This window comes from Episyrphus balteatus, chromosome 2 (genome assembly GCF_945859705.1).
Source record: "Episyrphus balteatus chromosome 2, idEpiBalt1.1, whole genome shotgun sequence".
Lineage (NCBI taxonomy): Eukaryota > Metazoa > Arthropoda > Insecta > Diptera > Syrphidae > Episyrphus > Episyrphus balteatus.
Window position 1 is genome coordinate 110600854 of NC_079135.1, and position 72089 is coordinate 110672942.

Below are 72089 nucleotides of genomic sequence, written 5' to 3' on the forward strand. Positions count from 1 at the left end.
GGCCCCGAGAAAACTATGCCCAAGGACAATCTTCATTATGGCGGATGGGAACATCGCGATGTTCATAATTTGTTTGGACACATGCAAGTTATGGGAACTCATCAAGGTTTATTGCAACGTGATCCAAATCAGAGACCTTTTATTCTAACTCGTTCACATTTTGCTGGCTCCCAAAGGTATGCAATCGTTTGGATGGGAGATAATACAGCAGCTTGGGGTCATTTGGAGAATTCCATTAAGATGTGTTTGTCAGAGGGTATTGCAGGATTTTCATTTTGTGGATCTGATGTGGGTGGCTTCTTTGGTGATCCAGAACCTGAGTTGGTTGAACGTTGGTATCAAGTCGGAACATATACTCCATTCTTCCGAGCTCATGCTAACCAAGGAACTGCACGCAGAGAACCATGGTTGTTCTCTGAGAGAACTCGTCTGGTTATTAGGGATGCTATTCGTAAGCGTTACAGCTATTTGCCAATGTGGTATACAATGTTCTATGAGCATGAAAAGTTTGGTTTACCAGTTATGAGACCACTTTTGGCTCAATATCCTAAAGATAAGGAAGTTTATAGAATCGAATCACAGTTTATGCTTCAAGATCAGCTTCTTGTGTGTCCTGTTATGGAGCCGGGAGTCAAGGAAATCGATGTTTATTTCCCATCGAAGGATGGCCAGAAAGTTGGTGATGTATGGTATGATACTGATAACTTCCAGAAATATGATAAAGTTGGTCATGAAACTATTCAAGTTGATTATAAGAAGGTAATTCACCTCCTAAAAGTATGAAAAATATGTATATTTTTAACGATTGTTTCCTTATTTTCAGACTCCAGTTTATCAACGAGGAGGAACAATCATTTCTAAGAAGGAAAATATTCGTCGTACAGCTACTCTCATGAAGGATGATCCTTACACATTGATTGTTTGCTTGGACAAGAATGGATCTTCAAAGGGCACTTTGTACATTGATGATGAGAAATCTTATGATTACCGTCAAGGCAAATACATCTACGAACAATTTGAGTTCAGTGGAAATAGTTTGAAGAATTCTTTCATAACAACACCTGATTATAAGACCGCTTCGACTTTAGAACGAGTTATTATTGCTGGTTTGGAGAAGACACCAAAATCTGCAACAATTAAGTATGATGGTAAAACTGAGGAATTGAAAGTTATTGCCCATGAACAAGCTATTGCAGTTGAAAAACCAGGAATTAATATTGCAAAGGAATTTGTGATTGAACTCAATTATTGAAAAGAAAAAGAAAGCAAATAAAATATGACTGATTTATTGAATATTTACCAAAGAGTAATAATGTTTTATTTGGAAAATTTTAGATTTATGTTCGTTACATTGGACACTGTGGCGGAATAAAAAAATAATCCCAGTTATTGAAGCTAATTAAATGCTTATTTGTTGCTCAAACCATAAATTTTTAGCTCGCATGGTTTTTAAGTTGTTGAATTTTTCACTAAAATAAGTCTGAAGTTAGCGGACAAAATCTGAAATGATTATAAGAAATACATACATAGGTTTGGTTGGCATCCAAATTTGTAGCTTCTTAAATACTTTTCAATTCCACTTCATTTTTATACTCTCAACAGTTTTTGTATTTTAAAATTCTGCTTAACTAAGACTGAAGGTAGAAGGATGAAAATTACTATTTTTTGATGCAAAAATTGTAGCTAATTAAATGCTGATTTGTGGAGCAATATTTAATTTTGTAGCTTTCATTTCTTATATCAATTTTAAGTTTAAAAAGTGTACTTCCGGTTTGTTCAAACCTGTGAAGACATTTAAAAACAATAACTTTTTTATTTTGCCAGTAATTGAAGTTTTTGAAAAAAAAAATGTATGCAAACCCAAATTCTGTAGCTTCATTACTTTTAAATTATTCAAGGTTTTGTTTAAAAAAGTAAGCTCAAAAATGCGAAATTCAAACAATTTCTTTTGAGAAAATTATATATGTATGTACCTACCCTAGAATTAGATGAAATGTTTAAACCTTGATTTTGTAGCTCAATTAGTTTTCTTGTTATAAAAGATTCCGATAAATAAAGACGAAACCTCATATTTAACGGTAAAAATTAAAAAAAGTGTATTTTTAAGTTTCTTTCTTTATTAGAAATTGTAGTTTTGCAAAACAAAATTTTGTGTTTCGAATCAGCAAATCGTCGGCCTCACAAGGAAACCTCGTAACTCCACCTTATTTCGAAAATGACTTTTGAATGCCTTTTCTTAGCAAATATGTCAGCGGAGCAACCCTGAAAATTTGAAGTCATTCCGAAAACTCTAAATAGACTTAAATTCAAATTTGCACAGCACTTAACTGAAAACTATTCTGTTGTTTCTCTACCCTTTCGTCTCTCCTGTAAAATTTTGAGTTTGGGAGTTACAAGGTTTCCTTATGAGGCCGACGAAATGGCCTTTAATCTGTTGTTAAAACTGTCAAAATGTGTGTTTGGTTTGTATCTATAAAAAGTTACTACAACACTAAATACGTACTATTTGGTCTTATCACCAATAGATACAAGTTTGGGCAATCGGCTTTGATAAGAAATCTTTAAACTATTATTTTGTTTTTATACACATGTGGGGGGTCTTACGAGTATTATTAAGCCGCAAATTCCTTAGATTGGATTATGTTTACAATAATAAATGCGTATGACACATTTATATAAATCAAGTTATTGTTCATAATCTTAGCACTTGAACAAACCAATTCAGAATCGAATAAAGGTAAATAAATCAGTTTATGATCAAGTGACAAGAAGTATCATATCATTGGGAAAAATAAAAATAGTTTCGAACTAAGATTTTTTTTGTTGATAAAAATGGAATAAAAGTACATACTCGTATATTTCAAAGGCATTTTATTAATCAAAAGGCAGATCTTAACTGATTTTGCTTTACTTCTAATTCGAGGCATAAGTGTTGTAATTTCTAGGGGGTGGTACTTTTGATAGATTAAGATCTTGACAGCAAATAAAACTAGCGCCACCAAGCAGCAACAACAAACAAAAAGATGTAGGTACCTAATCCTTCATACTCTGAGACATTCTGTTAAAAAAAAACTAATTATATTTAAGTAACTGAGGAGTACATTTTAAAAGTTGGTGCCTGATTACATCTCACGTGTGATGATATCGTGCTCTTTAGTCTATACTTTTTTGACTTCAACAAAAATTTTAATAATGATTTTGTGAAATCTTTTTTCCACCCCAAGCGATAACAGTATTAATCTTGAAACAATACCAGTGCAAGTTTTTACGTCAGAACCTGATCAATTTAAATAATAAAAACCTCATAAATAAATCAAAATAAATACAATCAATTAAAAACACATCAATTTAACCTTGTTGATTTTCTTATCAAACAAAAGTATTGTTTCTGGTGGGAAGCACCAATTGGTTAAAAAGTATTATTTCTTGTGGGAAGATTCAATTGGATTGAAGTTGAAAAAAAATAAAATGCACGACTGGGGTCGCACGTACTTGCTCTTGCAGCTCAAAGCACTTTTATGTTAGTCTACTTGTAGATTTTAAAAGCTGGATCTAAATTTAAAAAAAAAATTGATATTGGGGAAGAGCCGACATTTAGGGCAAAATTATGTTGAATGAAAAAATTTTTTTTTGTTATTTGACTTTTTTGAGAAAAAATAAAAATGCAGTTTTATTGCCACTGCTTTAAATATTACGTATACAAAGTTTAATCAAAATCGTTAGAGCCGTTTTCGAGAAATTCGTAATATCGTATTTTTTTGTATGGGAGGTATACGTTCTAAACGAGATATAAAAAAACAAAAAAAAACCAACTTTCAGAATTCCATAAAAATCATCTATACCAAATTTGAAGAAAATCCATCCACCCGTTTAGGCTGTGGAAATGTGTACAGATGGACGCACAACCGCACAGACGCACAGACGCACAGACGCACAGACGCACAGACGTACAGACGCACGGACGGAATTGCGAGACCCACTTTTTTGGAATTCTCCATCATCGTAATGTTGGTTTTGATTAAAACCTCAATTTTTTTTTTCGACACGAAACCAATACTTGCCCTATATAGAGCAAGTAAAAAATCTGATTGGTTTTCAGAGCACTTATATCTCCCATTGGGGTATATTACACGTGTCAAGTGTTCAATAAAATGTTAAAAGAGTTAAAATGTGAATGAAAATAATAAGTAAAATAGGTACTTACTTGAATTATTTCAATGAACTAATAATTTGTAGATAGTAGATAATAAGCCTTTATATTAATAGTTCAAAATAAAAAAAAAATAAGATGTAAGATCACACCTTTAAAATTATTCATAAAGATTTAAAAAAGTCAAAAAGATTATAAGAGTATGAGTATGAAATCACCCTACTCTTGCCTTATGTTAAGACAGTAATTTTTCTCAATGCAGATAAGATGCATTAAAGTTAAGCGTAGCGTTAAAATTATTAATTCTCTAACTTCAAATAAAGCCTATAATTATAACAATCTCTTCAGGAGGTGCATTTTTGATTGCCCCATACGTTTTTATTAGCTGTGTTTTATTATTCCTGTGATCCAGATCGGATCATTGACGTCCCTTATTTTGGCGGACACTTTGTTGCGGGGTTAAAAAAATTATTCTCATTGATTGTAGCTAATTAAATGCTAAAAATTTGTAGCTCGCATAGTTTTTAAACTATTAAATTTTCCGCTCAAATAAGTCTGGAGTTAGCGGACACCAAATTTGTAGCTTTTTAAATGCTTTTCAATTCCAAAAGCTTGGCTTTTGTAGCCTCAACAGTTTTTTTTGTTATTCAAAATTCCGCTAAAATAAGATAGAATAGGAAAATTATAATTTTTTGATGCCCAAAATTGTAGCTAAGTAAATGCTAATTTGTTGCGCAAAAATTAATTTTGTAGCTCCACCCTGTCATTTTTTATTTCAACTTAAAGTTTCAGAAGTGCACTTCCAGTATAATCAGGCCAGTGGAAACATTAAAAAAAAAATCACTTCTTTAAGTTTTTTCTATTTCCATTAATTGCAGCTTTTGAATCATAGTTTTTGAGATAAACCACAATTTTGTAGCTTGAACCGTTTTTAAAATATTCAAGATTTTGTTTAAAAACGTAAGCTCAAAAGTAAGCTTTCAAAATCCAAAAAATCCGAAATTAATTTTTGAAATTTGAAGCAACATAGACTAAGACAAAACCAAAAAACCTTGATTTAGTAGCTCGGTTAGTTTTCTTGTTATTAAATATTACGCTTAAATAAGACTCAATTTCATAATAATATTATGAAATTGAGTCTTATTTAAGCGTAATATTTAATAACAAGAAAACTAACTAAATTTTCAAAAAAGTTGAATTTTTAAATTTTTTCTTTTCTAGAAATTGTAACTTTACAAAATTCCAAATAAATTTTTATTTTGCCAAAAAAAAACTCCATTTTTTTAACTTTTGTTTCGTACAAAATTCTTTAATAGAGATTTGGGGTTTCTTCTTCTTACATATGTAATAAAAAAAATAATGATCAGAAATAGTGAAATCGTGCCTTATACTTTTGGCCAAGGCTGTAGGTGCTAACATTTAATATTCTTTTTTGCAATAATTTTATTCGTATAGAATCAGAAAGGGGGATCAATCAATCCTAACCCGCCCTGGCTTCGGATTTGTGCGTTCGGACTAAAAGACTAAGAACTTTAAATACATTGTTGTCATATTTTGGACTACTCTAAGCCCAAACTATCTTATTGGTCTTTAGACCAAAAATTTTCAGCACGATAGGCTTCATGGTTTCACTGAGGTTCTTCTGTTGTGCAATCAATAGTTTTAAAGTAGTCTTTTAAGAATCTTCAACTTACCTACTAAAGTAGTGGGTGGGTGTAGGCCTTAGGGAGCTCTGAACTTGTAAAAATATAAAACAAAACGAAGTACATAATTCATCCTTATAACTTTGTAGAAACAAATTTTTGGGCAGTAACCAACCATCCCAAAAAAATAAAATACAACCGTTGAATTTTATTCTTTTTTAGGTAAACAGGGTCAAAATAACAACATAACAACAAAGCCAAAACTGAACAAAATTCGAAAAAAAAATTTAAATTTTTGAACAAGTTTCTTGGCAATCCGATTGTTATATAATTTTCGTAACATGTTTTTCCAAAAGTTAGTCTATAACTTTTGTAACTCTGATAACTTAAAAATTAAACATACTTTCTACAAGATTATTTCGCTGATATTTTATTTCCATTAAATTCCAGGAAGTCTCAAATTAACTGCCAAAAATATTCCAAATATCAATATTAATGAATTCAAATCAGCTTATCTTAATCCCATCCCCATGGTATAGAAATTAAACAAAAAATATAATAAACACTTAAATAAATTATTTGCTTCCTAATCATATAATACGTAATAATTCATTCAATAATGGAGCTATAAAGATATTAGCTTCTGTTGATAAATGATAAGTTACCCACCTAAACTTTCTTTCATATAAATACCAATCCGCTGAATTAAAGTTAGCACAATCAAAAAATATGCGTTTAGCAATAGTAATATTAATATTTTTCACCCTCCATGATTATGGTTGGGGTGTTGACCGAGAAACATTCAAAACTTGTGAACAAAGTAGTTTCTGCAGGTAAACTTAATCCTAAATTGTTTCCTTAACCAAAGTGCTAAGATAAGTTTGAATTTATAGACGAACTCGAAAAGATGTTCCAGGAAGTTCAAAATTTGCCATCGTACCGGATACACTAAAGTCGTTTGATGACTTTGTAGAACTTGATTTAGTCAACAAGGCCAATGATCACCTATTTGTTCTGAGATTAGAAGCTTTAGACGGCAATAAATTCCGAGTTCAAATTGATGAAAAAACTCCTCTAAAAGCCCGCTATAGGGTAACCGATGCTCTTCAGCCTTCACCTAAAATCGGATCGTATGTTAAAAACAGTGTTTTTGGAATCATTTAAGTCAAATTTTTTTTTTTTTAGGTTAAATGTTGAAAGTAGCGATGGATCTGAAATCGTCATCACCTCAGAAACTAACAAAGCAGTTTTAACACTTGATCCCTTCCGAATTGATTTCTATCAAAATGATTTACTTTCAGTTTCTATCAATGCTAAGAGACTAATGCGCTTTGAACACATTCGTAAGAAGTCACAAGGCGAACCTATGGAAGACCCTGGCGAATGGGAAGAAGAGTTCTCCGGTTTCCCAGATACAAAACCTTTCGGTCCTGAAGCTATTGCACTGGACTTTTCATTCCCTCAGGCAGAAGTTCTCTTTGGAATTCCTGAACATGCTGATAGTTTTATTTTAAAATCAACCGAAGGTGATGATCCCTATCGATTGTACAACTTGGATACTGGAAATTATGTAACAGAAAGCAAAATGGCATTGTATGGAGCTGTTCCGGTGATTTATGGTCATGGGTATGAATATTTGATAAGACTTTTTAAGGCTTGACGATAATAAGTGTGTTTGTCATTTCAGACCAGAAAGATCAGCTGGAGTTTTTTGGCAAAATGCTGCTGAAACATGGGTCGATATTTGGGCTTCTAAAAATGATGTTTCATCAGTTCTTGATCTTCTAAAAGGTAAGACTGTCAAACCTTTCCTAAAAGCTTTCAAAAGCCTAGAAGAACTCCTATCTTATCAGAAAACGTCTTCTTCCTTTTTCTTTTTCAGGAATTCGTCAGTTAGATTCTCCATCAGCTCGTTTTATGTCAGAAAGTGGTATTGTCGATGCCTTCATTTTACTTGGGCCAACTCCATTGGATGCATTCAGGCAATACACCGAACTCACAGGAACAGCCAATCTCCCACAACTCTTTACTCTTGGTCATCACCAGTGTCGCTATAGTTATGACAATTCAACTGATGTTGTCGATGTAGCTGCTAACTTTGATAATTACGATATTCCTATGGATACCATGTGGCTTGATATCGATTATACTGATGAAAAGAAGTACTTTACCTGGAATCCAGAGAATTTTACAAATCCCTTGGATATGATAAAGAATTTGACAGATTCCCATCGTCATTTGACAATTATCATTGATCCTCATTACAAACGAGATGATAGTTACTTCTTCCATAAAGAATGTGAAAAGAGAGGTTATTATACCAAGAATGTCCTTGGCAAGGATTATGAAGGTTCATGTTGGCCAGGTCCATCAAGTTATCCGGACTTTTTCAATCCTACAGTTCGTCAATACTATGCTGACCAATATGTTCTAGACCGATTCAACACAACAACCGAAGATGTAATGATTTGGAATGATATGAATGAACCATCGGTTTTCATTGGTCCTGAAAAAACTATGCCCAAGGACAATATCCACTATGGCGGATGGGAACATCGTGATGTTCATAATTTATATGGACACATGCACATTATGGGAACATTCAAAGGTTTATTGCAACGTGATCCCAATCAGAGACCTTTTATTCTAACTCGTTCACATTTTGCTGGCTCCCAAAGGTATGCAATTGTTTGGATGGGAGATAATGAGGCAGCCTGGGATCATTTGGAAGCTTCAATTAAAATGTGTTTATCGGAAGCTGTTGCAGGATTTTCATTTTGTGGATCTGATGTTGGTGGTTTCTTTGGTAATCCAGAACCTGAGTTGGTTGAACGTTGGTATCAAACGGGAGCTTATACTCCATTCTTTAGAGCTCATGCTAATAAAGATACCGAACGGAGAGAACCATGGTTACTTCCTGAGAAGTCTCGTCTGGTTATCAGAGATGCTATTCGTAAACGATATAGCTAGGGGAGAGTGGGGTCAAATGTAACACTTTTTTCTAAAATCGATGGTTCTCCTACAAATTTGAAAGTGGGTCAACCAGACCTTTTTTAAATTAAAGACCCATGTTTTAGCTCCAAGATCCATCAAAAAAATTTAGCAAAACATAACGGTAATGTTGAAAAATAAAGCTTCCAAAAAAAAAATCGTGTTGTTTCAACTTACCCCACATACGGGGCAAAGTGTAACACATACCGGGGTAGGTTGTACCAAGAACTAAAAATAAGAGAAAAATACCTTTATTTGTTTATATTTATTTATTTTTAATTAATAACAATAAAAACAAACCTCAGTCATGAAATTTTGGTGCAAATTTGTAAAAAGTGGAGCAAATCCAAGATTTCCAGAGAAAATTTGACAGTAGTCTTAAATAAAAGTTATTCGAATTCATAAATTGTTTTATAAGCTTTATGAATTCAAGTGGTGGTTCAAAAATGTGTTTCCAATTTCAAAATAAATACAAATTCAATTACAAGCATTCATATTCAGGGTTGTTAATTATATAAGGTAAACAATTTTTCAGTATAGGTAGGTTTTTACATGGTACAACTTGCCCCGGAAAAATGTTACAACTAGCCCCAGCATGAAATTTGGCACATAAAATCAATTTAAAAAAAAAGCGAAACTGATATAGACATAACATATACACGCAATTTGAGCCAAAACACAGTTGCATATAACAAAAAAACACTTAGCACTCTATCTTTTTCGAGTAAAGAGGTAGACCAAAAATAAAATTAAAAAAAAAAGTTACAAACATGCATTTTTTGGGCACCACTAGTGTAACTTCTCACCCTGTCGTCTAATCTTCTTTTGAAGAAAATGTGCCGGTAGATATGCAAAAATTGAGCATTTTTCTCCTTTACGCGTTTCTTAATATTGAAAGGAACATCGCTTTTTTTAGCTGTTAATTCTTACCCCTGTTACATTTAGCCCCACTCTCCCCTATTTGCCAATGTGGTATACAATGTTCTATGAGCATGAAAAATATGGTTTGCCGGTTATGAGACCGCTCTTAGCTCATTATCCCAAAGATAAGGAAGCATATAGAATTGATTCACAATTTTTACTTCACGATCAGCTTCTTGTGTGCCCTGTATTGGCGGCAGGTGTTAAAGAAATCGATGTTTATTTCCCATCTAAAGATGGTCAGAAAGTTGGCGATGTTTGGTTTGATACTGATAACTACCAGAAATACGATAAAGTTGGTCATGAAACTATTCAAGTTGATTATAAAAAGGTAAAACACTCCTAAAAGTATGCAAAATATATTTTTTTAACGATTGTTTCTTAATTTTTAGACTCCAGTTTATCAAAGAGGAGGTACAATTATTCCAAAGAAGGAAAACATTCGCCGAACTGCTACTTTGATGAAGGATGATCCGTACACATTGATTGTTTGTTTGGATGAGAATGGATCTTCAAAGGGAACCTTGTACATTGATGATGAGAAATCATATGATTATCGCCAGGGAAAATACATCTATGAACAATTTGAATTCAGTGGAAATAGTTTGAAGAATTCTTTCATAACCACACCTGATTATAAGACGGTTTCGACTTTGGAACGAGTTATCATTGCTGGTTTGGAGAAGACACCAAAATCTGCAACAATTAATTATGATGGTAAAACAGAAGAATTGAAAGTTGTGGCACATGAGCAAGCTATTGCAATTGAGAAACCAGGAATTAATATTGCAAAGGAATTTGTGATTCAACTAAATTATTGAAAAAAAAAAAGAATAAAAACTGACTGATTTATTGAATAAGATATTAGATTTGTTTTAATTAGTTCATTTGGTTAAAATACGTGTTTTCGTCCTTGAAAGTTAATTGGGTAAACATGTTTTGATTTTTCAAAGTAAACATGTTTACTGTCTTAGATGTAAAAATATTCCTATTGTTGATCACGCAGTTTTTTTGTCATTTTTTTGGCTATTGACTTACTAACCAATATTTTTGCAAACATGTTTACTAGAGTGACCGCAACTCCCATAGAAAAAAATTTTTGTCGAATTTTTTTCGGGGGAACCCCATAAAATGTTCCGCCTTTGCAGATTTTTAGATAGCCAAAATTTCAGCTCGATTGGATAAGTCTAAATGGTGCCGACACTCGCTCAAAGTATCAAAAATCTCTGTTTTTTCACTGTTTTTCGAAGAAAATTAGCTCTAGCTCCCAAACAGATCGGGTTATTTTCACTTTTTATATATTAAATGAAAGGTAGTGTTATTACACATAATTCAGATTCAAAATTTGTTTAGTTTTACAAAAAAAAAAAATATTGTCATCAATTTAAATTTTCAGTACTTACCTCAAAAAGAGCTGAAGTGCAAACTCGATTTAAAATAAAACTTTCTATGTTATAGATTGATGTTACCTATCTAATTGAAATGCTTCTCGTATTATATATAATAATTATAATAATTTTATCAATTATAGAAGCACAGAGTAAAATTGACTGAAAAAAAAAACAAAACTAAAAGGGCACCCAGTGGGGGTTGAACCTGCTATGCCTGGATTGATAGGCGAGCGCTTTAACATCGGGCTAACTCAATGTTGACAATTGTCGTGACAAACTAAAACAAATCTTAAGATATTCAACGAAGTGTTATGGAATTTTCAGGATTTAAGCTTTTAATAGAAAAAAAATAAATTTTAGAGAAATAATTTTTCTGTTTATTTACGTTTTTTTTATAGAAAAAAAATAAAATGCAGTTGTAAAATACATATTTGTTGTTTTTTTATGAAGTTTAAGCTTCACGAGTCGTTTCGTTGGTAGTTCAATAATTTTATTAAGATAAACTCTCGCTTTTTGCTAATTTTCCTTTGTATATAAAATAAATTAACTTAAAATAAAATGTGAGTATTAATTCTGTTGCGTTTTTGTTTTAAGATTAAAAGAAGTTTTAAGAATTGTTAGTGTTTTCCAGATATATTTTGTGTTCGTTGATATGGCATTGGCAGCAAACACCCGAGAAAAAATTTTTCTTGTAGGCTATCCGTCTCATCAAATTACAGGGTGTAAATTACCCTCAAATCGTCAAGTTTTGTCAACACTATTTTTTAATTTGCGAATTGTAAAATTAAACTTAAAGGAATCTGCAAGACTTGTCATTCGAGAGGTACTTATTTTTTGGGAAAAAGCCAGAATTCAAACAAAATATGAAAAAGATGCCATTGTTAAATTAGAAAAACTTTACAATGAGTGGAGAAATCACCAACGAAATAAAAACAAAACGCTTGAAAGCACCAAAAATAAAATAAAAGAATTTGCGTTGAAAATGGACGATCTCTTTGATATAGCACATCGAGATGCCTTGACCATTACTGAAAAAAAACGCAGAATTGAAGAATTCAGATTTGATATTGGTAAGCTTTAGTATTATTATTATTTTAATTAGATCTTTAGAGGAGGAAGCTCAAGAAGAAGTATATAGCCAGAATTCTGCGGATTGGGATAGAATGGATGTTTCTCTATCTCAGGCAACCTCTGGGCCATCGGGTAGCAGGAAAATGAGGTATAGTCGTGGGTTGAAAGAGCTGTTAACAATGAAACTTTCTATGTTATTAGATCGATGTAAGGTATCTGATAGAAATGCTTCTCGCATAATTATTGCTACGATAGAAGCACTAGGGCAAAATCCAATGGACTTTGTAGTTTCAAAATCAGCCTTACATTCAAGAAGAAAAAACTTTAGGGAGAAATACACTGCGGAAATCCGAAACCGAATACAAATATCAGAAAATGAGACATTGGTTGTTCATTGGGATGGGAAATTGTTGCCAGGTGTTCTTAAGAGAGAGCAGAATGAACGCATTGCTATAGCTATATCTTATGGAGAAAAAGAACAACTTCTAGGAGTGCCAGTTATAGAAAATAGTACTGGTGAAGAGCAGGCAGCAGCTGTGTATGAAATGCTGGAACAATGGGGAGTTTCAAATGCTGTAAAAGCAATGTGTTTTGACACCACTGCTTCAAACACTGGAAGACTTAAAGGATCTTGCAAAATTTTGCAGCAAATGTTGGATAAAGAGTTGCTGTACCTGGCCTGTCGTCACCATATTCTCGAAGTTTTGCTAAGAGGTATTTTTGATTGTAAGTTGGGTTCAACCACTGGACCTCAACCAGATATTTTTAAAAGGTTCCAAAATGAATGGTCAAAAATAGATTCAAAAATATATCACACGGGTATCAGTGATAAAAATGTAAATAAACACCTAACCCCTGAAGTTATAACCCAGATATCAGGTGAATTAAAAGAAAAACTACAAGAATGTCAGCCTAGAAATGACTATAAGGAATTTCTTCAGTTGGTTTTGATTTTTGTTGGAGTTCTAGATGGAAGCGTAGTTGGATTCAGAACACCAGGAGCCACTCATCATGCTAGGTGGATGGCCAAAGCTATTTATAGCTTAAAAATATTCATGTTTCGAAGCCAGTTTAAAATGAGTAACGAGGAACGTAACGCTCTCGGTGATATCTGCGTTTTCATCGTAAAAATTTACTGCAAGGCTTGGTTTAATGCCCCAAGAGCTTATCTGGCTCCTAAACAAGATCTTGATCTTTTGCGTGATTTCATTGAATACCGCAAGATAGACAAAGACATTTCAGAGAAGGCTCTTGCTAAATTCTCAAACCATTTATGGTATTTGAGTTCAGAGCTGGTAGGTCTGGCGTTCTTTGACCCAACTTTACCAGATGGCGAAAAATCAGAAATGGCCAACATAATTTTAAAAAACAGCGAAACAGAAACCAACAGAATAGTAAATCCAAAGCTACATCCACATGAAATTGAACAATTTGTCACAGCAGGGTTAAAAAATATTGTGAACAAAGAAACATTGAACTTTTTCGGCCGATTGAAAATAGACACAAGTTTTCTCAAAGAACCTCCAAATCTTTGGCCCGAAAACCCCCATTTTAAAGAAGGCTTTAAGAAAGTGAAAACACTTAAAGTCGTAAATGACATGGCAGAAAGAGGAGTCAAGTTAATAACCGATTTTAATAATCTTTTAACTAAAGATGAGGAACAAAAACAATATGTACTTCAGGTAGTCAGTGAGTGCCGAAAATTATATCCTGATGCTTCCAAAACTACTTTAAGTAAGTCACTTGATTAAATTTTTTAGTATTTACTTCAATAATTATGTATAAGAAATTTAACACGATGTTAAGTATTTTGTTTTTTAGAAATCTGTTAAATGTTTCGATTTTTTTTTTAAATAAAACAGTAAAAAAAAAGTTTCATTTTAAATCGAGTTTGCACTTCAGCTCTTTTTGAGGTAAGTACTGAAAATTTAAATTGATGACAATATTTTTTTTTTTTTGTAAAACTAAACAAATTTTGAATCTGAATTATGTGTAATAACACTACCTTTCATTTAATATATAAAAAGTGAAAATAACCCCATCTGTTTGGGAGCTAGAGCTAATTTTCTTCGAAAAACAGTTAAAAAACAGAGATTTTTGATACTTTGAGCGAGTGTCGGCACCATTTAGACTTATCCAATCGAGCTTAAATTTTGGCTATCTAAAAATCTGCAAAGGCGGAACATTTTATGGGGTTCCCCCGACCAAATTTCGAAAATCGATTTCTTGCGGACACTCTAATGTTTACATTTGGAATCTTAATATTTATAGTCATACTTAACCAATTTGCGATCAGCGAGAAATTTGTACCTACCTAATAAATAACTATTGTATTCGTTGTATTGCTGCCAGATAACAATTTTGGTAGTACTTCTTGTCTAAAATTCCTTAGATTCAAATCTTCAATTTTGTTTCAGTATTAAATAGTTTAAACACATTATGATAAAACAATTTGTAGATTAGAATCTTAGCACTTGAAAAATGTTTACAATCAAATAAGAGGAAATAAATCTATTTATTATCAAGCGCCAAGTTATCAAATATGAGAAATAAAAACTACTTATACAAAAATCCATACATAGAAAAGGTACATGGATAACTAAATAAACGAACATATTACGATCAATAGGAATAAAAAGTATTTGCCTTTGAAGAGTTATATTTGGAATCAGAATGGTCTTTTTAAATTTTCTGTGCGACAAGTCGTTCTCGATATATTGAGACAAACGCGTTTTCCAAAATGGCGGACACTCCACAAGACCAATTAACACGCAAAGTGAGATTTTTACTCAAAACAAACCCATCTTAAAGGCTGCATCCAAACTTAGGTGACGATGACGTCACAAATTATATTCAGATTTTTCTCCATTGACTGAACTAAAATGTTTGTTTCGAAAAAAGTCGAACTTTGTGTAGGGAATACTATGCCTGGTTAATCAGTATACTTTTTTTATGCAACTTTGCCATTACCGAGCATTATCGAGCATAGAACAATATGCACTTTTCCGAGTCTCTAAGAATTTGTAAGAATTTGTAAAAATAATGATATTTTTAAAACAAAAGTTGTTATAGAACTAACATTTTTTGGATACCTAACAATGTTCTCGTACAAGTTGTATACAAATCTTTTCCGTCATATTTAGCGTGTAAGACTTAAAGTTCCAATATCTTATAACGGAACGCTGCGTTGGTACACTCGTAGGCAAATAAAATGCACGACTGGGTTGCACGAACTTGCTCTTAGGGTTCAAGTTGCCATAATTTATTAATAATTTTTATATAAAAATTTTCAAAATCGTTAGAGCAGTTTTTTTTATAAATAACTTTTTGAAAAAATAATTAAAATAAAATTTTTCATGCCATTTTGTAGAAATCACTAATCAACATCTAAAACCAAAATTTAAAAAAAAAAATTTCAATGTCCCATTTTCGAATATTTGATTTTTCAAAACAAATATTTTCAAAATTTCACATCTTTGTCTTAACGAAAGTAAAGTCTTTAGATAGGGAACTAAAATTGGGTAAAAATTGTGTTGAGGTGAGTGTGGAATCTGTAAGTATCAAAAACATAATTATTTGAACAAAATTTCACGATTATAAAACTCAGTGAGCTCAGCTATTCAAAATCAAAAGAACCTTCTTCAATATCAACACAGCAATTATTAAAATCATATGAAAAATAGTGTTACAAACTCTGTGGGAAATAGTTTTATGAATTCAAAAGTAATTATATCAGCAATTCACTCACCATGGAAAGGAAAAACCCAATCCGCCATACACAGTTCATAGAACTGCAATTTCCCTGATTAAATTCCAAAAACCGTCTTCATACAAATGCGGCGTGTCAGAACTTTTTCTTTTTTTATTTTTCAAAGTGCAGATTCATAAGAAAACTTTCTGATTATTCATATCTTAAACTTAATCGAATCTCTTAAAAAGAAATTGTAGAACAAAAAAAGAAGAAATCACGATGAAATAAAATAAAAAAAAACCCCAAGCATCCTATTACTATACAACATGAAGATTTCACAGTTCAGGCCAAAGACCTACTTTTTTAGTTTACTTTCTCTTCTGTCTCTTCCAAATACAATTATTGTTCTCTTTCTTCATAGAAAAAAAAAAACAAAACAGACAAAAATTCCAAATCTAACCCTTTTTCGCGAGATATTCCCAAGAACTCATCCCTGCCAAAATATTCATATCCTTCCCAAAGGACACATTATCATATTAAACTATATGATTTTTTTGACGATAGAAAAGGATACTTGTATCCTCTTCTTAACAGTGTGGGTTGCCATATCTCGTTCATTCAGATTGATATTTCCACAAGACATTGTTACTGTTATCTATTTTTGTTCCTTATATTACTCGTAATTCCAGCTGGCACGCCCCCCTTCCAGACTGGAAAGAATATTTAATTTCAAATCCTTATTGCGCATGTTATCCGTTTTTTTAGGGTTTGGAATTTTGGAGAATAAAAGTCGAAGGTAAGGAAGATCTGAGACTTCAGTTGATAGATTTATGTCCATTGGGTAGGGTGGCTTTCCGTCGTTTGGGAATTTCGGGAGCACAATATTTATTTCGTGCCAGGACACTTCTTTACATGCAACAAATTCACACGCGCCAGGCCATTAGATTTTTCTGAAAAGATAAAAAAAATAGTCCTAAAGGAAAAGGTGTTGGCCTCATGCATCGCGTGAACTTCAATTTGTAAAACATTTTCTTTAAATGGCGCCCGGTGTGGGACTCTGCGGTTAGAATGGTAGTACATTTGAATCAATTAGGACATACCAGCAATGTAAAATAAGTGGCACGATTACTGATTGAAATCTGCGATATTTTTAGTCGAAGGACTGAAAACCGGAATAGAGAAAGCGAAAGCGAAGAAGGTGGAAGGTAGTTGGCAAAGTATTGATATTTTTTTCTTCAATCTTTGGTTGGTCCTTTTTTTTTTTTGCTGTTAATCACTTCGAAACGGAAGTAAAGTAGAGCTATTAGAGTGTGACACTGACGATAAGGGAAGCACTTCCTTAAATATTTAATGAACTTTCTTCTTGGAACAGATAAGATTCAATAATTGTTAGAGAAAGTTCTTATTCACTTAACCAAGAATGGAAATGAATGACAGAAAACAACAACAAAAACAAGAAAAATCCCTTTTTTTCGAACGCGCTTCGTCCTCTAATTATATTGACAAGGACCTTTTGATAGTTGAACATGATTTGCGTGACTTGTGGTTAAGTCTTTTCTAGGGTTTGGTTACTTGTAGTATACTTTTAGGAGGGGAAAGGAAATTATTGTCGTTGTTACTGTCACCATCATCTCAAGGGATTAGAGGAGGCTTTCTTGAGTTATTCATGTCGTCCCTTTTTGTTAGAGAGTCATTAAGTTCTTTCTCAGACAGTTTTTCCTTGACTCTTTGATCATAATTATTTAATAATGAGCCTTAAGAAATTAGGTCCGAACAAGTCCGAGAATCAAGTAAATTACTAAACCAATTGGTTTGATTCTTATTATTATTAAAAAAAGGTTTGTGGGGGAGTTGTTGGTGGTTGTGTAGGTATCAATCTCAGTGGGGGTTGGTAGATGTAAAACATAGAAAGAAGCACTTTGTTAGGGAGAGAATATTGTATAAATACTTTTTTCATTGTGAGAATTTGTGTTAAGACAAATAGGTCAGTGAGCTTTTTGCTGTAATGAGACAATATACGGCGACGACAGAGGGTTTGGTAGACAATTTAAATCCTGTGGTTTATTGTTATCTACTCGAGCTGGTTATACTGATGATGGCGTTTTCCGGTGGAAATGAACATTTTGCTTTGCATGATGAATATTTCTCTTGTTTTTTTGGTTTTAAGGGCAGAGCTTTAGGAAAGATTGTGGGCTTTCATATCGGATATCCTCTGATGGGAAAGATGAATGTAGTTAATTTTAATCATGGGTCAACCAGAGTATTTAATAATATACGATTAAGAATTGACATTTGTGTAATATTTGATGAATGATTTTAATAAAGGGGTCTACACAAGTTATAAGTAGGAAAGGTCATGAATTTAGATAATTTTGTTCTTAATAATTTACTAATCTACGAGCTATAGAGGGTGATATATTTTCGCTGGATTTGTGCAGGTCTTTTTCGGTAATTGAGTTACAGAGTGATAACTGATAAGGCTTTAAACCAGACCCTGGGTTAAATGAAGAAGAGGAATAAACCTAAATGGTGAGTAGTAGGTACCTAATGGAGAATAGTTGAGGAGCGAACAAAAGCCGTATTTCCACTTTTCATGTTTTCTATTTTTTAATGAAATCGTCTTTTTAGGGAAAAACTACACAAATGTTTCATTCAATGGAAACTGGCGAAAACGCCTTATTTCTTATTTGTATGTATTTATATTTATATTAGGTATATAAACTCCTGCTCAAAATTAACGCACACTTTTTTCATCTTTAGTTATACCCCTGCATCTTATTTACAATGGCTTTAAAATTATTTGTTGTATTTTTTTGTGTTTGCTAATTGTTTACCAAGTCAGAAAAATGCTAAACTGCAACAGTATTATTGTTATAACAAATTATAAAGAAAAAGGTCCGTCGCGGTTGGTGGTTTAATTAAAACTCAACTCGAGTTCTAAAGACCAACCCGGAACTTCATGAACTTCCAAAATGCATTACTCAGCTTTGACCTGCTGAGTTGCATTCTGGAAGTTGGCTTGACCCACTGAGCGTTGCGTCACATTAAGTGTGACACAAAGTTGCTGTAATTATTTAAGTAGAGCGGGTCAGCTCTGAGTGCAATATGGGGCATAACATTCCTCCCCCTTCCGAAGTTCAGGCCAGGTCTCCAGAACTGGTTAGTTTTTCTTTATTAAGTAAGTACTTAAATCTAACATTTTTTTTTTCTCTAATTGAATAATAGTTTTCAATTGTTTCATTTTATATTTAAATTATTTTTCAATTATTCAAATTTAAAAAAATGAATGAATACAATAATAAAATTTCTTTTGTTTGGTACAAAATATTATATATAATAAAATTTAAAAAAATGAATGAATACAGCACTAAGCATATCATCAGAATTTCCAGGGTGTGATCAGTACCCCTTAGAACATCATTAAAGACCATTATAAACTAGAATTATACCATAACTATCGGAGTCATTATACCAGTATCAATTCACTCATTATCAATATTAAATTCTTTAAATCATTGGCGTAAATAAATAATGATATAATCTCACCTAGCAAGTCACCATGGAACTCACCTCTTTTGGTAGTCCCGAAAAAATCCGGACCTGATGGTCAAAAGAAATGGCGAGTTGTGGTCGATTTTCGTAAACTGAACGAGGCTACGATTAAAGACGTTTTTCCACTATTTTTATTTTTTTTTTTTTTTTTTTTTATTTACTGAATTCACTGAATCACTAAATGCACTTTCTATACTTTCCATATACTTGAACACTTTTCTTGAATGTTTTTTTCTGATGTTTTTCCACTATTTTTATTTATTTTTTTTTTTTTTTTTTTTTTTTTTTTATTGATATTAATTTTTTTTTCTCTTTCAATTACGGGTCGTATATTTTTTTTCAACTACGGTTCGCGAACTGGCTGCGCCAATATGTTATAACAAATTATAAAGAAAAAGGTCCGTCGCGGTTGGTGGTTTAATTAAAACTCAACTCGAGTTCTAAAGACCAACCCGGAACTTCATGAACTTCCAAAATGCATTACTCAGCTTTGACCTGCTGAGTTGCATTCTGGAAGTTGGCTTGACCCACTGAGCGTTGCGTCACATTAAGTGTGACACAAAGTTGCTGTAATTATTTAAGTAGAGCGGGTCAGCTCTGAGTGCAATATGGGGCATAACATTATCAACAAAAAAAAAAAAAATTTTAAAAATGGAAGCGCGTGACAGTTCTTTCCAATAATTTTATTCCATACTTGGTATTGTCTCCTCTAGCGCATATGGGGCATTTCACGTGAAACCAGCAGCTAAAAATGTGGTGGGTCGTCAAATTTGTTCATATTTGGTATATGTATTCCTTAATCGAATTAAAAAATACATCTGGACGGATTTTGAATTTTAAGCCTTGATAGCGGAGTTATGGGCTTCTAAAGTTTTGGAAAACTCTGGGAAGAGTTTATTTGAAAAATTTATATAAATTAAACGAAGGTAACAAAATTATTTTAATGATGGATTATACGCAAAATTAGACGTGCTTTTCAAATATGAAATCTAAACCGGAAATAGATTTATTTTTTCGACAGAAAACCGGAAGTTGGCACTTCAAATCCAAATTTAAGAAACTTCGACCATTTTGATATTTTTTTAAATAGTCTTAAAATAAAGCTTATACAATTTAGAAACTACATGCCAAGTTTCAGAGTGGGATATCAAGCCGTTTAGAAGATACATAGGTTTTAGTGAGGGGTCTTCGTGCATGTAAGACCGGAAGTACCCAGTTTTCTCTGCTCTGACCCAGCAGTTTGTACCACCCCCAAATTTTTTTTGCCCATTCGATAGAGCATTGGCTGAATATCATTATCCTGATTTTTCGCACTCGCGAAATTCACCTTTCAGCCGCCATCTTGGATTTTAGTTTTTGTTGAATATCTCGATTTCTATTTATCCTACATAAAAGTTGTGTATGCAAGAAACGTAGGAAATTCAATTTCGCGTCTTTATGTTAAGAGAACTTTTTCGATATTCCTAATATTAAAAAAGTTGCAAGCCAAAAAAGAAAAAAAAAAACGAAAAAAATGACAATTTTAAAGTTTTGAGCACTTTTTATCAAAATTATGAAAAAAGGTCCTGAATTTTCTCTTGTAACATAAATCTCTAAAATACTTACTAATCATTTAAAATTCAATATTTGTTAAAAAAAAAATTAAGAAAAAAGTAAAGATAAAAACACAAACAAAAAAGAGCATTTTTTAACAAAAAAAGTTTAATAACGTTTGTGTTTATAGCGTTACAAAAAAAAGTTGTATAGGAGAGTTGTAGAGAATTTTAAGGAATAATCTTTCCTCGGAAGGTTTTTTCATAATTTTGATAAAAAGTGCTCAAAACTTTAAAATTGTCATTTTTTTCGTTTTTTTTTTCTTTTTTGGCTTGCAACTTTTTTAATATTAGGAATATCGAAAAAGTTCTCTTAACATAAAGACGCGAAATTGAATTTCCTACGTTTCTTGCATACACAACTTTTATGTAGGATAAATAGAAATCGAGATATTCAACAAAAACTAAAATCCAAGATGGCGGCTGAAAGGTGAATTTCGCGAGTGCGAAAAATCAGGATAATGATATTCAGCCAATGCTCTATCGAATGGGCAAAAAAAATTTGGGGGTGGTACAAACTGCTGGGTCAGAGCAGAGAAAACTGGGTACTTCCGGTCTTACATGCACGAAGACCCCTCACTAAAACCTATGTATCTTCTAAACGGCTTGATATCCCACTCTGAAACTTGGCATGTAGTTTCTAAATTGTATAAGCTTTATTTTAAGACTATTTAAAAAAATATCAAAATGGTCGAAGTTTCTTAAATTTGGATTTGAAGTGCCAACTTCCGGTTTTCTGTCGAAAAAATAAATCTATTTCCGGTTTAGATTTCATATTTGAAAAGCACGTCTAATTTTGCGTATAATCCATCATTAAAATAATTTTGTTACCCCTTCGTTTAATTTATATAAATTTTTCAAATAAACTCTTCCCAGAGTTTTCCAAAACTTTAGAAGCCCATAACTCCGCTATCAAGGCTTAAAATTCAAAATCCTTCCAGATGTATTTTTTAATTCGATTGAGGAATACATATACCAAATATGAACAAATTTGACGACCCACCACATTTTTCGCTGCTGGTTTCACGTGAAATGCCCCATATGATAATTTGGAGTCGTCTATTCATTCCACGAATTAAATTTTGAAGGTTTTGTTGTAATTTTTCTTTCACTGCAGTTTTCTGTTGATCAAGAATGCTTGGAGGTGGATTTCGGCCGCAAATGCATTTTTTTCAACATCTCCTAGACATGTTCTGTTGAATTTAAACCCGGATATCTGTGTGGCCAATTCAAAGGTGGCATATTTTAATCTTGAAGATATTCTCAAACCACTCTAACATGCATTATCGTGCATCAGACTGAACTGTGGACCAAATCTAGGGGTGATTGGAACCGCATGCTGTGTGAGGATATCAGTCAAGTATCTTTGGGTACTTAAAGTAGGTCTAGGAGACCTCACTAACTCCGTAGGTGTTGTAAAGCTGAGTTTACTCCATGAAAATGTATGACTCATCTCTAAAAGGTTCCCGGGTTGACAGATAGACTTCAGCATACCTCTCCAAATCTTCCCCACAAACTTTTTGAAGTTATACTTCTTATGGGAGGGTGGGTATGAAAATTTACTTTTTGACAAGAATGTCAAAGGGATTATGACGCGATCACCCTGCGTAGCAGGGCTGTCGTTTCACCTTTAGAGTAGGCAGTACTTTAGTATTTAAAAATGCAGTACGCCGCAGTACGGCAAACATAAAACACACAACACGTTGCAAGTAACATGTTTCATGTGGCAAGTTGCCTGTGGCAAGTTGCATGTGGCAAGTTAAATGTGGCAAGTTGCATGTGGCAAGTTGCATGTGGTAATTTCCATGTGGCAAGTTGCCAGGGTTGCAAAAAGTTCACATTTCAGCTCAGCTCACAGCTCAGCTCAAATTTGAGCTAGGTACCATAGCTTAGCTCATTTGAGCTGAGCTGAAAGTGAGCGCCCCAACTTTCAACGCCTATATCTCGGAATTTTGAAGAAAATGAAAAAAGTTTTTTTTTGATGCCAAAAGGAAGCGGGGACTCTAACCTACATTTGGGTACAACTCTCATCCCTGTAGGTCCACGCGTTCTCAAACCGGGAGAACTTAAAAGTAAAAAAAAATAGGCACGATTCTGAAAATATAGGCATGATGTGGCGGTTTAATATGGAAGGTGATTTTTTAAAAATCTGACAACGTGCAAAGCGTAGGCCCATGACACAAGCTATCATTAAGTATCACTCCCAAAAATTGCTCTCAAGCGGTTTAGCTTCCAGGAGCGTTCAAAGATTCGCGGATTTTTCGAAAAAAAAATTTACCCCAACTTTCAAACGCGATTTTCTCGGAATTTAAAAAAAAATCGAAAAACCGAATTATACCACTAGCTGAGAATATAAGCTTTCATATGGCACCACTCCCCTGTCTCTAGATCAAAGCGTTCAACTCCCAGAAGTTTTTTCGCGCCCCCAACTTCCAACGCCTATATCGCGGAATTTTGAAGAAAATGAAAATAAAATTTTTGATGCCAAAAGGTAGCGATGACTCTAACCTACATTTGGGTACAACTCCCATCCCTGTAGGTCCACGCGTTCTCAAACCGGGAGAACTTAAAAGTAAAAAAAAAAATTAGGCACGATTCTGAAAAAATAGGCATGATGTGGCGGTTTAACATGGAAGGCGATTTTTTAAAAATCTGACAACGTGCAAAGCGTAGGCCCATGACAAAAGCTATCATTTGGCATCACTCCCGAAAATTGCTCTCAAGCGGCTTAGCTTCTAGGAGCGTTCAAAGATTCGGGGATTTTTCGAAAAAAAATTTTACCCCAACTTTCAAACGCGATTTTCTCGGAATTTTGAAAAAAATCGAAAAACCGGATTATACCACTATCGGGTCGCTGAGAATAATAACCTTTCATATGGCACCACTCCCCTGTCTCTAGATCAAAGCGTTCCAACGCCTATATCGAGGAATTTTGAAGAAAATGAAAATAAAATTTTTGATGCCAAAAGGTAGCGGGGACTCAAACCTACATTTGGGTACAACTCCCATCCCTGTAGGTCCACGCGTTCTCAAACCGGGAGAACTTAAAAGTAAAAAAAAATAGGCACGATTCTGAAAAAATAGGCATGATGTGGCGGTTTAACATGGAAGGCGATTTTTTAAAAATCTGAAAATGTGCAAAGCGTAGGCCCATGACACAAGCTATCATTTAGCATCACTCCTAAAAATTGTTCTGAAGCGGTTTAGCTTCCAGGAGCGTTCAAAGATTCGGGGATTTTTCGAAAAAAAAATTTACCCCAACTTTCAAACGCGATTTTCTCGGAATTTTGAAAAAAATCGAAAAACCGGATTGTACCGGAATTTTTTTTATGATAAAAAAAGAAATATTTTACTAAAAAAATAGATATATATTTACTATTAAAAAAACCAAGAGAAAAGATCACGAAAAATTATCTGTCTTATTTATAAAAATATCCATGTGTTAAAATAATTCCAAACATCTTAAGCTATGGTGTTTTATAAAAGTTTAAAATATCTTCATATTTCATTATACTTTCCAAATAAAAATCAATGTATCCTCTCACACATCACAGCTCAGCTCACTTTACCTTAGCTCACCCAACAGCTCAGCTCAGCTCACCGACAGCTCAGCTCACCCAACAGCTCAGCTCAACCATCAGCTCAGCTCAAATAAGCTGAGCTATGGTACATAGCTCAAAAGTGAGCTAGCTCAAAATTTGAGCTGAGCTGTGAGCTGAGCTCAGCTAACTTTTGAGCTTTGTAGCAACCCTGCAAGTTCCATATTGCTACTACTAGTGCTGAAGCACACACAATTCTCATAAAATTACCATATCGCACATTTTATGAGCAATTCATTTACTTTCGTTAAGCATATACCGGACGTTCTGAACCGCACAACATGAGTTAATTTCACAAAATAAATTGAAAACTACATGGACGCAAGGAGGATGAAAGAATTAATTATTTATTGTTCACTTGATAAAAATGTAAAAAAATGAATTGTGGATTAATTAATTTATAATAATAGAAGTTAAAAATATCAAATGAAATTCATTTACATATCCTGAATGAGAAGTATAACTTCAGTCGCGTGTACATGTGTACAGTGTACACACACTCTTTTTTATTCCATACCTTCAATTTAAGTTAACTCCTGTCTTATTTGAGAAAATAAACACGATACTGTGAGATAAATTAAAGTAGGACTTTTTTCTAAAATAAATATGATGTGCGTTAAATTTGAGCAGGAGTGTATGTATTTCAAAGAGGCTCATTCCCAAAAACTGTTTAACAAAAGGGCAATATTTTTTCTCAAACAAAAAAGGGTTATTTCCATTCAGTTGCAACCAAAAGGGCATATTTCTTGATTATAAAATTAAAAAAATATATGTAAGAGGTGAGAAAAGTTTTAAATAATGATTGGGTCGGTTTAGAGAAGCTGCACTTTAAAACTTTTCATTGGCTATTTGACTTTGTCACAGTTTTTTGTGATTTCTGAAAAATTGGTTTTATCCACTTTTCAGTTGGCTTCTTTCTTTTTTTTAAATTTAAATGTTCTTCTTGTTCTTCACAAGTTTGACATGTGAGTTTGTATAAGACCGAGAGCTGGCAGCAGATTACTTACGCGAGAGCTAAACGCAACTAATATAAATATTACAAAGAAATCAGTTTAGCGTTAAATATGTAAGTTTACCGGCATATATCGGAACCGTTTCCGAAAAACAAAAATGGTTGACTTTCCTGACATTTTATACGTAACACATTCGTCACAAATAAATCGTTTTGATTTTCTGTAAATTCCATCATTTGAAGGCGATAGTTCCAGAGGCTCTTTCCGTAGAACCTTTAGGTCGATAATATTTTGCCAAAGTGTGCAGCAATATATTTTAATTATAGTAAAAAGCTTGGCACCACGGTTTTTTTTTTTTGAAATCGAAAGATACAACCAAAACCTAACGATTTTCTTCTTTTGCCAGTTGAAAAAAACACTATCTAGTGAGGTGGCTTAGCAACAAAATCGTGCACTTTGAGATAAAAGCATGAAATTAACATCGTTGGTAGTACTCAATATAAAAGTTATTTTGAAATATTGGGCCACCTTGTATTCCATCCGAAAGGGTAGATAAAAGACTTTTTCTGTGTTGCACTCGATTTTTTGCATATCATAGTACAGGCAATGAAACATTTTTATTAATATCATACATGATTTTGAGGTATTTTCTAACGACCGATGGATTAAAATCCATACCAAAATGTCTCGAAAATCATTTAAAAAGTTATTGGACTCTTTATGAAGTGTCTTTTACTCAAAGAGTACTCCTTGACAAAAAGTGGTAGGTTGATAAAATTTTGTGTTAACGTTTCAAATATGTATGTACCACAGAAAAAAATAATAAAATATGTCCATAAAAAATTTCAGGTCAAAGGGTGTTTTTTTTTAGAGAGAAAGAACACTTTTGAAATGGTACCATTGCAGCACATGGAAAATTTTTGAATTGTTTTGCTCTGATTAATTCAAGGTTCAACACCCCTATGTCAGATTAATTTCGGGACTTCGATTTATCAGACGGTTTGAAAAAAAAATATTAAGTATCAAGATAATCCTGAATCATTGTCACGAAATGTATGCATGAAAGTTCCGCTATTGCCATTAAATTATTAAAAAATTAATGAAATGTATGAACTTATAACTAAAATAACAGTTAGTCCTCCTGAATTAATACACCAAAAATTCAATTTTAACAGTTTACTTAAATATTTGAAGTATAACCACGTATTAAAATAATTAACACCTGTGTGAATAAATTTATGACCTCAGTACAAATCTGAAGCGTGGGTAATAAAAGTGATTATTATAAAATAATTAAGTCTACCTGGATTATTCTAATTACTTTTTTGAAAATGAAACGTGAAGGTGTTAGAGAGATCATGGAAGCTGTGAGATTGAGTAGGTATTTAATATCCTGCGTCAGAATTAATAGTGTTTATTCCATGACACAACCGATAAGAGAAAACATCATGACGTCAGCTACTAACCACATTGAACCATCTCATGGTATGTACTTTGTGCTATATTTTTTTTTTTTAATATTTACTGTTAATATGCATTGTTATTCAACTGTTTATTAATTTTGTATAAAATTAAATTTTATTTACAGCACCTTATGTAGCCAGCGGTCGTTCACGGCAAGAAATCGAAGCGGCTCTTGGTTTACTAATGTTGGGTCAGCTAAGAGTACATCGACCAGTACAATCCTCACCTCCAGTCTCACGAACAAACCGATCAGCATTGGCAGCTTCATGCAGGAACTTACTAAAAGAATTTTTAAAGGAAGGATGAAAGATATCATCTGAAAATTCAAACTCAACATTATTTAGTGATTTCTTCAACGAGGCATTATCCCCAGTCATTTAAGTACTCCTTAAACTTTTTACCTTCTAATCGAGTCCTTATCTTAAACCTTCAATTTTTTTTATAAAAATTAAAAACAAAACTAAACATAAAAAGAGAAAAATCTATAAAAGCTGAAAAAATTGTACATCAAAATCAAAAATTTTACAAATTCAAGTAAATGTATTTTAATGTGATTAAAGTCTTAATATCATTTTTAAGACATAACAAAAAATTGATTTAATAAAAACCATTTGAAGTTAATATGGATTTTAAATTTGTTTATTTTTATTATAGAAAATGTATACCTTTACTCCTTAGTTTGACTCAATCTATTTCCAAAATAGAATTAAAAAATAAAATTTTAAGTCTCTCTAAGAAACAAACAGAAAACACATATGTAGGTCATACTAAAACAACGACTAAAATGATCGTGTACTCTCTAAATTACAATTGCTCAAATTATGAAATAGTAAGGTCGAATATCTTAAGCCTTGTTTGTTAACTAAATAATTAAATTTATTTCATTCAATTATCTTTACAAATCGTAGCCGTAAAGCAAAATTGTTCTAAGTCACAAAAAGCAAATTTTACAGGGCACAATTTTTAAGTTTCAAATTGGTTTAAAACGACAATTTTCTGCTCGTTTGCCAAGTTATTTTTTTTATAAAGTTTGTTCTTTTCTCTTGAATAAAATATACAAGTTTACCTCATTGGTAGGTGCATAATATATTTAAATATTTTTTAAAACTAAAAACCCAAAATTGGACATAGAACAATTCCTATACAAGTACCTACGTTTTGTTCTTACATGAAAAGTGGACTTAGAACAAAATATGATGGGACTTAGAACAATCAAGAATACTCGGGCTCATTTTCAAAAGGCTTCTTCCCTGTTTTTATTGTTCTATGTCCCATTAAACTATATTATCTGCGGAATGAAATTTTTTTGACAAAAACGTTTTTCAAGTTCGGGAAAGAGCACTCTCTAATTAGTAAAACTGCATCATTAACTTATTTTCGGTAAAAAGTGGATTTAGAACAATTTTCCTTTACGCCGACGAAATGTGAAAGTATAAATATCCACCAATTTATAAACGTTGAGCAGTTTATGTGACGGTACAACCCCCCTCCCCTTAAATTAATTTAACTCAATTAGCATTCTGAATATAACTATTGTAAACATAAAAAAAACTGAAATAAAAAAATATTTAAAAACCATTTGAACATAAAAATTATTTTTTTCATTAAAGCCTGATCTATGAGCGCTAGTATTGATTTTATGTTGTGCGTGGATATCGATTGTAGAGATTATTTTGAAAATAATAGAATTTCTACATCAATGTATTGCCCATCCAAGTTCTCTAGCTACTTTGGTACTACACCCTTATTTACAGGATCCAACTCAGGCTTCTAACTTCTTTACCGATGGAGACCAACATTTCAAATTTGTAACATTTTGCTCTAAAGCAATCACTTCACCATCACCTTCACCATCTTCTGGACTCGATACTCGATAGCTTGTTTATCCCAAATCATTACGGTTTTTGATTAATTAATGCACTTCTTGTGAAACTTCAAACACTTACTTATTTGCACCAGTATTAATATAATTGTATGAGAAATTAAAAACAAAATAATTTATAATTTATTTTATTTTTAACATTTCAAAAACTTCTCTGAAAATATGAGAAGACGAAAATATAAACTTTTGAAAATTTAATTAATTTTTATATAAGGGTTACGAAAATGTTTTTATACAATTTTTTTATATTGAAATCGGTTGCGTTGTTCACAAGAAAGTCAGTCATAAAAACAGCGTTTCTATGCCAGGTATCGTTAATATCGTTCCAAAAACCAGTTTAGTTTTTGTTTCAAAAGTAGGGCCTTTTATACATATTTTGGTCATATGGCAAGTATCGTAAGTTTTAGTCCTTAAAAAACTTTCATTTTCTCTTCCAGCGAATCACCAAAAACCTTTAACTAAGAAGCTAGCAAATCGCTTTACTGGCTTAGGCTGCATTTTGAAATACTCGTAGAGACAAACAGACCCTCAGACGGCCATTGTACATTTTGCCTGGGCTACATTAGTCATGAAAAGTTTTGTTTATAATTTTATTGATCAGTAACCTAAGAAGAAATAGAAGTTCAACGGACAAATATACTCTTTTCTGCAATTTTTATTTGACAAGTATGTAGTCAAAACAATCTCATGGGAAAAAGGTTTATCAATTTATTTTTTGATAAAGTAACTTAAAGTGCTCCCAGTACTTCAAACTTAATTACATTTTTAAAAATTGAATACATGTTTTTACTACTTGATGTGATTCATAAAATTATCTAGTTAAACATTATTTTATAAGTGCAATAAATAGCGGATAGTATTTGTTGTGAAATTAAACAAGTTAATATCAATTTCTACTAAAAATCTATGAAAACATTTTCCATACCCACTTAGCTAGTAAGAACAAAAATACAAATTTCAAAGCTATTGGGGATGTTATTGAAGCTGAATTAAGAACTATTGAAAACTCTTTAGCCATATTGACACCAGCCTTATCAATAGATATAGCTTTTAGATAAGGTGTAACCGTTAGTAACTGAGCCTTATTATCCACATACAGGGTTGCTGATTTCGGAAAATGTTCTAACCCAGCAATAATAACCCGATTCAAATTTGATCCTGTCTTATAATCTGGTTTTGAAATAAATGAATTCTTCAAAGTATTTCCACTAAATTCAAATCGTGCATAAATGAATTTTCCATGTCGATAATCATAGGATTTCTCATCATCAATATAAACAGTTCCATTAGCATAACCATTTTTGTTCAAACAAACAACCAATGTGAAGGGATCATCTTTCATCAAAAGAGCTGTTCGTCGTAGAGTTTCCTTCTTTGGGATAATTGAGCCTCCACGTTGATAAACAGGGAGCTGAAAATAAAAGCGTAAGAAGCTTAAAGAGCTGGTACTTTCTTCAACTTACTTTTTGATCATCAACCGGGATTGATTGATTTCCAACTTTATCAAACATTTCAAAGTTATGGATGTCAAACCATCGATCTCCACTATTTCCGCCATCTTTTGACGGGAAATATACATTAACACTTGTAACAGCCCGCTCCATTACTGGCCGGACCAGCAAATGATCATGAAGAAGGTATTCAAAATCAATATTAAAGCTATTAGAGTCTTTAGGGTAGTGAGCAAGAAGAGGTCTCATAACTGGATAACCAAACTTTTCGTGCTCATAGAACATAGTATACCACATTGGAAGATAAGTATATCGCCTTCGGATTGCTTCTCGTATCAAAGAAGTAGTTTTTTCTGGGAATAGCCATGGTTCCCTCCGCTTGGTACCCATATTTGCATGAGCTCTGTAGAAAGGAATAAACGAAGCAGCTTGATACCAACGTTCTACCAGCTCAATCTCTGGATCATTGAAAAAACCTCCAACATCTGCTCCACAAAATGAAAACCCTGCAACAGCTTCGGACAAACACATCTTGATGGAGTGTTGCAAGTAAGACCAATCGGCTGTATTGTCACCAGTCCAAATTATTGCATACCTTTGGGAGCCAGCAAAATGTGATCGTGTCAAAATAAATGGTCTCTGATTCGAATCCCGCTGAAGCAGACCAGCAAAAGTACCCATCAATTGATGATGACCAAATATATTGTGTACATCTCTATGTTCCCAACCACCAAAGTGAATATTGTCTTTTAACATTGTCATTTCAGGACCATCAAACACCGATGGTTCATTCATATCATTCCAAATCATTACATCTGCAGTTGAAGTTCGAAAATTACTCAACTTAAATTGACTGGAATAATAAGCCCGAACTGCTGGATTAAAGAAATCCGGATAACTCGAGGTACCAGGCCAACATTGACCAATAAAATCACTGCCATTTGCAAACTTTGTATAGTACTTGTTATCTGTACAGTAATTATGGAAGAAATAAGTAGTTTCTCGTTTGTAATGTGGATCTATAATAATTGTCAAATGACGTCCTGAATCTGTCAAATTCTTAATCATTTCTAGTGGATGACTGAAATTGACGGGATCCCAAGTAAAGTATTTTTTCGCATCGGTATATTCAATGTCCAACCACATGGTATCCATTGGAATGTCATAATTGTCAAATTGTGCTGCAACAGTTTTGACATCAGTTTCATTGTCATAGTTCCAACGGCACTGGTGGTAACCTAGAGTAAAGAATTGTGGTAGTCCTGCTGTACCGGTTAGATCAGAATATTGCTTGAAAGTATCGAGGGGTGATGGTCCAAGGAGAATGAAGACATCAATGATGCCGCTTTCAGACATGAAACGTGCTGTAGGGGGATTTGGTTTGCTAGTTCCTGAAAGAAAGAAGTAGAAAAATATGAAAAAAGATTCGCAAATGTTTGTATGTTCTTCGCTCTTATTTATTTATCTATTCACTAAATTAAGTATTTTAATACATTGACACTTAGTATATTAATTTGTAACATTGTTTCTTACATTAAAAGTATTCTAACTATTGTACTGCCTGAGAATATCTTCAAATGAAATGTAACGGGCAGGGTCGTCTTTAACTATCCTGGGGCCCTTGGGCACACAAGAATTTGGGACCCTTTTGAAAAGTAAAATAAGTACAATAGTTAGCTAAAAGGCAATGGTTGGTTAAAATGGGATGCCAATATATCGCGCCATATAAAGTACTTAGTGTCTTTATTATTGGCAGGGGTGCCAATAATACGTGCATTGAGACATCAATCGTTGCCACTGCCAATAATTGTACTTTGTATACTGCCAATAAAACTGGTCGGCAAAAAACTAAAAACAGTCGGGAGCAAGAACTTTATAAGGTGATTTTGATTGACTTTAGTGTGCTGAATTCAAAACTGTTAACAGATTTTTTCTATCACGTCTAGTTTTTGAGCTATACTTATCACTATTTTCGCTATAAAGCTTCAAAAACTAATTTTTAATTGAGTTTTTTTTATGTTTAGTCAAAAATTTATATTTTCCGTAATATGTTGCTCTTTATAGGTCCAAATCAGAAGACGCAAGATGGAATTTGATTCAAAAAACCATTCATTACTTTGAAAAAAATAATCAAGATTTTGAGATATCTATCATAAATTTCTTTTTTCAATATCTTTGAGAAAAAAAAAAAAGAATTTTGAAAAAATATAAATACCTTTAGGATGTTTTAATATGGCGTTTTGAGATTGCATAAGTAGTTTTACAAAAAAAAAAAATTAACGGTGATGAAATTCGATGTCAAATGTACCCAAAAAAACGCGTTTTTGACCTATTAATATTCAATTATTTCAAAAACGTGACGTACCAGTGAAATTTTAACTTCAGATTCGGACTCAGCACACAAAATTCCTCTCTAAAAGTAGGGTTTGGTTCTTGCTCTATATCCGTTGCCGACCAGTGTAATTATACCCTGTATTAGTTATAAGTTTCAGTTTGAAGAATTGGAAAAAAGAGCTCAAGCGGATTGACAGATTTGCTAAAAACTCGGTACAGACAGACGATTTGTACGTGATTTCCAAGAGCTGTTTTTTTTTAAATTTTATTTTAATGTCTCCTTTTTAACGGATATCTCCAATATAAAGTTTTCGAGATATTGCAATTTTCTCAAAAACGGATAACGATTTTGCTTTGAAAAAAAAACCATGTATAATGCTGCAAATAAGGCCGCACTTTTGAAGTCAGAAAAATATTTTTTTGGACCGTTATTAACGGTACCTACCTGCCATAGAACCGATTTCTTAATGTAAACGACGCAACCGATTTTAATAAAAAATTTTACATAAAAAGGTTTATGCTGATATTAAATTTAAGAAAACTTTAAAAAAAAATTATTTTTGGATTTAAAAAAAAATATTTTTTTTTTTTTTTGAAAAAAAGATTTTTTAAAAAGCTGTTTAATGAATTTTATGTGTCAATCTTTAAATACGAGAGCAATTCGCAATTCAAATTAAAAAATGTTTGGGGGTGCCAACCATTGCACCATAGCGTTTTCCATTGAACCAAAACATTGATGTACCGTCGATGAGCCGGCAATAGTTTTTTCTTAAACGTTTTCTAACGGAAAAAGTATTAATGTTTTTTTGCCGACGAATTGATTCTATTTTCGTCTTTTAATACGAATCTACACATATTTTTACACTGATTTTAATACACACTACAAATTTGACGGTTTTGCAAACTTCAAATGAAATTATTATTTAAGGAAAAAGATAATGGAAGAGAATTCGTTGTTTTTATTAATAAATAATAAATAAAATCTAACCTGCAGTGGAAAAGAAAATATATTTTTCTTGTTTTTTGAAAATATTATTGTATTATTTTTCGGAAAATTGAATTTGGGTTTGGTCGTTTGGATTAAAAATGTTTGCCAAAATTTAATTCATTTAAAGTTCAAGTTACCCCTTCTCAATAATGCATTTAAAATGCTGCCATACCCTTCTTATTGTTAATTTTTGGGATTCTTTCGCCCAAGAAAAATCAAAACTATAAGAACATCATAAAGCTTAAAATGCCAAAACCTTAAAACCCAATTACCAAAAATCTCAATTTTCAAATAAAAATCCCGAAAAAACTCTATAAAATGCTAAGTTTTTGAGATTCCTTAAACTCCAAAAATTTAAAATCAAAAATTTTTGAATAGGTATCAAACAGGGGCCTGTTTAAGAGCTTACATTATCAACTTATTGATTTCTTAAATCAATACGCCTGACCCAAAAAATAGATAATATACAAATATTTTAAGTTCAAAAGATACCGGGCCCAAAAATTGAAATGACAATGGAAGTATTTACTTGTTTTGAATGAAGATCATCTAAAAAGTTTTAATTAACACTTTTGGTAGCTTGCTAAAGTATTTGAAAGAGCTCCCCAAATCTGCGTACTTTATTGTACTCGTACTGTATTTTTGTTGGTCAAAAATTGATCGACTTCTTTCAACCTTGTTATTAAATGGATCATCACCAAATGAAAAGTATAGAAATTAAGATTTAACTCAAAGCTAAAAAATGAAAAAAGTGAACAAATTTTAATATCTATGAAGTACTGTACTGAAAACTGAAAACATTAACAAGACAAAAGTAAATAGATTTATAACAGCAAAATATTTACAATACATATTTCTAAGTGCCGTAAAGAAATCATTTAATATGTACTTAATTCTCTTTGACAAACCACTTAAAGAAATATTAAGTACTTGCCTACTTGAGGTCCATTACTCAAATTTATCACAGTAAACAATAAATTTTGATATCTAATTTATAATAAAAGCTTCTGTTGTATTAAAAAATAAAAGGTTGGTAAACTTGTAACAAATCCATATTATGCAATTGAATAGAGGGTCTTTATCAAATCGAACACTTAAAAGTTTGATCAACAAAATTAAGACATGTAATAGCTCTGTATGTACTTTTATTTATGAGTTGAAGAGTCTTGGTATTAATAGAACTTCAAATTGTTCAAGATTTCCTCACTTTAGATCTTAAGTTTTGATAATATTTCACACGGATAGTTTTTTTTTTTTAAGAATGACATATTCCCGGGCGCCATTTAACAAAAATTCTAATCACAAAAATATGGTATATGTTAAAATTATTTACCTGTAATATCAACCCATGTCTCTGCTGAATTGTGCCAAAAAACTCCAGCTGATCTTTGAGGCCTATTAATAAAATATCCATAAAAGAAACATATTATCCGTTCTAGAACTTTAAATAATTCCTTACCCATGACCATAAATGACCGGAACTGATCCATACAATCCCATTTTACTGTCAGTTTCATAATATCCCGTATCCAAATTATACAAACGGTATGGATCAGTGCCTTGAGTTTGTTTCAAAGCGAACGAATCAGCATGTTCGGGAATTCCAAATAATACTTCAGCTTCGGGGAATGTAAAATCCATAGCAATTGCTTCGGGCCCATTTGGTTTCGAGTCACGATGTGAATTGAATTCTTCTTCCCATGAGTCAGGATCTTCTAGTGGTTCAGCTTGTGATTTGTCTTGAAGATATTCAAAACGCATCAATCCTTTGCCATTCATAGACACCGAAAGAACATCATTTTGATAGAAATCGATTTTTAAAGGATCCTTTTGGATGATAGCTTTACTTGTACCAGAACTGAGAGTTATGGTTTGATCATTTTGTTCAACTGAAGGCGTATTTCTGTGTGAGTAAAAATCAATATTAGTTTTCTTTGTAACTTGTAGAATTTAAACTTACGATGCAATTCTGGGCATTGATTTGAGGGATTCAGTTACAATGTACCGGGGTTTGAGTGGATTTTTTTCATTGATTGTCATATGAAATGTGTTTCCCTGAAGAAATAATAGAAAACAAAAGTTATTCAACATTTTTTATCCTACCATTGATTGAATACCTCCAAAACTTCCAATTTTGCAACTAACGATACACGACTTTTATCCTTGTTATAGATTTCAAAGGTTACAAAATCTGAATAACTTATAAATGAACCCGAAACAACAGCAAATTTTGAGGTTCCTTCTTGATCTTTTCGACATCGTCTTTAAGGAAAATTAAAAAGTTTGTTAACTATTTTTGAGTTTTGAGAATACTAACCTGCAAAAACTGCTCTGCTGACAAGTTTTAAATGCGGCATGATCAACAGAAGCCCCAAAGGGAATACAACTTAAAACACTAAGTAAAACCGTGACCAAATACAAGTAATACATTTTAAAAACTAATAAGCAATAACAGAGTTTGTTTTGATTTATATAGAATTTTTGATATCTCAAAAACTCATCGAAAAGTAAACAGCTGTTTGAGTGTTGCATTAGTTTTCGATGAGTTTTTTTTTTTTTATCAAATAATCGGGATCTAGCAAGTGTTTGATAAAGTTATTTAATAAAAAGAGGCTTATTGTTATAAATTCTATTCCATTGATAACATTTTTATTATGGTTTGATAAATTAAAGTTTATGTAATTAAAATGAGGATAAATTTGAAAAAAAAAAAATACAAACATTTTTTTTCTTCAGATACATTAATATACAGGGTGTCCCAAAAGTTAACGTCGAAACGAAAACGGTAGATAGGGTAGGTGGTGACAGTTATCAGAAAAATAATAAAAAAATCGCAGCCATATATTTTGGGAGTTATGGGCGTTTGAAAAAAAGTCGAAAAAATGGTCACCCTGTGACCGTTTTTCATGTGCCGTGACTTCAAATCTTAATTTTTCTCATTTTTTTCTTTTGTTACGGAACCTTGAATAACCCTGCTATCAAATGCATTCAAAAATTTTAACTCAGCTGCATCAGTTTTAAAGAAAATATTACTTTATAACCCAACTTAGTACTACAAAATTTTACATGACTCTAATTCAATGAGCCGTAATGTAAAAAAAAATGCACTACGATGTTTCGGCAAGTTCCCTTAAAAGTTGGTGTGTTCAATTCTCTTTTCAAAATGGTATAACATTGTTAAGAATATTTCATAAATAACCGAGATAAAATTTTTTTTCTTAAGAAATCCGACTTTTTTTAGGTAATTTTTCCATATTATTTAAGTTTTTGTATTCTGAAAGGTTCTGAAAGGCTACAAAACTTGAATAATATGGAAAAATTACCTCATTCAAGGTTCCGTAACAAAAGAAAAAAATGAGAAAAATTAAGATTTGTAGTCACGGCACATGAAAAACCGTCACAGGGTGACCATTTTTTCGACTTTTTCTTAAACGCCCATAACTCCCAAAATATATGGCTGCGATTTTTTTTATTATTTTTCTGATAACTGTCACCACCTACCCTATCTACCGTTTTCGTTTCGACGTTAACTTTTGGGACACCCTGTATGTAGTACACTATTGAAAACTTCTTTTAGGGTTCCAACTTCATCATCAATAACTACTCAAGTCCGTTATGATCTTCCTGGGCAATAATACCACTGGTCAACAAAATTGAATTTTTTTTTTGCCACAAGAACCAAGATATACTTTTCTAGAGGTTTTTGATGTGCTGAACTCAAATCTAAAGTCAGAAAAATTTGATTGGCCTCCGTTTTTGAGATATTACCGTTATAAAATGCTAAAAAAAATCATTTTGGCTGTTTTCAAGCTTCTGTTTTTATGTGGGGTAATTCATTATAAACAAATTTGTACCGGTGATTATAAGAACAGATATTCTTCTTTCAAAAACTGTTTAAATTTTTCTGATATCTCTTTTATTGCTCGAGATATCTTTAGTTTCAGTTAGTAAGCCAAAGAGAAACTAAATTTAATCTAAAGTTTAAGTCCCTGGTCATAAAATGTTAGCCACAAGAACCAAAATATACTTTTCTATAGGTTTTTGGGTCGCTAAACTCGAATCCGCAATCAGAAAAATTCTATTAGCTTCCGTTCTTGAAATAAAACCGTTATAAAAAAAACCTTTTTTTTGCATTTTATAACGGTAATATTTCTCTGATTGCGGATTCGAGTTCAGCAACCCAAAAACCTTTAGATAGAGATATCGTAAAGATTAAAACATTCTTATAGGCACTGTTACAAATTTTTTTCATAAGGAATTACTCCACATAAAAACATACCCTCGAAAACAGCCAAAATGACGTTTTTCGGCATTTTCTAACGGTAAATATTTCAAAAACGGAGGCCAATAAAAATTTTCTGACTTCATATTTGAGTTCAGCATATGAAAAACCTATAGAAAAGTATATCTTATTTCTTGTGGCAAAAAAAAATTCAATTTTGCTGACCAGTGTAATCATTGATTTGTCTTTGCAGAGTTCTTTCAAAAATCTTTGACAAAAATGGAAGCATTTTCGGGAAATGGCATTATTTGGACAACTTTCCATAAATCCGGTTGCAATTCAGACATGAAGATACACAATTGGAAAAATCATACACAAAAAGGAAGGATTTATTGAAATCTCCAATAATTTCAAAAATTCTAATATTTGATGAGCAATACAAACAGTTCCATCAGTGGTCGTTGCACAATGTTATAATGTACGAGTATTGGACAGACAAAAAAAAATATCTAATTTGTAATACTTCAGTTGAGAAATCACATTTACAAAGACGCAAAAAGTAAACACTTCAGTTCTAAGCTTATTTTAAAATGTTTCTCAAAGAGTTTAACCACGCTGACAATGCAAACTTAAAATGGGTTCCCTTATTTTCTTCTCCAAAAAATAAACGCTGCTGCCGATAATGCCACAGCACTGCAGCTCTATACAAATATTCATTTTTCCCTAAAATGTACTTCGCGTAAAATGCACACAATTTGTGGTGAAGCGTGTGCGGTGAGACTCAATTGCTTCAAACCGGAGAGAGTAACATTAATACCACAAAAGATTTCTGCAAGTCTTCCAAGTAGATAACAAGATGCGTCGTTGTCGTCGTCGTCATCCTTGCCTTTGCCTTTCTCCATCAAGAATAAAATCTTCCCAAATCCATAGAGTTCTTTAGAAAGAGGGATTTTCAAAACCGCAACAGTATAGAAGAACTGAAGGAGCATCGCACCACTAGCAGAGTGCACTTGGCTTGCATTGAAGAGCGCTTGAATAAACATCCTTTAGTGGTGCTTATTTAAATAGTTGGTTTATCTATATACAGTGACGACGACGACAATGATGATGATGACGAAGACAAGGACTCTACGAACAACGACGAAGAAACATTTCTAGTTGATACTCTTTTTCAAGTCCCAAGTCGCAAGACTCTTGAGCGAGTGCCTTTTCACTTGTTTTACATAGAAACCATTTTCCCTAGTATTTCACTGAAGTGGCTGGCGAGTTTTTGAAAAGAAAAAGCTAAAAAAAAAATAACAAAACTTTTCAATTTTATACCAAATTGGTTAAGGGAAATTTATTTTCACTTCAAAAAACAATAATTTTTCACGAATAACTGGGTTTACATTTTAGAAATAGGAAATTTAGTCAGTTTTTCTGTTTAAATACAATTTTACATTCGATGTGTCTTCTTAAAAAAAATAAAAGATTTATATCCGTACCATATGAAGCATTCAATCGTCACGGGTGGGACATTAGTAAAATTAATTTTTTTCCTTTCATATTATTAACATAACACTATGTTACACTGATTACGAAACGTTGGTTGTTTAAAAACTCCGTTACACTCCCAAAATCTGGAGTTAGGTACAAATTATGGTTTTTTGGACCTTCACCCATTGAAAACAATTTAGCCTCGTTAAATTTGTACCCATTTTAGATTTATTTACAGTTTTGACAGAAGAAGATAGAAGATATTTAGACCTTTTTAAAAATGTATAAAACGTGTGGTCCGATTAAACCACCTAGAATTTATAAGCTGACAAAGTTCGAAAATAACATTTTTTTCATAATTTAACCAACTTCGGCAATTTAAAGTATATGTTTTCAAAACAACATGCTGTTTTAAAAATATATTCTAAAATAATACTTATTTCCAAAACGAACGAGTTTTTTTTATTAAATTCCGTTGAAAATTGGGTTGAAAAAAAATGTTAGGATTTCAACCCAGATACAGAAATTCGAACGTTTAGGCACAGAACAAAAATGTTATTTTGGCACGTTGTACGATAACTTGGGCGCCAGGATTTGATAACGGTTTTTTTTTTTGTAGAGGAGTTCAATACAATCATTTTTTTACAATAGGAGGGGGGGGGGGGGGGAGGTTTTATCTCTCCCCCTTTAGGCGGAAGGGGCAAATTTCTAAAAATAATTCAAAATAATAAAACATTTTTAAAAAACAACGGCAACACTTACAGTTATAAGTGATACCATTTTCGAAAGGCAAAATTGTTTTTGAAATAATCGATTTCAAAGTTAAAAATAGGCAAACAAAAAAATTAAAAAAAAAAACTCATTGAATTTTTGTTCAGACTGTGAATTTCATTACAAAATCGACTGATTTTTAGAAAACTGCCTCAATTCATTCCTTATCGAACAATGAAAACTACATATATGTTTCTTTGCCTTCTATGCTTTGAGAAAATTGAAAAAATGAGAAAACTACTTTTATTTATTTTTTATTATTATTTTATTTGTCAAATTTTTTAAAACCTAGAGCGCATAAAAACATATAGTTTTCATTGTACAAAATTTACATAATTATTTTAGAAACTATACAGGATAATTTCGGATTATGGGCAAAATCCCGAAAACCGAAATCCCGAAAACCCAAAATCCCGAAAACCTAAAATCCCGAAAACCCAAAATCCCGAAAACCCAGAATCCCGAAACCCCAAAACCCGAAAACCCAAAATCTCAAAAACCCAGAATCCCGAAAACCCAGAATCCCGAAAACCCAAAATCCCGAATGGGATCCCGAAATGCCGAAAAATTATATAATTATTCGGGATTTCGGTTTCGAAAACAATACTAAGTGTGAAATTAAGGTGTTATTACGTAAAAAACAATATAAGTTTATGATTTCGTTAATATCTCTTTTTTACATGATTTCAAGTTCTTATTGTGATTTCAGCAGTGTTTTGTAATGATTGAGTTAAGTTGGAAAATCCTTGAACTCAAATCAAAAGAATTTTATGAGTTTTAATATTTAACTTATAATAATTGTAACGTGCATTTCCCCACCCCGGACCTATCGCACAATTAAAAATAAAGTATGCAGAAGTTTTGTACAAGTTTTGTACAGTTTTGTACAACCAAATTCAAGTTTTGTACAAGCTTACAACGAAAGTTATAGCCAAGTCAAAGTACCGGGCTGAGGAAACGTTTCCCCAGCCCGGACATTTCTCAAAATTAAACAAAAAAAATTTTTTTTTAATTCTACAATTATCTACGAGTTTTGTACAGTTTTGTACAACAAAAATCGAGTTTTGTACAAGCTTTGTTAAATAATTAGAGCTTATTTTAGTTTACACTAAGAACACTACGTACCTAGCCAGCTATACAGTGTGATTCAGGAGTAATGTGCCAAAAAGGTGGAGCGTGTAGGTAAGATTGAGACAAGAAAAAAAACAAAAAACTGTATGGGAGGAGGGTCTATTCCCCCTCGTTTAGCCGGGAGGGGCAATTTAAAAAAAAAATTGATTTATTTTGGAAAAAAAATTATTAAAAATCAACGGTTTTACTAAGAATAACGTGCTATGCGTTTTTGTAAAGTCAAAACCCTATTCTTTTAAAAAAAATTTGAAGAAAAGAAAATTTTATTTAACAGTTTTTGAAAAATTAATTTTCAAAATCAAAATTTTGAAAAAAAAATTCGAAAAAAAATTTCAAACTAATTTTTTTCAAAATTTTATTTAATTAAGTACTAATTTAGTTTTTAAAACTCAATGCTATTATTTATTTTTAAACAAAAACAGAAAACCGAATTCAAAAATATCTTGTCATTTTCGAGAAATTAACAAAAACCAAAACTACTTTTTCATAAAAAACCTCTTTATTTTCTGTTTTTACGTGGCTGGACTTGTTGATAAATTAATTTATGAAACATTAACCATTCGCCAATTATTTTTTAAACATTCAGACTTAAATAAGGATACAATAAAGTGATACAGTATTGGATTAACCCTGAATTGATCAAATTTTTTCATTGATAACACCTGAAAACTTACCTGAGAATTTTTCTTACTATGTCTGGGGTGCTCGCCGCCCATGGATTCTGTCTGTCTGTCTGTGTGTCTGTGTGTCTGTCTCTATCTGGAGCTGCAGCCTAAACGAGTGAAGTGATTTTCTTCAAACTTGGTAGTTAGCAGTTTTTGGTGATTCCCTAGAGGGGAAATTGAAATTTTTTTTTTTATGACCAAAACTAACGGTACCTGCCATATAACGGAAATAGAAAAGGTAATTTTTTTCAAAAACGGCTCTAACGATTTTGATTAAAATTTTTGTGTGTAGTACTACCATAAGGGCCAACTTTTTAAATAAAAAAAATATTTTTTGTACCGTTATTAACGGTACCTGTCATAGAACGGTTTTTTTCGTTTCTGAATATCTTGTACAAAATTAACCCGATTTAAATGAAAATTTTTATACAAAAGTGTGTAAGTAAAGATAATATTAAAATTTTAGAAAATTTTCAAAAAACGCATTTTTGGTTTTTTAAAAAATATTTCAAAATTTTTTTTTGAAAAATCAATTTTTTGAAAACGGATCAATGAAAAATTTTGAAATTTAGTTTTTATGTGTAAATTAATTATTTCTTCAAAATAGCATACCAACTTTTTTTTTGAAAAATGTTAAAAAAATTTTATATATAAAAAATTATTTTTTTAAAAAACGGCTCCTACAATTTTCAAAAATTTTTTTCTAAAAATACCTTTTTATACGAGAAATAAAATGGCATATTTGTTTTTTTTTTTTTTAAAGATATTTTAAAACGGAGTTTTATTAATTATAAAAACAGATTTAATTTTTTTATACTACTTATGAAATTTCTTCAAAATATCAAATTTTAAATTTCTTGAATAAAAAGCTTTAACATTATAGTTACTTTAAGCATAAGAGCAAGTACGTGCGACCCCAGTCGTGCAATTTATTTTTATTTTGTTTTCAATTTTGAAAAATGTCCGGGCTGGGGAAACGTTTCCCCAGCCCGGTACTTTCACTTGCCTATAACTTTCGTTGTAAGCTTGTACAAAACTCGGCTTTGGTTGTACAAAACTGTACAAAACTTGTACAAAACTTCTGCATACTTTATTTTTAATTGTGCGATAGGTCCGGGCTGGGGAAATGCACGTATAATTGTATGTTTAAATTGTTTTAATTGGTTTTAATTTTATGTTTCAGTTAAAATTTCAGTGAAACACAATTTTGAAGAGTTTTTTATTTTTTCTGTTTTTTTTCGGGATTCTGGGTTTTCGGGATTTTGGTTTTTCGGGATTCTGGGTTTTTGGGACTTTGGGCTTTCGGCATTTTGGGTTTTCGGGATTTTGGGTATTCGGGATTTGGGGTTTTCGGAATTTAGGGTTTTCTGGATTTTGGTCTTTCTGGATTTTGGATTTCGGGATTCTGTCCGTCTCCCTATAATTTCTACTGTAACGGGTGGGACAAAAAAAAAAAAATAAAAGATATTGAGGAAAAGCGAAAGTAAAGAAAAATTATTTTCTTTATACAAAAAAATGAGTTATAAAATGTCACGGGTGGAACAAATGTGTGCAACGGGTGGGAGTCACGGGAATCACTCTGAAAGACGAGTTTTTTTTAGAATAAAATAAAAAAAATCTTTGATGTCAATAACTGAAAATACCAGTTGCTTTAAATAAAAGAGGCTAAAGATTTGAATTTATATATATTCTTTAAGTCTTCCTTGATTGATTTAGACTTTTTACATCAAAGCAACATTTAATTTTACCGGTATACATTCTTGAAACTGAACGAAATTGGACATTGGATAATAATAATAATAATATAATAATATGTCCAATAACTTTATTCAAGCAATAAGGCCATAAGTGAGCTATATTCACCTATAATTTCGAGCAAAATATTTGCATAATAAGTCGTGTTTTAAGAACCATGAAAATGAAATATGGAATAGATAATAATCTTCTACTGAAAAATCTTGGTGGTCTATAAATAAATATTTTCTTAATTTCTCCGATTCTGTACTTTAGTAAATACAAAAAAAAAAAAAAAAAAAACGTTCACGGTGGTGTATACGTGTTTTTTTTTTTGATAAATATTTTCTGGTTGAAATTATATATTAAGACCACATACATTTGGCTTTGTGATGAAACCGAAAGTTGGAATTAATTAAAAAATACTCCATGTAGTATTTAAATACAACCGATTCGAATGAATTAACAAATTACCTGCATTCCACAAATTTTCGATTGATAAAGGATTTGTATCAATAAATTGAAAAAAAAAAACGAAAAAAAAAAAAATAAAATAACCAAAGTCTATTTAAATAAAAAAAAAAAATTATATAGACTGTGTAATTATTTCTATAGTTTTCAATCAGGGTGAAGTCAACCCTTTGTGAGATTTTAAACGTTTGTATTCAATAGAATGCTTTATGCGAACATTAAAAAAAAGACTAAAATGATTAAATAAAAACCAAACAATTCAATTTTAAAGTTCAAGTGACCTCAACTCCAAATTTATAAAGCGTTTCGTCGTACCTGGGCGAAACGCTTTATAAATTTGGAGTTGAGGTCACTTGAACTTTAAAATTGAATTATATTCAATCGCTCCACTTAAAATAGAAATAATTTAAATAATTTTTATTATTTTTGTTATTTTTTTCTTCGTTAAAAACCAAACAGATTGAAAGTTGAAATCAATTAATTTTTTGTTATATTTTGTATGTGTAATTAATTTCTTTTTGCTATTAATTATTTATTTAATATTTTAATTTGTCTGAAGGTTAAATTGCTATTGAAAAATGATTTCAAAAAATAAAAACTCCGAAAAAATCTATATGGAAAGCTCAAAATGTATTTTTCTACCATGTTTCCTATTTGTCTAGACATTGTATTTGGGAAGGAGGAGAAGCTGGTCAGAAAGTAAAAAATAGTGCTACAAAGCTTTAAAAAATATAGAAAATAGATGTTAAAAAATTTGAACATAATGTCCTTATGACAAATACCTAATCCTTAAAACTGGTCAAATCAAACAAGGACATCACCTCAAACGAATAGAATTTCGGTAATCTCGTATTAAACTCAAATCTATTATTTACTTCTCTCAAAACACTTTGGGATGATGTCCTTTTTTCTCCATCCGGGTTCTTCTTCTCCTTTCTTGTTGTTTTTTTGTCATTCGAAAATAGCTTCGTTTGGAAAAATGTTAAAAAATATTTCTTGAGAAGGCAAACACTCAATCTATAGCAATTCCCAGCACATTTTTTATTTCATTTTTATTTTTTTATGATTTTCTCCTTGGGGAAAAATCAAACTTGTTTAATTTTTTTTTTGGTCCTGATAAGGATGATCATAGGACACACAAGCATTCTTGAAAACGAAGAAATGGGCAGTGGCATAGAAAAATAAAATTCCTGAAAGAATCACTCCATTCTGTGTGTAGCGAATTTTCCTTTTTTTTTAGAGAGAGGAGATGCTGACCGACTTTTGAATCTTATTCTTGGTCTTGAGCAACAACGTCTATGAAGCTATGGAATGCAGAAATAAAAAAAAATAATATCTGCCCCTCCTGGCGATCGTAGCTACACAACCATCGTAGTCGTTGTCGTAGTCTTCGTCATCATCGCTCTGAGAAAGAAACGAATAAATGTAGGGAATCAATCAAACCGATAGCAGCAGACAGAATGGCCAACTGGGAGAAGCCCACAACAGAGGCGGCTAAGTCAGCTATCCATCGTTGGGTCTCATTACATTTATTGTACTCCCAAGTTGAATCCAAAAGGAGCAATAACTAGGAGAAAGAAATAAGCAGGGCTAGATTCTAACCACAGGGCCCCTGGTAACATTGGCAAAAAGTTCAGTTTTGACGTAAGGAACCTTTGGGCTAAACTGACACCAAATTCTTTGAAGTTTTAAATTGCTTTATTAATATTTTTTAAATTTATTATTATTTATTTATTAATTTTTTTTCAAGCTCACAAAAAACTTTTCTCTTAGGGTAAAATAGGGTAAAATGTCACAAAAAATTACGTAACTTTGTTATCTTTATTGAAAACCACAGCTTTTGTTTTCGTGAAGCCATTTATGTTCTTTCAAAAATTAGAAGAATTGTTTCGCCCCCTAAAATGTAGCACCTATTACTAAATCCATTTGGCGTCACTGTCAAATCCGCCCCCGTAATTTTTTTTTATCCAGTGGGTGCTTCGGCCGCATCGAATCTATTCGTGCACATTGATGCGATTTTCTAGAAAATGGCTGCTACTGACGGAGCGGCAAGAAAATTGATTCCCCCGAGTGAATAGAAAAATTGTTCTTCTTGCATTATATTGTTGGCCAAAAAGCAAGAAAAAAAAGGAGACAAAAAATACTCTATCGAGAAAAGTGCAACAACACTCTTCTATACTGTCTATAGCATCAAGTAGTGTGCCTTCAAGTTGTGTGTGTTAGCTATAGCAATTTTGATTGCCACTATTCTTTGTCAAAGGATGCGAAGGAATAATATTGATGAAACAATCCGTAAATGGATTTTTCAATTTGACTCTATATGCATTTGGTTGAGTGGATGAGAATTTTCCTTCCTTCATAATATGAATGGAATTGAATGGAATGGTTTTAGATGTGAGAGAGATCAAGAAATGAATATGCAAAATGTCATGATGGTTGTATAGAAAAGACTATATACACAGACAGAGAAAGGATATGTGATGCTGATTAAGTGAATTGAAAGTGCAACTATTTGGATGGACGGACATTTTAAATTGTTTGGATATTTGCCTTTTGTTCAACAAGATGTATTATTGTGAAGATAGACTGAAGAAGAAGAATAACACAAAAGGACAGTAGTCGTATGTTAAGAATTCGATTGATGTGATTGTTCACTTTACTTGCATGCGAATTTATTATGTAAAGTGGTAGGAGGTGATTTTTGGAAGTTTGGAAAAATTCAATCTAATTTTTTAGGGACTTGTAAATAATTTTGGTATTATTTGCTTGTTTGGTGTAATGTATCAACAATGACATTTGGTCAATTTCACTTAAAGGAAAAATAGCACTTTTGTATAAGTTGCATCCCATTGGTGTACCACATTGCGACCTTTTTCGTGTTAAAAATCTTGATTAATGTAATAATTTTTTGTGTATGTATAAGTCTGTGACTCATGCAGGGAAAGAGCTTTAGCGCATTTAATAAAAAAACCGATCAAAGTCGATTAAAGCTGAAGGATCGTTTACCTCAAAAATTTAAAATAAAAAGCTTTATTGGCTAGCGAAAGAGACAGAATTACGATGGGTATGAGGGACGAACAATTCAATCCTTACCTACAGAAAATATTTAATTGACAACAAAAAAAAAAAAAAAAAAAAAAAAATACGTACACACCACAGTGAACGTAATTACTTTTTGTTAATGGTATCTATCTGATCTACGTCCCTATAAGCTAGTACATAAATCAGACGCGAATGCACCCATTTTGGCTATTGTACATGAGTAGAAAAATATTTTTAAATTATAAAATACCACTTTGATTCAACTTAGTCTCGTCAAAGATGATAATTTTAAAATCAAAGTAGAGTGACTTTAATTTTGAGTGGTTTTTAAAACGAAAGCATATTCAAAATGTTGTTACAACTTTAAAAAAAAGTGAAAAAAATAAATAAATACAAATAAAAGAAAATTGACAGCGACTAGGGGTATAGATCTTGCCTTCTTCTTTCTGGCAATCTGCAGGTTAAGCTTACAACTTTTTTTTAAATTTTACAAATGCTATTCAATATCCCCGGCATTTTTCTTCTGTTCTTAAGAAACTTGGCTGTGCACGAAATGAGCTAAATGTGATCTCGAATGAGCTGAGTTTTTCCTTGTGTACCATTACTGTCGCGTAAATCTGGCTCTGAAAAAAAAACCACTCATCTGGGAGTTTGTTATGATTCTCAAATATTAAAAACTTCTCAGAAGACTCCAGTTTCTGTTCCTATTTCCATTTTGGTTCCATCGGTGTAAAATGGGATACATTGTTTACTAATTAGAGATTTGGGTTCCCATGAAGATTACCCTATAAGTACGGTGACCATATTTCTAGGAGTGAAACCTGGGACAAAAAAAAAGTTGGATCGTTTTGAAAACATTGGTTTTTACCGACTTCCAAAAAGGAGGAGGTATCCAATTCGTCTGTATTTTTTTGTTTATTTTTTGTTTGTTACCTCATAACTTTGGACTGAGTGAACCAATTTTGATAATTCTTTTTGTATTGGATAGCTGGTGGCTGCAAAGTGGTACCATTTAAATTTCGTTTAGTTCTGGCCATAGGAACTATTAGAAAAATAATAAAACCCAGTTTTAGCCATGGAAGTCGGTTTTCTTTTTGTTAAAAATGATTATTAAAAAAAAAAAAAATAATAAAATGAATTTTCAAGACTTCTCTCTTGGGAAACTTTTCGGTTGGTCGTTTAATGAGAATTGAAGTAGTACAGCGTAGATTCCTCCGTTTTGCCTTAAGAGGACTTCCGTGGGTTGATAATTTCAACTTGCCCCCTTATCAAGAACGTTTGCAACTCATTAACTTACAATCTTTAGAAAAACGTCGCGAAGTTGCCGATGTTATTTTCATACACCAAATTTTATGTAATGTAATTGAAAACTCCACCCTCCTTGAGCAAATTAGTTTTAACGTAAGTTCCTATTCTCTCAGAACGACCCCGCAATTTCATCAAGCTCTTCATAGAACTGATTATGGCAAAAATGAACCGATTACGAGAATGTTAAGGAATGTTAATAAAAATTGTAATATTTTTGATTGTAATAACAGCAAGATCACACAAAAAAACCTACTATATGGTATTTCATAGCCCTCTTGGACCTAAAGATTAGTAAAGATTAGTAAATAGTGAAATAGTAAAAGAGAAACTTAAACTGGACTTTTTATTTTTTTTACTGATCTAACAAGTGCTTAAGCATGCTTTTTTATTTTATTTATTGTTTTTTTTTCTACACTTTTTTAATTTTTTTACTTATTTTTAAATTTTAACTTTATTTAATACTTTATTTTAATTTTTTTTCTATATGGTTGTATGTTTCCCCATGCTCCCATATAGTTACATATTTATTGTTACATTTTGTATCTGCTTGTAATAAGCAGCCCCGCTCTTATCTCGTGTTTATTTTTTCTTCAAAAAACTCTAATTTAAGTGCCGATATGACTAGCCACCGCAAGTGCCATCATACTCTGTGTAAATGGACCCCAGCGCGTGCGGTATCTGGGGGGGAAAGAGGCGTGGGATAATTTAATTTAACAGGAAGTCAGAAAACGGTTTGTACTGTTGCTGCGAAAACTGTAACAGTACAGTATAACTTCGAAAATAATATTTGTTTTAATCAAATATGTGAGTGCTGTTTTTTAATATTTTAATTTTATTTTAAATAATTGTGAAATTGTGAATATTTAATTCAATTTTCAATAGGTATGTCCTTAAAAGTTTTGAAATTAAGCTGGGTTTCTTTCCTCTTTCATATGTTGTTCATTATTCGCAACAACTTTGTCTGGTGTAGCTTTTCAACCTGATAAACACAAGCTTTAAATAAATAAATGAAAACAAAATTCCTCACCTCTTAAGGTCTTACGCATTAAACTGTTATTCTTAAAACCTTTTTTTTTTTTTTTATATAAATTCTTTTTCTTTTCACATTTGATTGTGGTTTAATTTAACATTTTAAACACATATTTCTACATAAAAACCATTTGAAGCAATAACTTTCTTCAAAGCAGAAGTCTTTTTTAACTGGCACATAAAAAAAATTTGTACCTATACGAAGTACCTTACACGTTTAATATCATAACATGTCTTGTTATTTCAAAATGTTATATATCTTTCTTCTTCTCCATACAATATACACAACAATATTGAAGCTCATTCACAATAATTAAATGCTTTTGTTCTTCAATGTGACATTAAGTCTGAAGAGAAACTGCCACAAAAGTAACATCCTTTTGAAATGCTTAACCCGCAATTTGACAGAGAAACCCCTTCTCTCTATACACGAAATATACTGAATCAATTTAAAAGATTCACCCTTTTAACAACCATAAAAGGGAACAGCAATTAAAACCCAAACCAAACCTTTATATTCGTTCTTTTTTTTTTTTGGAATCTTCCCTTATACCTATGTCATAGGAAAGATTGCTGGGTGAAGCTTGTGATGATAAAGAAGATGAAGAAGAAGACAACCTCAAGACCTCCTCTGGTAAAACACGTGTAATTAGTTTAAAATGGGATCCTTCTCGTATTGTCTTTTCGTTTCAAATTAAAATCTTCCACAATATACATTAATTCGTTTTAACACACACACAAACACACATACAATCTCCAACTCCAGTTCCTTCCAATTTGTTGTGTGTATGCTATCTATAAGATTGTAATAGTTGTGTAGAACAAAACCCCAACACACCTCATCCCCTTTCTATTTTCCCCGAAAATCTTCCAACCAATACCACATTGCCACCTGTCAGCAGTTTACAACCCTTTCATCCAAATAAAGCTGCTCATAATTCTTTTGTAAGGATCTTCTTTCTGAATTACTTAATAACAATAGATGGCGCGCACAAAATGAGCGCATTTTCTCGACTTAATTTCGAAATTAATGTTTTTAAACTTTACCCAAGGGGGATAAAGAGGGCTTTATAACCAAGCTAAAGGAGGGAAGGAGAACGTTTTGTTTTGTGTGACTTAGAGGTACCTTTATTATGATCCTTGTCGAAGGATAATGTTTTAACCCTTGTTAAGAGAGTGTAATATGAGAAAATCAAAAAAATCAGAAATAACTGTACATACATAGAGTACACCTTAAAAGTCAGAGCAATTTTACTTTCGTCTTCTTTTCATAAAGAAGGAAAAGACTCAAAAAAGTCAGAAATGTAAATTGAAAACAGCTTAAAGTCTTTTCTGATAAAATCCTCATTTTATAAATATAACCCTTAATGTGTAAGTATGCATTTATGCATCAAGGATGGAGATTTTGTGTGTTTAAACACAGTCTGCACACAAGGACGATGTAATTTTAATTCTTTAACTTTCGTAATATTGCTTATTATTGCTGTCATGGTAGATAGACGTAAAGAGAGAGAGAGTGTATCTTCAAGGAGGAAGAATTAGTATCCTTTTCGGTCGAAAGCTACACAGTACTTGGTCGGTCTATTGTATCACCAAGCCAAGTTCTAGAACAGAGAAACGGTTCCTCTTAATTAGGGGAAAAAAAGTTAATTTTCTTTGTGTCTGCCTGGCTCCTTGCAGTGAGTAAAGATTTACTTATGCTTTTTCTTTGTTCTGCCTTCAGAAAATTTACATTTTTATTTAGTTTTTTTTTTTTTTTATATTTCTTTCTTTCATGCAAAAAACTTTGGATAGATTCATCTTTTAAATGAAGACGAAAAATGGAAGAAGTTAAAATTGACTTCTCACTATTTTTTGGATAGAAAATGTGTTAAGAAAAGTCTCTCAGTTTTGTTTTTGTTTTGGAGACTTTATGGTTATTCGAAACTAGTGTTAAATAGAATTTCAAAAATCCTGAAAAAGAATTTAACAAAATATAAACACATTTTTTTTACTAAATTTATTTGCTCTTAAATTTTTTCTTTGAATTGCATTATTATGATGGTTTCAAACCGAAACTTGTCCTGCCATTGAACCATATTTAAATTTATTTATAAATAGAATTTATCTTAGTTTTATTTTTCAGATAGACCGCAGGACCAGACGTCTAGCATGACACAATATGAGTTTTAAAAATATTTTTCGTCCTTTTTGTGTTGTAACTTTATCTTCCATCTATACAACAAAAAAAAGCAAAAAAAGCAAAAAAAAAAAACAAATATCTCATTGAAGAGCAGTGAACGTGTTTGTGCATTAATATCCTCATGCACAGCAAATAATAATAATCGAATGTTCATGACATGTAAATTAAAATAACAATGAAAAGAATATCCTTTGAATACATATACAAATACATATTTTTATTTTATTTTTTATTTTACAACGAATTTAACTTGTGTGTACAAAATGCAACATGGCTTTATATATTGAGAGGAAGGATAGCCATAGGCATTGACGGTACTAGGCATCCTGTTTATACATAAAAAAAAGATTACCAAGAACGAAATGTTTGGTTAGTGTGTGTGTGTGTTTGGTTGCAGTAATGACAGTTGTTAATATTCGATAAAAAATGATATTTATTGATTTTGAATTTAAAAAATTGAAAAAGAGAAAAAAAAAATGAATAAAATGTCCTTTGATTTTGTAGATTTGAATTTTATTTGCTAAAAAATTAGAAGAGATTATAATGGTATTTTATTTAGCCTACAAATAAAATAAAATTTTATGCAAATAAATGTTTTTAAATATTAAATTAAAATTAGAAATTCCGGTTTTGTTTGTGATTTTTAAAAAGTATTTTTTGTGAAGTTTTATTTGGGGCAAATGGTTTAAAAGAAGCTTAGACTTTAAATAACATGTCTAAGTACGCTTTAGAAACAAAAAAATAACACATTGATAAGTATTGCTCAACTTGACAGCTCAAAAACAGCTACTCTAGTTTTGCAATGGATGAGTACATAATTATATATGATTTGATTTGCTACTATCTGCAAATATGCCATAAAAACCAAAATATTGTTACACTTTTACAAATTCAATAATAGCTGCGTTCCTTTGGGAATATTTATCTACTGCTTAGTACTTAAAACTACTTTGAAATACTTTTGTTATATTGAAAAAGTACTTCAAAGCAGCTTTAAGTACTAAGCAGTAGATAAATATTCCCAAAGGAACGCAGCAAATAAAATTAAGAAAAAAAAATTACGTATACGCCAGAGTGAATGCAATTTTCTTTTTATTGAATATTTTCGAATACAAATAATGTAATAATTTTTGTTTTTGGAATATTGTTTCTGGAATGATTATGTTTTTTAATTCATTTTATTTGAGTCGTTTTAAGAGTAAAAAAAAGAGTGTGTGTACACATGTACACGCGACTGAAGTTATACTTCTCATTCAGTATATGTAAATGAATTTCATTTGATATTTTTAATTTCTATTATGAAGTAATTAATCCACACTTAGTTTTTTTACATTTTTATCAAGTGAACAATAAATTAATTCTTTCATCCTCCTTGAGTCCATGTAATTTTCAATTTACTCTATGAAATTTACTCATGTTGTGCGGTTCAGAACGTACGGTATATGGATAACGAAAGTAAATGAATTGCGCATAAAATGTGCGATATGGTAATTTTATGAGAATTGTGTGTGCTTCAGCACTAGTAGTAGCAATATGGAACTTGTAGCGGGGTTGCTACAAAGCTCAAAAGTTAGCTGAGCTCAGTTCACAGCCCAGCTCAAATTTTGAGCTAGCTCACTTTTGAGCTATGTACCATAGCTCAGCTCATTTGAGCTGAGCTGAAAGTGAGCTGAGCTGATGGTTGAGCTGAGCTGTTGGGTGAGCTGAGCTGTTGGGTGAGCTGAGCTGTTGGATGAGCTAAGGTAAAGTGAGCTGAGCTGAGCTGTGATGGGTGAGAGGATACATTTATTTTTATTTGGAAAGTATAATGAAATATGAAGATATTTTAAACTTTTATAAAACACCATAGCTTAAGATGTTTGGTTCTAGTTATTAATGGAATTATTTTAACACATGGATATTTTTACAAGTAAAACAGATAATTTTTCGTGATCTTTTTTCTTGGTTTTTTTAATAGTAAATATATTTCTATTTTTTTAGTAAAATATTTCTTTTTTTATCATAAAAAAAAATTCCGGTACAATCCGGTTTTTCGACTTTTTTCAAAATTCCGAGAAAATCGCGTTTGAAAGTCGGGGTACATTTTTTTTTCGAAAAATCCCCGAACGCTCCTGGAAGCTAAACCGCTTGAGAGCAATTTTTGGGAGTGATGCCAAATGATAGCTTGTGTCATGGGCCTACGCTTTGCACATTATCAGATTTTTAAAAAATTGCCTTCCATGTTAAACCGCCACATCATGCCTATTTTATCAGAATCGTGCCTATTTTTTTTTACTTTTAAGTTCTCCCGGTTTGAGAACGCGTGGACCTACAGGGATGAGAGTTGTACCCAAATGTAGGTTAGAGTCCCCGCTACCTTTTGGCATCAAAAATTTTATTTTCATTTTCTTCCGCGATATAGGCGTTGGAAGTTGGGGGCGCGAAACAACTTCTGGGAGCTGAACGCTTTGATCTAGAGACAGGGGAGTGGTGCCATATGAAAGCTTATATTCTCAGCTACCCGATAGTGGTATAATCCGGTTTTTCGATTTTTTTCAAAATTCCGAGAAAATCGTGTTTGAAAGTAAGGGTAACATTTTTTTTCGAAAAATCTCCGAATCTTTGAACGCTCCTGGAAGCTAAACCGTTTGAGAGAAATTTTTGGGAGTGATGCCAAATGATAGCTTGTGTCATAGGCCTTCGCTTTGCACATAGTCAGATTTTTAAAATATCGCCTTCCATGTTAAACCGCCACATCATTCCTATTTTTTCAGAATCGTGCCTATTTTTTTTTTTACTTTTAAGTTCTCCCGGTTTGAGAACGCGTGGACATACAGGGATGAGAGTTGTACCCAAATGTAGGTTAGAGTCCCCGCTACCTTTTGACATCAAAAAAATTTTTTTTCATTTTCTTCAAAATTCCGAGATATAGGCGTTTAAAGTTGGGGCGCTCAATTTCAGCTCAGCTCAAATGAGCTAAGCTATGGTACCTAGCTCAAATTTGAGCTGAGCTGAAATGTGAGCTTTTTGCAACCCTGGCAACTTGCCACATGGAAATTACCACATGCAGCTTGCCACACGCAACTTGCCACATGGAAATTACCACATGCAGCTTGCCACACGCAACTTGCCACATGGAACTTGCCACACGCAACTTGCCACATACAACTTGCCACATGCAACTTGCCACATGCAACTTGCCACATACAACTTGCCACATGCAATTTGCCACATGAAACATGTAACTTGCAACGTGTTGTGTGTTTTATGTTTCCCGTACTGCGGCGTACTGCATTTTTAAATACTAAAGTACTGCCTACTCTAAAGGTGAAACGACAGCCCTGCTACCCAGGGTGATCGCGTCATAATCCCTTTGACATTCTTGTCAAAAAGTAAATTTTCATACCCACCCTCCCATAAGAAGTATAACTTCAAAAAGATATTTCTATGTATAAACCTTAAAAAAAGTTCTAAAATATCAAACAAATTAACAGAGTAAAAAAAGGCAAAACAATGCCATGGATTGGACAAAAAAGACTTATTTTTGGTATACAGTTTTGTAATAACATGGATTACAATAAATACATGAAGGCTGAAATTTCTGAACACAAGAAAACTTAAAAAAAGCAACTTTAGTGGAAAACAATTTAGTGGAATCTGTTTTTTTTTTTTTTCTTAAACTAACAGTTTTTGATATTCAAATTGTAAAGCAACTCAATAAAAACTTAGGTATCAAAAATTCCCTTGAGAATTACATTTTTTAATGTTCTTCAATCAAGTTAACTTCCTTCTAAAGTATGTAGATACAGCCTAACAAGCTTTAGACACCAACAAAAAAGGCAGATATTGATGGGATTTAATAAATTTTTGTTTAAATGTGCCTTATTTTATTTGACTTTTCTATTTTTTTTTCAAGGAAAATGTTTAGATTATTGGAAATTGTCTTTGTAACTCCAATTTTCACATCCGGATTTAAACAAGAAACAACTAACTTTAGGCCAATCTGAAAAATTTTTGCGTTAACAAAATTATTTGAAAAATTTGTTAGTGACAAACTCACTTTTCATTAAAAAGATTTTGTATCAAATTTCCAACACGGTTTTATTTTTGGTGGATTCACATCTACCAGTCTTTCATTATTGATTAATTTATTTAATTAATTGTTTTGTGTATAATCTTCAAACTGATATTATATTTACGGATTGTGCTAAAGCATTTGAATGCGTAAACCATCACATCATCTAAAACAATCTCTCTTACAACTCGGCTTACATTCTCAGCTTAGAATTGGTTGAAAATACCAGTATCATCTGTATCATCACAGGGTAGCAAACTAGGTCTATTTATGTTTTTTGTGCTTTTTCAACGATATTCCCAAAACATTGTCTTCTGTTTGCCGACGATATTTAAATATAACGTAGTATAAAAAGCTCTGATGATTGTGATTTTCTTAAAACCAAGATCTATAATGGTTTATGATTATAACATAGATATTACGTTTTGATATTGGTTGTCTGTTAAGTCGGTTAACGGACGATAATTTTAAACGATATCTAAGGTCATAAGACATTAATAAAAAATTGCATACTTTATACAATACAAAGGTGTTAATTGAAAATTAAATATTTTTTTTTTGAGGAATAAAATTTTTATCAAATCTATATTTTTTGTAAAAAGTATTAAAATATTATTTATTACTCTGCAATTTTTCTAAAAAATTCAACTTCAAGAAGATTCAACTTTCTAAAATTTATATTTTAGAATCTAGATAAATTTTTTTAACAAGTAATTTTACTCGTATTAAGCCTATTTAAATATTGAATTTTTAGAAATCCTGTCTTCGTGTTGACTTTCAAGATATAACCGTACAAGTAAGCTATAGTAGATTTTGTCTTAAGTTGGAATTAGGGTGATATGACTTGGCCTTAAAGATAAAATTGAAATCTATACCGCACTGCTAAGGAGAGAATGAGTATGCAGCCTGGGTTCATTGTTTTACAAAACGTTTTCATGTCAAGAAAAAAAAAAAAATACTTTAAACAATTTTGTTTTATTTGAAAATTATAAAAATTTGAAACTGAACTTTTCACTAAAAGGAGTGGTAAAAGATTGTCTGCACTGTATTATCTTTATTTTTTTTAAATAATTGTTTAGGTTAAAATAGACGCCTCTCCCATACACTCTTGCTTTTTTTCACATCTTGTGTATGCTTTATCATCATCTATATTGAAATTAAACAACAACAAAAAATTCCCATGAAAAAAATTACGTATACGCCGCAGTGACCCACAAATTGTTCAATTGTGACTTCTTAGCCATCTGTAAAATAAATCTAATCTAATCTAATCCAAATAGTGAAAAACTCAAATGTAAGATATTGGCTTTAAGAAAATGCATTACTCGTTTATAATTTTTATATGCCTAGATCGAAGCTTAGTTAGTTTTTCTTAAGATGTTTCTAATTTGGTTTTTATTTTAATTATAATGAAGTTCGTAAAGAATCCAAATATAAATAAAAGAAATTTTCTAAATAAGCTCATATTTTACCATATTTATGCTCAATTTTTGAAAACTCTTTAAGACTTCAAGATAGTTTACCCTTAAAGAAAATTTATAGAACTTTAAACTTTCGAAATTTCAATAACTAAGTAAATATAAACTTGATTACTATCAACGTCTTATAATTGTTAATTACACGTATCTCTAGCTCGAGCCGCCCACTTTGCCTCTTCAATTAAACACCGACGAATATCTTCAATGGGAATAAATAAATTAATATGTATAGGTGCACATCCTGGCAGCCTAGTTATTCAATTAAATACTAAACTACCAATTAGTAAGCCTCCCCTACTTATATGTATGTCTCAACCATATACATATATAAATTGGCTAAGACTCCATTGTAATAATTACTATGAGAATTATGTCAGACAGACAATAATAACAATCAAACAATATACATATACCAACAATATCTGAGTTAGTGTTAGTGTGTTTAAGTCTAAGCAGTTCCCGGTTCATTTATAGGTATTCATATCACGAGACAGAATCGAGTAGGAAAATCATATAATAGTGAAAGAGGGACTCATCCATGATGGCCTACCTCCACAATTGTGATGATGATGTTGATTACTTAATGAATGCCTATCGGAATACGATATGAGCTTAAAAAGGACGACTTATAAATGCTTTTCCTATTCCTTTACGAGTATAGCATTGTGAGTGCAAAGAATTCAAGCAACAAAAACAAATCAAATTATTGTTCAACTACTTTACTTCTACTTCGAAGAAGAGAGAAGTTTTGTCTGGTAAAATCATTCCTTTATTGTGTCGGTATATGTCGTCATATCGTTGTATATAGTCATTTTGAAAAGGATCTTTATCTTTTCAAGGATTCTCTATATTGAGAAACTTAGGAATGCTTTGCTTTCACTTTCTTTTCGAGAACAATTTGTTCTCACTGCCAAGTGTGAATCGTGCAAGCCTTGAGGGTCTTGTTCATTCTTGTATCTTGTGTGTGAAGTGTTGAAGAATATATAGAGCAACACAAGGATACATAAAGGACAATCAAGTGGCAGACAAAAGCACCCTTCTTTTGTAATTGGTTAAAAGCCAGAGTTACACTTTATTAAATACAATAGGCAAGTGTTGAATAATTTCTATATGAAATAATAATAATTGTTTGTCTTTAATGTGCTGAAATGCGGAAGAAGAATTAAAGGATATTGAGAGCAATTAGGTGTTGTAATTGTTTCGGTATTTTTTTTTAAACCGGAAATTTAATTTTAAATTTTAATTATTTTTTATTCAGAGTTATGATTGGAAAATATGTAAGGAAATAAAACAAGTATCCTTAAAATACGAACGTGGGGAAAAATTAAAAATTCTCTACAAACAAAACTATACAAGTCCAAAACTTATAGAAAATACATGCTCGCTGAGTCGATATCTATCGAATAGGAATCAATTGTAAGTCAGAAATTCAAGTTTTAAGAAAATCACATTTCAAAATGTTTAAATCATCATATCTCCTTAAATACGCATCCAAACTCAAAACAAAAATACTCACTTCACTTTTTGAAAACTGACGCGCGTCACTTTTGAAACTCACGCGCATCAATTTTTAAAATTGACGAGCATCACTTTTTAAAAACTGACGCGCGACACTTTTCAAAAAGTGGGTCATTTGAAAATGCCCCACGTGGGTCATTTTGAAATGCCCCACGTGGGTCATTTTGAAATGCCCCACGTGGGGTCATTTGAAAATGCCCCACGTAGGTCATTTGAAATGCCCCACGTGGGTCATTTTGAAATGCCCCACGTGGGTATTTTGAAATGCCCCACGTGGGTCATTTGAAATGCCCCACGTGGGTCATTTTGAAATGCCCCACGTGGGTCATTTTAAAATGCCCCACGTGGGTCATTTTGAAATGCCCCACGTGGGTCATCTGAAATGCCCCACGTGGGTCATTTGAAATGCCCCACGTGGGTCATTTTGAAATGCCCCACGTGGGTCATTTTGAAATGCCCCACGTGGGTCATTTGAAATGCCCCACGTGGGTCATTTGAAATGCCAGACGTGGGTCATTTTGAAATGCCCCACGTGGGTCATTTCAAAATGCCCCACGTAGGTCATTTGAAATGCCACACGTGGCTCATTTGAAATGCCCCACGTGGGTCATTTTGAAATGCCCCACGTGGGGTCATTTGAAAATGCCCCACGTAGGTCATTTGAAATGCCCCACGTGGGTCATTTTGAAATGCCCCACGTGGGTCATTTGAAATGCCACACGTGGCTCATTTGAAATGCCCCACGTGGGTCATTTTGAAATGCCCCACGTGGGTCATTTGAAATGGCCCACGTGGGTCATTTGAAATGGCCCACGTGGGTCATTTTGAAATGCCCCACGTTGGTCATTTTGAAATGCCCCACGTTTGTCATTTTGAAATGCCCCACCTGGGTCATTTTGAAATGCCCCACGTGGGTCATTTTGAAATGCCCCACGTGGGTCATTTTGAAATGCCCCACGTTGGTCATTTGAAATGCCCCACGTGGGTCATTTTGAAATGCCCCACGTGGGTCATTTGAAATGCCCCACGTGGGTCATTTGAAATGCCAGACGTGGGTCATTTTGAAATGCCCCACGTGGGTCATTTCAAAATGCCCCACGTGGGTCATTTGAAATGGCCCACGTGGGTCATTTTGAAATGCCCCACGTGGGTCATTTTGAAATGCTCCACGTTGGTCATTTGAAATGCCCCACGTGGGTCATTTTGAAATGCCCCACGTGGGTCATTTTGAAATGCCCCACGTGGGTCATTTTGAAATGCCCCACGTGGGTCATTTTGAAATGCATCACGTGGGTCATTTGAAATGCCCCACGTGGGTCATTTGAAATGCCCCACGTGGGTCATTTTGAAATGCCCCACGTGGGTCATTTTGAAATGCCCCACGTGGGTCATTTGGAAATGCCCCACGTGGGTCATTTGGAAATGCCCCACGTGGGTCATTTTGAAATGCCCCACGTGGGTCATTTGGAAATGCCCCAAGTGGGTCATTTTGAAATGCCCCAAGTGGGTCATTTTGAAAAGCCCCACGTGGGTCATTTGGAAATGCCCCACGTGGGTCATTTTGAAATGCCAGACGTGGGTCATTTTGAAATGCCCCACGTGGGTCATTTTGAAAAGCCCCACGTGGGTCATTTGAAATGCCCCACGTGGGTCATTTGAAATGCCCCATGTGGGTCATTTTGAAATGCCCCACGTGGGTTTTTTGAAATGCCCCATGTGGGTCATTTGAAATGCCAGACGTGGGTCATTTTGAAATGCCCCACGTGGGTCATTTTGAAAAGCCCCACGTGGGTCATTTGAAATGCCCCACGTGGGTCATTTTGAAATGCCCCACGTGGGTCATTTGAAATGCCCCATGGGGGTCATTTGAAATGCCAGACGTGGGTCATTTTGAAATGCCCCATGTGGGTCATTTGAAATGCCAGACGTGGGTCATTTTGAAAAGCCCCACGTGGGTCATTTGAAATGCCCCACGTGGGTCATTTTGCAATGCCCCACGTGGGTCATTTTGAAATGCCCCACGTTGGTCATTTTGAAATGCCCCACGTTGGTCATTTTGAAATGCCCCACGTGGGTCATTTTGAAAAGCCCCACGTGGGTCATTTGAAATGCCCCACGTGTGTCATTTGAAATGCCCCACGTGGGTCATTTGAAATGCCCCACGTGGGTCATTTTGAAATGCCCCATGTGGGTCATTTGAAATGCCAGACGTGGGTCATTTTGAAAAGTGGGGCATTTCAAATGACCCACGTGGGACATTTCCAAATGACCCACGTGGGGCATTTCCAAATGACCCACGTGGGGCATTTCAAAATGACCCACGTGGGGCATTTCAAAGTGACCCACGTGGGGCATTTCAAATGACCCACGTGGGGCATTTCAAATGACCCACGTGGGGCATTTCAAATGACCCACGTGGGGCATTTCAAAATGACCCACGTGGGGCATTTCCAAATAACCCACGTGGGTCATTTCAAAATGACCCACGTGGGGCATTTCCAAATGACCCACGTGGGGCATTTCAAATGACCCACGTGGGGCATTTCAAAATGACCCATGTGGGGCATTTCAAAATGACAAACGTGGGGCATTTCAAAATGACCCACGTGGGTCATTTGAAATGCCCCACGTGGGTCATTTTGAAATGCCCCACGTGGGTCATTTGGAAATGCCCCACGTGGGTCATTTTGAAATGCCCCAAGTCATTTGAAATGCCCCACGTGGGTCATTTGAAATGCCCCACGTGGGTCATTTTGAAATGCCCCACGTGGGTCATTTGAAATGCCCCACGTGGGTCATTTGAAATGCCCCACGTGGGTCATTTGGAAATACCCCACGTGGGTCATTTTGAAATGACCCACGTTGGTCATTTTGAAATGCCCCACGTGGGTCATTTTGAAATGCCCCACGTGGGTCATTTTGAAATGCCCCACGTGGGTCATTTGAAATGCCCCACGTGGGTCATTTGAAATGCCCCACGTGGGTCATTTGAAATGCCCCACGTGGGTCATTTGGAAATGCCCCATGTGGGTCATTTTGAAATGACCCACGTGGGGCATTTCAAATGACCCACGTGGGGCATTTCAAAATGACCCACGTGGGGCATTTCAAAATGACCCAAGTGGGTCATTTTGAAATGCCCCACGTGGGTCATTTGAAATGCCCCACGTGGGTCATTTGGAAATGCCCCACGTGGGTCATTTTGAAATGCCCCACGTGGGTCATTTGAAATGAACCACGTGGGTCATTTTGAAATGCCCCACGTGGGTAATTTTGAAATGCCCCACGTGGGTCATTTGAAATGCCCCACGTAGGTCATTTGAAATGCCCCACGTGGGTCATTTGAAATGCCTCACGTGGGTCATTTGGAAATGCCCCACGTGGGTCATTTGGAAATGCCCCACGTGGGTCATTTTGAAATGCCCCACGTGGGTCATTTGAAATGAACCACGTGGGTCATTTTGAAATGCCCCACGTGGGTAATTTTGAAATGCCCTACGTGGGTCATTTGAAATGCCCCACGTGGGTCATTTGAAATGCCCCACGTGGGTCATTTGGAAATGCCCCACGTGGGTCATTTTGAAATGCCCCACGTGGGTCATTTTGAAATGCCCCACGTGGGTAATTTTGAAATGCCCCACGTGGGTCATTTGAAATGCCCCACGTGGGTCATTTGAAATGCCCCACGTAGGTCATTTGAAATGCCCCACGTGGGTCATTTGAAATGCCTCACGTGGGTCATTTTGAAATGCCCCACGTGGGTCATTTGAAATGAACCACGTGGGTCATTTTGAAATGCCCCACGTGGGTAATTTTGAAATGCCCCACGTGGGTCATTTGAAATGCCCCACGTGGGTCATTTGAAATGCCCCACGTAGGTCATTTGAAATGCCCCACGTGGGTCATTTGAAATGCTTCACGTGGGTCATTTGGAAATGCCCCACGTGGGTCATTTGAAATGCCCCACGTGGGTCATTTTGAAATGCCCTACGTGGGTCATTTGAAATGCCCCACGTGGGTCATTTGAAATGCCCCACGTGGGTCATTTGAAATGCCCCACGTGGGTCATTTGGAAATGCCCCACGTGGGTCATTTGGAAATGCCCCACGTGGGTCATTTGAAATGCCCCACGTGGGTCATTTTGAAATGCCCCACGTGGGTCATTTGAAATGCCCCACGTGGGTCATTTGAAATGCCCCACGTGGGTCATTTGAAATGCCCCACGTGGGTCATTTGGAAATGCCCCACGTGGGTCATTTTGAAATGCCCCACGTTGGTCATTTGAAATGCCCCACGTGGGTCATTTGAAATGCCCCACGTGGGTCGTTTGAAATGCCCCACGTGGGTCATTTGAAATGCCCCACGTGGGTCATTTTGAAATGCCCCACGTGGGTCATTTGAAATGCCCCACGTGGGTCATTTTGAAATGCCCCACGTGGGTCATTTTGAAATGCCCCACGTGGGTCATTTTGAAATGCCCCACGTGGGTCATTTGAAATGCCCCACGTGGGTCATTTGAAATGCCCCACGTGGGTCATTTGAAATGCCCCACGTGGGTCATTTGAAATGCCCCACGTGGGTCATTTGAAATGCCCCAAATGCATTTCAAAATGACCCACGTGGGGCATTTCCAAATGACCCACGTGGGGCATTTCCAAATGACCCACGTGGGGCATTTCAAATGACCCACGTGGGGCATTTCAAATGACCCACGTGGGGCATTTCAAATGACCCACGTAGGGCATTTCAAAATGACCCACGTGGGGCATTTCAAAATGACCCACGTGGGGCATTTCAAATGACCCACGTGGGGCATTTCAAATGACCCACGTGGGGCATTTCCAAATGACCCACGTGAGGCATTTCAAATGACCCACGTGGGGCATTTCAAATGACCTACGTGGGGCATTTCAAATGACCCACGTGGGGCATTTCAAATGACCCACGTGGGGCATTTCAAAATTACCCACGTGGGGCATTTCAAAATGACCCACGTGGTTCATTTCAAATGACCCACGTGGGGCATTTCAAAATGACCCACGTGAGGCATTTCAAATGACCCACGTGGGGCATTTCAAATGACCCACGTGGGGCATTTCAAAATTACCCACGTGGGGCATTTCAAAAGGACCCACGTGGTTCATTTCAAATGACCCACGTGGGGCATTTCAAAATGACCCACGTGAGGCATTTCAAATGACCCACGTGGGGCATTTCAAATGACCCACGTGGGGCATTTCAAAATGACCCACGTGAGGCATTTCAAATGACCCACGTGGGGCATTTCAAATGACCTACGTGGGGCATTTCAAATGACCCACGTGGTACATTTCAAATGACCAACGTGGGGCATTTCAAAATGACCCACGTGAGGCATTTCAAATGACCCACGTGGGGCATTTCAAATGACCCACGTGGGGCATTTCAAAATTACCCACGTGGGGCATTTCAAAATGACCCACGTGGTTCATTTCAAATGACCCACGTGGGGCATTTCAAAATGACCCACGTGAGGCATTTCAAATGACCCACGTGGGGCATTTCAAATGACCCACGTGGGGCATTTCAAAATGACCCACGTGAGGCATTTCAAATGACCCACGTGGGGCATTTCAAATGACCTACGTGGGGCATTTCAAATGACCCACGTGGGGCATTTCAAATGACCTACGTGGGGCATTTCAAATGACCCACGTGGGGCATTTCAAATGACCTACGTGGGGCATTTCAAATGACCCACGTGGGGCATTTCAAATGACCCACGTGGGGCATTTCAAAATTACCCACGTGGGTCATTTTCAAATGAAATGCCCCATGTGGGTCATTTTGAAATGACCCACGTGGGGCATTTCAAAATGACCCAGGTGGGGCATTTTCAAATGACCCACGTGGTTCATTTTGAAATGACCCACGTGGGGCATTTCAAAATGACCCACGTGGGGCATTTTGAAATGCCCCACGTGGGTCATTTTGAAATGCCCCACGTGGGTCATTTTGAAATGCCCCACGTGGGTCATTTGAAATGCCCCACGTGGGTCATTTCAAAATGACCCACATGGGGCATTTCCAAATGACCCACGTGGGGCATTTCAAATGACCCAAGTGGGTCATTTTGAAATGCCCCACGTGGGTCATTTGAAATGCCCCACGTGGGTCATTTGAAAATGCCCCACGTGGGGCATTTCAAAATGACCCACGTGGGTCATTTGGAAATGCCCAACGTGGGTCATTTGGAAATGCCCCACGTGGGTCATTTTGAAATGCCCCACGTGGGTCATTTGAAATGCCCCACGTGGGTCATTTGAAATGCCCCACGTGGGTCATTTGGAAATGCCCCACGTGGGTCATTTGGAAATGCCCCACGTGGGTCATTTGGAAATGCCCCACGTGGGTCATTTGAAATGCCCCACGTGGGTCATTTCGAAATGCCCCATGTGGGTCATTTTGAAATGACCCACGTGGGTCATTTTGAAATGCCCCACGTGGGTCATTTGAAATGCCCCACGTGGGTCATTTGGAAATGCCCCACGTGGGTCATTTTGAAATGCCCCACGTGGGTCATTTTGAAATGCCCCACGTGGGTCATTTTGAAATGCCCCACGTGGGTCATTTTGAAATGCCCCACGTTGGTCATTTGAAATGCCCCACGTGGGTCATTTGAAATGCCCCACGTGGGTCGTTTGAAATGCCCCACGTGGGTCATTTGAAATGCCCCAAGTGTGTCATTTGAAATGCCCCACGTGGGTCATTTGAAATGCCCCACGTGGGTCATTTGGAAATGCCCCACGTGGGTCATTTGGAAATGCCCCACGTGGGTCATTTTGAAATGCCCCACGTGGGTCATTTTGAAATGCCCCACGTGGGTCATTTTGAAATGCCCCACGTTGGTCATTTGAAATGCCCCACGTGGGTCATTTGAAATGCCCCACGTGGGTCGTTTGAAATGCCCCACGTGGGTCATTTGAAATGAACCACGTGGGTCATTTTGAAATGCCCCACGTGGGTAATTTTGAAATGCCCCACGTGGGTCATTTGAAATGCCCCACGTGGGTCATTTTGAAATGCCCCACGTGGGTCATTTGAAATGCCCCACGTGGGTCATTTGAAATGCCCCACGTGGGTCATTTGAAATGCCCCACGTGGGTCATTTGAAATGCCCCACGTAGGTCATTTGAAATGCCCCACGTGGGTCATTTGAAATGCCCCACGTGGGTCATTTGGAAATGCCCCACGTGGGTCATTTGGAAATGCCCCACGTGGGTCATTTGGAAATGCCCCACGTGGGTCATTTGAAATGCCCCACGTGGGTCATTTTGAAATGCCCCACGTGGGTCATTTGAAATGCCCCACGTGGGTCATTTGGAATGCCCCACGTGGGTCATTTGAAATGCCCCACGTGGGTCATTTGAAATGCCCCACGTGGGTCATTTGAAATGCCCCACGTAGGTCATTTGAAATGCCCCACGTGGGTCATTTGAAATGCCCCACGTGGGTCATTTGAAATGCCCCACGTGGGTCATTTGGAAATGCCCCACGTGGGTCATTTGGAAATGCCCCACGTGGGTCATTTTGAAATGCCCCACGTGGGTCATTTGAAATGCCCCACGTGGGTCATTTTGAAATGCCCTACGTGGGTCATTTTGAAATGCCCCACGTGGGTCATTTGGAAATGCCCCACGTGGGTCATTTGGAAATGCCCCACGTGGGTCATTTTGAAATGCCCCGCGTGGGTCATTTGAAATGCCCCACGTGGGTCATTTTGAAATGCCCTACGTGGGTCATTTGAAATGCCCCACGTGGGTCATTTGAAATGCCCCACGTGGGTCATTTGGAAATGCCCCACGTGGGTCATTTTGAAATGCCCCACGTGTTTCATTTCGGCTGATCGCGCAGCCGGCCGCGCATGTATGACTGTGTACATGTATTATTATCTGTTCTTTCGTGAATAAATATTTTGAAAATTATTTCAATTTTTTCAATATCACTTTTCACGACCATTATATCCCTTACAGCAATCAAAGATATTCCTCCATCGATTTATTTACCGTGTGTAAATCTTCAAAAATTTACCACCTAATTTCTTGTTATCCATCGATTATTGCTTCTTAGTAAGATGCGGTGTGCAAGATTATAAAACTTCTTCGTTAAGATTTTAATTACGGTCTTAAACTTTAAAAATAAAAAATTCTTCTACTACTTTGTCCAGACTCAAGAGTAAATCCAACGAGACCAGCGATATTTATATATGCCCTCAAGGATAATAAATACTTTTTACACAATTTCGTGCATTTAATCTTTCATCGATGGAGATAAAGTTTATTACAAGACCACCATCACCGACCACCACCACTATTCTACCATTGCCAAGCTCCTAGTCGATATTATTTTATCCTCGTACGAGCCTCATATTGTATTTATCCTTTGAGAGAAAGGATAACTGATGAAATGTTCTTTTGAGAATCAACAACATGGTTAAGCTGTGATGGTGGTCAAATACCACACTCTAGCCGCTCAAGCCAGTCAAGAAATTAATAATTTCTGTGGCCAAGGATGTGGAAAACCTCTTCAATAGCTTCAACGATGTTATATCTTGCAAGAGCAAGGAACTCATGTGTAGTAGGACACAAAGATGAGAAAATAGATCGAATTCTATTAAATTCAATATTGAATTAAAAAATTTCCTATCCTAAGGATATTTTATTTAAAAACAAATAAAAAAAAAAAAACCAAAGAAAAACACAAAATGTGTGTGATGATTTTGAAAATTTCATAAAAATCCGCTTTTGTTTTTCGTAAAACACAAGACAATATAGATGGGTGGTAAACGGGATAACGACGACGACAAACGATTTTCACAAATATGTGTTGTCTTGGGGGTTGAGAGACTTGAGATTATGATGATAGAGAGTTAAAGGGGGCAGCACATTTCATCCTTTGAGAGATACTAACCATTGGAATTTCTCTATTGGAAAATATTTTTATTGAATGTTTTTGAACCAGATCAGATAGAGAGATAGAGAGGGTTTAAAAGGCTTTAGAAGAGCTAATAAATTTATTTAGGGTGGTGGCCATCCCAGTCACAAAGCCAGCCCGCCAGTCAGGCAGTCAACCATAACCAATACAAGCCAGCCAGCCAGTCAGTCAGCCCAACAGCAATGAAGAAAGGAACTTATATACATCAGAAATATCTGAATGGAATCTTGGGGAATATTTTCAATTACTCTAATGCGAAGTTAATCAAAAGGATGAAGGACTCTCGGGTACGAGTAACGAAAATAATATAACCAAAGATATTATACAAACTGATAGATAGTGGGCGTTTTAATCAATCACTTTTTTAAAGAAGGAAAACAGTTAAGGTATAAAATTGGTATTCACAGTCACTGGATGGTGTTTGGAATTTGGTGTTTTTCTTTTGAACATTTTTGACGCGTTGCAATTAAATCGAACTTTTAAATTAAATCAAGGAAAAGGTAGAATGAAGTACTTTCTTAGTAAAATTAGTTTTTTTTATGTGGTCCCGAAGTTCATAGCAGTAACCATTGCATAAAAATCAGAGAGGGTATGGATAAAATAACATTTGCCCTTTGTTAAATCACTGTTAGTCCCGGTTAGTTAACGCTTACGCTATAAAATCAGGAGTTACTTATGATGAGTAACCCTGGTGGTTTACCCAATAAAATTTTGAATTTGGGTTTCCATGATAAAATCACGAATCGAGTCGAGTTGAATAACGGGTTTGACACTAAAATAACGCATCACTTATGGATCCCCTAAAAAATCACGGTCTGTAAAATCACTAATCAGCCTGTTTATATCAAAAATTCTATGTCAGTTGAATTACAGCCCAGTTAAATAACAGATTTGTGTTATAAAATGAGAATGGCTTAAACTAAATATATATGACTATTTTCACCAGTCAAATCTTTTGGAACTTCATAATTGTATAGCCTAACGGGCTTTACACCGCCACAACACAGCGGCAGTCCGACTTTGACAGAAGTCAAAATCGCAACGTGTCGGTCGCGTCGCTTCTTAACCAGAATTTTAGAAATATTACAAGCGCCGCAACTGTGGATAAAATATTTTGTCAAAAATATCGAGTTCGGAAATGTATAGATCCAAATTTCAATTCGTGTTGTGGTGGTGTTGAGGTGGTGTTGTGATGGTATTCTGAAGGTGTTGTGGTGGTGTTTTGGTGTTGTTGTGGTGGTGTCGTGGTGGTGTTGAGGTGGTGTTGTGATGGTGTTCTAAAGGTGTTGTGGTGGTATTTTGGTGGTGTTATGTTGGTGTTGTGGTGGTGTTGTAGTGGTGTTGAGGTAGTGTTGAGGTGGTGTTTTGATGGTATTATGGCATCATTATGCTGTTGTTGTGACGGTTTTCAGACGGTTTTGTGATAATGTTTTGGTGGTGTTGTGGCGTTGTTGTGGCGGTGTTGAGGTAGTAATGTGGCGGTGTTTGGCTGTGTTGTGGCTGTGTTGTAGCTGTGTTGTGGCGATGTTATGGCTATTCTTGAAAGAAAAACCAATTTAGGTTTAGGTTCTGAACCCTTAGCGACCTGATGACGTCAATAAGGTTCAGCGAAACTCCGACTCCAACCGACCTTGAATCTTGAAGACAATAGCGACCACTGCCGTTTACAGTTTTATTGTATTTTAAAAGAAAATATTACACAAACAATTATTTATTTCAACAGCTTTAAATGTTACTTTTGTTTCTTTAACAAACTCATTTGTTTTTTTAATTTTCTCACATGAATATGTGCAATATGTCGCAGATTCAAAATGGCATGCGTTCACTTTCCATGAACGAGCATAAATAAAAGTTTGTTTTTCCTCAGAACTGATACCATCCGATATATCACACAAAAAAAAAAATTAAAATAAAATGCTTTCACAAAAAATATGTAATTGCAATTGAAGTGCCATAAACCCATTGGATTAATATTTACTTCTGATGAATAAATAAATATGTGTGTATTGGTCCTCATCATCTACCTCATTAATCGCATTGAAAAACAATCATCATTTTGATGTTAAATATACCAGCCCAACAGATTAAATAGTAGCGAACGAGAATGATTCTGTTGAAATAATCTTTTTTTAAAGGACTTTGATCCTTTTTTCATTCAATAACTTACCATCCAATTGATATAAAAAAGGGAAGTATGTATTTTTTGTTGTTGCCTGCAATTTGAATACTGAAAAGGTCTATTAGTGCTAATGAAATGTTTCTTTATTCAACTTGTAACAGGATAATATGATAAGGATCCCCTCATCAAGTCGTTTTCTTTTCAGTTTTATTCCCTTTTTTTTAACTCGTAGAATATACATATATTTTTGAGATGCTGAGGAGTTTAACAACACAAAGAAAGAAACATATGCCATAGAGTAAGTGCCTAATTTAATGTCTTCTTTCTTTTTATTCAAAAATTCATTGGCAGGATATGAAGAAGCAAGTTGCTTCTATTTTGTATAGAGAGAAAGCAAAAGGAAACGGAAATGATTCCAAACACAGAGAGGAGTCTCTATATATCTTCAAGGAGCCCAGGAAGTATGAGTATATGAGGGAGGCTATTGAATTAAGTTAATTGTATTTAATGGATGTATGGTAAAGTGTATGATGTATGTGAGAGAGTAGTGGTTGTGAAATGACTTGTTAAAAGGATGAATGTAAGGATGTGGCTTATGATACTTTTTTTTTTTATAAATGCATATACAAATTCACTTTGGCTCTAGATGGGGAGCTAAAAGTTGAACGAGAAGCTTTTTGCAAGAAACGTGTGAAAAGGGTTTATACTTTATAATATGCTTTGAAGTGTCAATTTGAAAAATAAATGGAAAACTTATTCAAAAACACTTAGTTTGGATAAATTTCAGGTAAATGATTCAATTCGATTTTTGATTTAAATTCAATTCGATTGAATTTGAAACTTTTTTGATAAAAGATTTCAATTTTTGTTACGAATTGAATAATGTTTCGAATAATAAAAATCAATTTCGATGGCAATCATTTTTAAGGTGTGAGGTGTTTCAAAAGTTTAAGAAGAATAGGGTGAATTTCTTAGTTGATATCATTGACTAAATAATATCAATTAAAAATAGCATGTCAAGTTCAAGTCAATGTTTTATCTCGTCAAATTGGAGAAAATGATCAAGAAAATAAAATATTTTAAGGTTCTTGAGTTTTTTAAGATTAAGTTCATTTACAAAAATTTTTGCTTTATACATCTGATTACTACAAGGGTAATGTAAGAAATGTTTTTTTTTTTCATTTTTTGAAAATTAGTTTTAATGACACCGAAAATTTCTAAATCTTGTTTTTGAGATAATAAGTTTAAATGAAGTGGTTTGTGTATAGCTTTAAATACTTGCAGTGCAGCTATTTGTGTAATCAATTTATATTGAAGGTTTTGAATGAACAACAACAACTTGTGTGTGTTACCACCAATTTCATAGGCTGGAGTTATAGCTATTTCACGGGGACCAACCCGATCATCAGACTCCTTTCAGTGGTGCTAAGTCGCTTATGTTCAATTAATTTTGAAAATTGCCCGAGCGAGGCTTGAAGTCACGACCTAGCGGTTGGGAGGCCGACGCACTGTGGGGCAACTTGTATGGGAGACCGGAAAAAACTCAATTAAAACTAAACTACTGAACCAATTTTCATGAAATTTGCAGGAAAAGTAGCTAATAGCAAGACAAATCTACACCAATGACCACCCATTGCCACGCCCACTCAGAAAAAAATTATATTAAAAAATCAGAAATCAAGTTTTTGCAGCTGTAAATGACTTACTTCCAATCGCTTTTTTAGAAAAATCAAATTTTTTTGAGTTTATTTGAACATTTTATTAATAAATACTGTTTAAATTTTACATAAATCAAAAAAAAAAATCAAAAATTTTCAAAAAAGGAAAAATGTCCAAAAACGGTAGGTATGGCATTTTTTTCAAAATTTAACTTTCTTGCAAAACTTTTTTTCCTTGGTTAGTTCTAAAATTTAAACGGCTACCAAGCCTAAACTTTTCCTTCAATTAGCGGAACATTCCATCAAATCATTCCATCCTTTTTTTGGAAACAAGTGGAACTAAAGATAAGAGAATCTTCAAATAACCAGTTTTACTGTATTCCGATTCCGATAGTTATAAATAAAGTCAAAAAAGTGGCTTAGTGAAAAAAACATTTGTTTTAATAGGTAAATGTGCAATGCAGGTTTCATTAACACAAACTCCTGATCCCAACAGCGACTAAATTGGGGAAAACTTTAAAATTGTGGGTTTAAAATTTTTTTTTGCAATCTTATCAAAAATTTTGGGCTGTTTAGCAAAACGGA

At 33.9% G+C, this 72089-nt stretch overlaps 3 protein-coding genes across 3 annotated transcripts in view; 2 read left to right on the forward strand and 1 right to left on the reverse strand.

Annotated features, from left to right (window-relative positions):
• Positions 1–1293, forward strand: part of LOC129909932 (neutral alpha-glucosidase AB-like) — a 12758-nt gene extending 11465 nt beyond the window's left edge. Inside the window, exons 5-6 of the mRNA XM_055987104.1 lie at positions 1–759; positions 824–1293. The exon at positions 1–759 is cut by the window's left edge and continues 688 nt beyond it. Coding sequence (XP_055843079.1) covers positions 1–759; positions 824–1252 — 1188 coding nt within the window. The 3' untranslated portion in view covers positions 1253–1293. The remainder of the gene's footprint in view (positions 760–823) is intronic.
• A 5190-nt stretch (positions 1294–6483) lies between these two features.
• LOC129909933 (neutral alpha-glucosidase AB-like) lies at positions 6484–10537 on the forward strand. The gene is given in 7 exon segments (XM_055987105.1): positions 6484–6626; positions 6687–6923; positions 6979–7419; positions 7481–7584; positions 7676–8774; positions 9730–10036; positions 10098–10537. Coding segments are annotated over 7 exon segments (2721 nt in total). The 5' UTR covers positions 6484–6522; the 3' UTR covers positions 10527–10537.
• Positions 10538–29539: 19002 nt separating this feature from the next.
• Positions 29540–36103, reverse strand: LOC129911585 (neutral alpha-glucosidase AB-like). Its single transcript, XM_055989421.1, has 7 exons — positions 35991–36103; positions 35791–35935; positions 35634–35728; positions 35133–35576; positions 35007–35068; positions 30364–31742; positions 29540–30311 (listed from the first exon to the last, which is right to left on the reverse strand). Exons 1-7 carry the CDS (start codon positions 36101–36103, stop codon positions 29805–29807), a joined length of 2745 nt encoding a protein of 914 aa, XP_055845396.1. The 3' UTR covers positions 29540–29804.
• Between the last annotated feature and the right edge of the window lie 35986 nt (positions 36104–72089).

Excerpts from the sequence above, each read along its gene's own strand:
- LOC129911585 (XM_055989421.1), bottom strand. The coding sequence starts at position 36,103 with ATGTATTACTTGTATTTGGTCACGGTTTTACTTAGTGTTTTAAGTTGT. Across the intron at positions 35,729-35,790 it reads CAAAATTGGAAGTTTTGGAG|GGAAACACATTTCATATGAC; the intron begins GTATTCAATCAA and ends TTATTTCTTCAG. Across the intron at positions 31,743-35,006 it reads GACATGGGTTGATATTACAG|GAACTAGCAAACCAAATCCC; the intron begins GTAAATAATTTT and ends TCTTTCTTTCAG.